General features: G+C 44.0%; 1 protein-coding gene and 1 long non-coding RNA gene across 4 annotated transcripts; one reads left to right on the top strand and one right to left on the bottom strand.

Annotated features, from left to right (window-relative positions):
• The first annotated feature begins 7771 nt into the window (after positions 1–7771).
• On the top strand, positions 7772–9538 carry LOC125384362 (mucin-2-like). Its single transcript, XM_048403387.1, has one exon. It carries the CDS (start codon positions 7772–7774, stop codon positions 9536–9538), a length of 1767 nt encoding a protein of 588 aa, XP_048259344.1.
• A 32368-nt stretch (positions 9539–41906) lies between these two features.
• On the bottom strand, positions 41907–43801 carry LOC124131541. 3 transcript variants are annotated; one of them, XR_006860669.2, is made up of 4 exons: positions 43539–43801; positions 42614–42745; positions 42411–42513; positions 41907–42194 (listed from the first exon to the last, which is right to left on the bottom strand). It is a non-coding gene; the product is annotated as an uncharacterized LOC124131541 (long non-coding RNA). The 3 variants fall into 3 exon arrangements; XR_006860668.2 differs by lacking the exon at positions 43539–43801 and adding an exon at positions 43036–43506; XR_006860667.2 differs by lacking the exon at positions 43539–43801 and having other exon boundaries at positions 42614–43504.
• Between the last annotated feature and the right edge of the window lie 9945 nt (positions 43802–53746).

The raw sequence follows: 53746 nt of genomic DNA on the forward strand, positions 1-53746 counted from the left end.
TGTTTTGCACGTGCTGTACGTGCGACCATTTTTCGAGTCATTTCCGACGTAAGTCATTCAGGATGTTGATTTCATTGTAAATGTTTTATTCATCAATCTAACATGGTAGCACCGAGCCCGTTAACTAATAGCATTAGACTGGGCTCCCGATGACCGGGCTTTCATTATACCGGGTTTACGCCTACTATGCCAACTACGCAATCAAAAAACCAAACTCTCGTGGGAGGCATCTGTGCCTGTGTTCCCACATCACAGGAGCGTGCAACAAATTAATCGCACGGTTCACCCAACTTCAAAAGAACATTGTTTTAAGTTTACAACGGTCGCAATAATTAGTTTGGAATTCGGCGAGTCAGCTGAAAATGACGTTACATTGACGTCACGTGTAAGGCGACGTGGAGTCGTCAGCTTAACAGAATGATGGATTTTTACACGTGTTGAACGGAAACGAGTGAAGTATTTTAGGGGTTACCGGAACTTGCTGTTGTTTCTTGTTATTTAAAGGGGGAGGGGGAGGGGGTAACTGCAATAGCTTGACGCCACAGGTTAGGGATGTAAGAAATCACATGCATAAAACGGGCGCTGGAAAGGTCAGGTGCATTGTTAGAGCAGTTTGGTCATCTACAGGCGTCCTCTATCTAGCTGACGTCAATATTTAAAGATCATGGTTTGAAACACGTGTGCTAAGAACTAACATACACGTGCTGAGGCAGTGGTGCACATGTTGTGGTAGACGTTGCTGCACACGGAGTTTGACGAAGCGGGCGCTATAGGGCGAGGAGTAGATGGCATGCACGTAGATGGACATTGGTAGCAACGCTGTTTGTATATTCCGGTATTATTGTACCATGACTGGGGAATGTATGCATTCAATTGTATTAAAATATGTCTTGATGATAAAACGACGTCTAGCTTACTGTATGAAATCAGTGTTAGAAAATTAGGTCAAACAGAGACATCCATTATGTTATAAGGATTCCATCGACAATATGTGACTCTAATTCTGTGTTGTGTTATGACTGGGATGTTGGAAATACCTCACTCACTAACTTACTTACTCACTCACTCACTCACTCACTCTCATCCACCCACACCCACCCACTCACTCACAAGCTCAAACGCTCACCCACTCGCTCACTCACACACTCTTAATCACCCCACTCACTCTCATCCACCCCCCTACACCCACCCACTCTTAACCACCCCACTGACTCTCATCCACCCACCCACACCCACCCACTCTTAACCACCCAACTCACTCTCATCCACCCACCCACACCCACCCACTCTTAACCACCCCACTCACTCTCATCCACCCACACCCACCCACTCACTCACAAGCTCAAACGCTCACCCAGTCGCTCACTCACACACTCTTAACCACCCCACTCACTCTCATCCATCTACCCACACGCTCAAACGCTCACCCACCCGCTCACTCACAATATCTTAATCACCAACCACCCCACACCCACCCACACACTCACTCTCATCCATCTACCCACAAGCTCAAACGCTCACCCACCCGCTCACTCATCCACCCCCACACACACACTCACCAATCCGTTCATCCACTCATTCACCCATCAAACTCACACAATTACTCACAAAAGCATTTTCGGTAATTCGTCATGTTTGTGATGTCTTCTGATACGACTCTCCGTTGATTCTAAGGCCAATATATACAAGTACTGCACCTGGTTGTTTACGTGCGATGATACTGCCCCTTTACCTGCCTGCGTGATGAGTCACCGCAACACTGTATTGATCGTCCTAATATAAGTAATACCTACACACAACGCCAGCTGCCCAACTCTCTCCACTATCGATCTCAGATAGGAAAACATTCCCTCCATCACGCTGATGGCAAGAGGACGTCAACGTATGACCTTCTATGCAGATCAAATACTGTTTCTGTTACAATTAAAGCTTAATTTGTGTTCGCGATTCTTTTCTGCAACTGCAGCATATTTAACAGAAAATATTTTACTCCTTGAACTTCCACATAATGAGGTAAATAAGACCTGTTGTCAGGTCTGAGAACTATACAATCGCACTATTTCCATGTTTGCCTTGTGCTAATGGCAGTGTTGGGACCGCTTGCACAAAGGGTCTTTGTGCTACAGCCATTGTAAATATAAGTCAAAGTATAAGCGTTACAATAGTCTTAGCGCTAACATTGTTTTGTGCACGTGGGCCCAGGTATGTTCAGAAGGGTGTTGTATGTGAGTGAGTGAGGGTGTTACGTCATTCTTTAGCAAATTGCAAGACATAAGAGGCCAGGGGACATCAAGAATGAGCGTCGCATATAGCAGTCTTGTGGAAAACGAACCCAGGTTTTCGGTATGACGAGCCAAAGCTTTAACCGAGAACTTCTAACCCCCAACCGACTGGTTTTGTAATTTACTTGGAATTGTGATACAAAATTAGTGCTTACGTTGAACTTAGATATTTAACTACTGACACATATTTATCAGCATTGCTCAAACTTCTTCACATGAGTGTAAAACTGTGCCATTCGTTGCTGAAATGTTATCCTCATCATACAGACGACTGGTGTGCCCTAAAACCGACGTCGTATTTCGATTATCACATTTTGAAGAAATGGCTCGTAAAACTATAAAGCATGTCTATGAATATGTTCTTATATTGCATGTTTGTGACATCTAGTCGTCAATAAGCCAATGCATGACACATTTATGACATGCTTGAAACGTGGGAGGTCAAATGCAATTAACGATTTTATCTGGTGCAGTTGAGTCTATTTGAAGACGTATGTACTCGCTGGTTGCTGTTGATGAAGAAAAGTTCAGTTGCTATTCTGCTTGGGTAACGGCAGTTTTGTTTCATATCGGCATCTACAATTTCATGTTGTTTTCTGTTTCTTGTTGAAAAAACGTCCCTGTCAAAACAAAGACTAGTTTTGATCCACCGATACACAGCCTGTGGGTCAATGTACGGCTAAATGTGTCATGTTTTGTTGAAAGTAACCTGAGAGCTTATCACAACCAATCGATTGCCGAGAATCAATTTGCTTCGGGACTGCTCTCTTCAACAAGTGAGTTGATTGGCTAATTGCCATTCAAAGGAACCACAGAGCATGCCCCGGATGTAAACAGGAGCACGGCGTCTGTGGAAAGGCAAACACATGGCCGGCCGGTCAGCACGTTCCGGCTCCTGCGGACCAGCTGGCGTTTCCGTTTCGTGAGGTGCTGGATGCAGTGGTCACGTTCTCCCCCTCCCTAATAGAGCGCCGAGTCTCCTCCCGACCTACTTACTGCAAATGTACTTGGTGCATTTAGTTGCATCTGCATTGGGTTCCTAAATACACAGCTACAGACTGATCTATTCTAGTCATGCAGCGAGTGAGTTTGGTTTACGCTGCTTGCAACACTATTTCCTGCATATTCCACAGTGCGACACAGGGAAGACAAATAATAACAATCATAATCATAATCATAATCATCATCATCAAAGTCGCACAGGTTGTATATGTATATCACTTTATTGTAGTTTGTTTGTTGTTTAATGCCGCACTCAGTAATATTACAGCTATGTGTCTGGACCAGACAAACTAGTGATTGATATTATGAGCAAAGATTCACGTTGAAGGGGTATGTGTCAGCCAAGACACTGCGTCTAACCTCGTCATCCATTAAGGCGCCTCGTACGACAACATGGTTTCTGGGCACTTATTCTAACCTTGGGTTATACATGTAAACCACAAGCACGGGAACAAAGTGGCAACCGGAACCACTATAGGCGGATCCTGGTGCAAAAGAGGGACTTAACTATGCACAGCGACCGTAGGTGTTATTTTATCACTGGGACCTTACATGACTTGACGGAGTGTGAATTAATGTTACTTCAGATTTAAATGACCGTCAGTATTTTCGGCATCAGTCACAGTCTCTACTTACGACATATAAAGGATATTTTTTCCCAAGAAAACTTTTATGATACAACTAATTATAAATGAGGATCTCTTGGCTCTACTCATCTTTTGGCCCCACAAGGCAGCGTTTCAACCTTGTTGATCTGTGGCCTTGGTCGTTACCTTGCTCTTTGGCCTCCAGATGGCCCTTTGGTCAAAAGTAACTTGTCCTAACCTGAAAAGGTCTTGGTCATGAACTGCTATAAATCTCGTTGATGTAACACCCGAGTTATATCGCAGGAGGCTGTTGAAGTCACCTCTGTACAGTTATGGAGTCGGTGGGAATGATTGTTTGTTTGTTTTTAACGCCGCACTCAGCAAGTGTCCATCTATATGACGACGGTGTGTAAATAATCGAGTCTGGACAAGACAATCCAGTAATTGATATCATGAACATCGATCCACGCTATTGGGATCGATGACATGCATCAGCCAAGTCAGCGAGTCTGACCACCCGATCCCGTTAATCGCCTCTTACGACAAACATAGTCGCCTTTTACGACAAGCATGGGTTGCTGAAGACCTATTCTACCCCAGATCTTAACGGGCCTTAGATATCCTAGACAAGTCTAGACGGACCTCTACAACACTAGAGCAGGTTGGGTAATGCAAGAAGGCGAAAGAATGTAAATGCATTTCTGAACAATGTACGACCAATATTTTAGTAGTCTGGGGATCGCTGAAGACCTACTCTAACCCAGATCTTCACATTGTGAAGGTAGGAATGAGACCAAGATACACCAGGTATGCACGCACGTATATCTCCAGGATCCTTATCATAAACCTTTCATCGTAATATTGTCCCCACTGGAACCATGAGAACAGACATCGGAGAAACTTACAGCTTGTCATCACCAAGTGACCATGCCCTTTGACCATGGCATTTGATTTTGGCTTATTATCAAGGTCGAGTTCCCTAGCCCTACACAATGTGACATTAAACCCCCAATGTGTTCCCAGGCCGTTTATTTTCCTAGTTTCTACTGTTTAGAGATAGTAATTGAACCACAGCGTTAACCAAGGAATAACATCCTAAATATGAAGACATCTCACATTTTGGCAACCAATAATTATAGCACGGTATCCAGCTTGTATTTCTTACACACCATCCCCTGATAATGTTTTTTTGTGTTGTTGTTGATGTTGTTGTTTAACGCCGTATTCAGGGACATTCCAGTTATATTACGGCAATCTGTAAATAGGGACCAGACAATCCAGTGATTGATATCATGAGCATCGATCCACTCGTTTGGGATACCATGACATGCATCAACCAAATAAGCGAGCCTGACCTCCCGATCCCGTTAGTTCTCCCTAACGACAAGCATGGGTTGCCGAAGACCTATTCTAACCCGGATCTTCACGGGTCTCCCCTAATAATATGAGGACTAGATCACCAATGGCCTTATTGTTTCAAATACAAAAGAAAATTATGAGTAATTTCGGTAAAACGGGTGAATCAGTGCAGTTAATATAAATTGCTCCACATTAGATAGGGATATTTCTATCTTTCCATGACACACAAATCTGATTCTCTATATGTTAAGTAGGGGCGGTCGGGTAGCCTAGTCGTTAAAGCGTTCGCTCGTCACGCCGAAGAACCGGCTTCGATTCCCCACATGGGTACAATGTGTGAAGCCTATTTCTGGTGTCCCCCGCCGTGATATTGCTGGAATATTGCTAAAAGCGGCGTAAAACCATACTCACTCACTCACTATATGTTAAGTATATGTTTAAATAGAGAGACATATATGAATATCCCTATCACACGTTGAGTAGTATAACAGCAACACAGACGGGCGTTGCCACTGACTGACTTTACCGTGGTGTGATCGAACTCGGTCCTTTTCGTGACGAGCCAACACGACTATCTACTAATATATCCCAATGCACTTTACCAAGAGGCCGCCAGTGTTCACAGTTATATGGGCAATTTTAACAAGGGAAGTCGCGTTAACGATTATGCGTACATCTATATATACGACAGGTGGTCGTTTGTGATACTACTGCCTAAACATATGTTGTAGTCAATACATCAACTTGCGACACAATGCCAGGTAGCCTACATAACTATATATATAAGTAATATCACTATATGGGAAATGAGTCAAATACCAATACTGACACAACAAAAGCCTATTTTATGAATAATGACGCAGGTTCCCTCAGACAATAACACCTAAAGCTAATCGTGTCTGCGGGGGCGGCGGGGTTAGGTGCTTGTGTAAAGCGTCCGCTCGTCACGCCGACATTCCGAGTTCGATTCCCCAGATGGGTATAATGTTTAAAGCCGATTCGAGGTGTGCATGGTAGTGATAGAGCTTGCGTATATCTAAGAAATGGCGTACAATCACAATCGCTCCTGGATGCGTGCCTACGTGATACTGCAGTTGCTGAGTTAGAAAACAGTGATGCTGCTGCAACGTATGAGCAAACAGTGTTAGTTTTGATAGAAGTATGATTTACAATGCACGGTCTGGTATGGAATCCTAGTAGGGACATTGTCGCGTTGCCGCCGTTACAAAAAACAAGCAAAGAGTGTCAAAATTAAGCACATTGCGACACCGCGACACTTATGCCATTTGTCGCGTAGTCGCGTTGTCGCAATTTGGTAAAATAAACAAATATTATTGTTGCGTTGTCGCGCGTTGAATAAGTTTTATATTTTGTTTTACCAAAGTGCGACAACGCGACTAATGGCATAAATGTCGATTGGTCAATTTTGACTCTTTATGCTTGTTTTTGTTAGACGACAATTCGACAACGCCCCCCCCCCCCCCCCCCCCCCCCAAACGATTTTAAATTTGAACGACACGGTAAACCGAACATTGAATATGAATGTCTCATTATCCCGTATCCTCATTAAATCTGTTGGCTGAACTTGATGTATTACTGAACTGGTTTACGAACAGACATACGGATATGATGGAATGCTGTTGTTGTCATGCAAGTGGTCAACTTCATATTCTAAATAAATAACACCATTGCCATAACATTAGGGAATTTATATCAAACATGTAAATTTTCAAAAAGAAAATGATTCAACGTTCTGGGTTTCTAAATATATCTCGGTTGAGCATGTCCCTGAATTCAGTTACAAAGGTCTCTCCATGGATGTAGGGGGACTGTGTGAAGGTACAAGCCGCAAGACGATAGTTATACTTAATCAAGTGAAACTTATTCAGGGCCCCTGCTTGTCGTGCGAGTGTTGCCTGGAACAATAAATGTATCCGTGCCCATGATTTTAGAGATTGGTCTATTACCACGATTCGCATAGCCTCCGTGAAGATCCCGGTTAGAATAGTCCTTCAACAACCCATGCTTGTCATCAACGGCGAGTATGCTTATCGAAAGAGGCGACTAACGGGATCGGGTGGTCAGACTCGCTGCTTGGTTGATGCATGTTATCGTATCCCAATTGCATGGATCGATGCTCTTGTTGTCAATTACTGGATTGTCTGGTCCAGACTCGAGTATTTACAGACCGGCGTCATACAGCTGGAATATTGCACCGTGATTACCCCTAGGACTGAGGAGGAGCCGCAGGTAGGGTCGGCGGCGTCGTCGTCGAGCTCATACCACTCACCACGTCTCAACCACCAGCTTCTATCGTTGCTCCGAATTAAATCGATATAAATCAATTTATTTTTCAACTTCAGGAGGAAAGCCTGGTTAGGTTGTATTCCTCATCGGCCTTGAAATAAAGATTAGAGTGATTCATATTTTTGAACTGACTTATGGAAGATAGTAATTTACTTACTTAAATGTAACTTTGAAAACGCCGCCTCGCCTGTCACAACGCCACAAGGTCTTGCTGGTCACATCTCTCCCAATAAAATGTCTCCCCATCACAACGTCTCCCCGCCACAAAGTCTCCCCATTACAACGTCTCCACGCCACAACGTCTCCCTGTCACAAAGTCTCCCGACACACAACGTCTCCCAACACACAACGTCTCCCTGTCACAACGTCTCCCCATTACAACGTCTTCCCGCCACGTCTCCCCGCCACAACGTCTCCCTGCCACAAAGTCTCCCTGTCACAACGTCACCCGACACACAACGTCTCCCTGTCACAACGTCTCCCCTTACAACGTCTTCCCGCCACGTCTCCCCGCCACAACGTCTCCCTGTCACAAAGTCTCCCTGTCACAACGTCTCCCGACACACAACGTCTCCCTGTCACAACGTCTCCCCATTACAACGTCTTCCCGCCACGTCTCCCCGCCACAACGTCTCCCTGTCACAAAGTCTCCACGCCACAACGTCTCCCTGTCACAACGTCTTCCCATTACAACGTCTTCCCGCCACGTCTCCCCGCCACAACGTCTCCCTGTCACAACGTCTCCCCGCCACAACGTCTCCCTGTCACAACGTCTCCCCGCCACAAAGTCTCCCCACCACAACGTCTCCACATCACAACGTCTTGCTGGTCACATCACTCCCTATTACAACGTCTCCCCGTCACATGGCCTCCCTGTTACAACGTCTCCCCGTCACAACGTGTCCCTGTCACATAGTCTCCACGCCACAACGTTTCCCTGTTCCAACGTCTCCACACCACAACGTCTCCCTGTTCCAACGTCTCCCTGTCACATCGTCTCCCCGTCACATGGCCTCCCTGTCACAACGTCTCCCCGTCACATGGCCTCCCTGTCACAACGTCTCCGCGCCACGTTTCCGTGTCACACCGTCTCCCCGTCACATGGCCTCCCTGTCACAACGTCTCCCCGTCACATGGCCTCCGTGTCACAACGTCTCCCCGGCACAACGTCTCCCCGGCACATGGCCTCCCTGTCACAACGTCTCCCCGTCACATGGCCTCCCTGTCACAACGTCTCCCCGTCACATGGCCTCCCTGTCACAACGTCTCCCCGGCACATGGCCTCCCTGTCACAACGTCTCCCCGGCACATGGCCTCCGTGTCACAACGTCTCCCTGTCACAACGTCTCCCCGTCACATGGCCTCCCTGTCACAACGTCTCCCCGTCACATGGCCTCCCTGTCACAACGTCTCCCCGTCACATGGCCTCCCTGTCACAACGTCTCCCCGTCACATGGCCTCCCTGTCACAACGTCTCCCCGGCACATGGCCTCCCTGTCACAACGTCTCCCCGTCACATGGCCTCCCTGTCACAACGTCTCCCCGTCACATGGCCTCCCTGTCACATCGTCTCCCCGTCACATGGCCTCCCTGTCACAACGTCTCCCCGTCACATGGCCTCCCTGTCACATCGTCTCCCCGTCACATGGCCTCCCTGTCACAACGTCTCCCCGTCACATGGCCTCCCTGTCACAACGTCTCCCTGTCACAACGTCTCCCTGTTACATCGTCTCCCCGTCACATGACCTCCCTGTCACAACGTCTCCCCGTCACATGGCCTCCCTGTCACAACGTCTCCCCGTCACATGGCCTCCCTGTCACAACGTCTCCCTGTCACAACGTCTCCCTGTTACATCGTCTCCCCGTCACATGACCTCCCTGTCACAACGTCTCCCCGTCACATGGCCTCCCTGTCACAACGTCTCCCCGTCACATGGCCTCCCTGTCACAACGTCTCCCTGTCACAACGTCTCCCTGTTACATCGTCTCCCCGTCACATGACCTCCCTGTCACAACGTCTCCCCGTCACATGGCCTCCCTGTCACAACGTCTCCCCGTCACATGGCCTCCCTGTCACAACGTCTCCCTGTCACAACGTCTCCCTGTTACATCGTCTCCCCGTCACATGACCTCCCTGTCACAACGTCTCCCCGTCACATGGCCTCCCTGTCACAACGTCTCCCCGTCACATGGCCTCCCTGTCACAACGTCTCCCCGTCACATGGCCTCCCTGTCACATCGTCTCCCCGTCACATGGCCTCCCTGTCACAACGTCTCCCCGTCACATGGCCTCCCTGTCACAACGTCTCCCTGTCATAACGTCTCCCCGTCACAACGTCTCCCCGTCACATGGCCTCCAAGCCACAACGTCTCCCTGTCACATCGTCTCCCTGTCACAACGTCTCCACGCCACAACGTCTCCTTCTCACATCGTCTCTCTGTCACATTGTCCCCCCGTCACATCGCCCCCTGTCAAAACGTCTCCCCGTCACAACGTCTCCAAGTCACATCGTCTCCATGTCACATAGTCTCCTTCTCACATCGTCTCTGTCACAACGTCTCCCTGTCACGTCTCCCCACCACAACGTCTCCCCATCACAACGTCTCCACGCCACAACGTCTCCCCGCTACAACGTCTCCCCATCACAACGTCTCGCCATCTCCCGGGTTACAACCGTCTCCGTGCCTCAATGTATCGCTGTTAAATGCGTCGTGCTGGTTACAATGTCCCTGACAACAACGTCTCACTGGTCACGTCATCACGTCACAGGTCTCTGTGGTCACCAGAGGACGTGTATCAGGTCTCTGTGTCATCAACCATTCTAAAGAGAACGTTTACTGTGCCGCTTTAATAGGCTCGGTATATCTATTTCTCTTTGTAGCCTGTATATTCTCCTCCTGCTAAGTGGGTCGTGTGTTTAGGGATCTGATCCTACTTCGGTCATTGTTACCACACCTTATGAGGTCTGTCAGAGTTGCGAGAGACATGATTGATGACCCTTGCGATCTTGACCAGCCCCACCCCCACAATTAATGGCTCGTGATGTATGACGATATACAGGGGATTACGGGGATCTCCTTGTTTTGTACGGGGTATTAGACACTGTCAAACCCTAGAAAGACGAAACAGTAACCGCAATGAGAGCCGAACGTGGTATTACAATAGCCTCGAACTGTATATCAGTCCATCATTACACGGCCTTATTGACGGTGAATCTTCCACTTCCCGCTGGGTGGAGCGTAGTGAAGATATGGCATCCCTTCCTGGAGTTCAACGCTACGTTCGTGGAATGTTAAAAATAAATTAATAAAAGTGCCAAGAAGAAAAAAACAGCTTTATTAACCTCTTTTTACGTGGCCGCCCTCATTTGATTAGCAGGGAATGGATACCCCAGAAGTTAATCCCCCAGGGAGCGAGGTGGGAAACAGAGAGGCACGTGGCACATTGAAGACAGCAAACCTGCGCAGGAAGAAACTTCAACAACTTGCTCTTTACATGTGAGTTTTTAAGGAAATGAGGACTGCAGATATACTGCATGTTCAGAAAACGCCTCTTCCTACTCTATGAGGACATTTTTTGCTGTCTAATCAAGTTTTTTAACTGTTATGGCGCCTAAAAGTGAGTTAGTTTGAGAATGTCGCTTTGAATCGTATCACATTCACATTATCGTGTCAGCTTAATGTGTAAGGAAAGACCCTAGGGACGTATAATCCAAAAAGAGCAACACAAAACAAAACAAAAAACCAGATCCATTCGTTCAGAAAGTTTCCCAAGCCTGTGTAGATCCGGATTAGAAATGGTCTTCATCAACCCATGCTTGATGCAAGAGGCGACTAACGAGATCGGGTGGTGAGGTTCGCTAACTTGGTTGATGCATGTCATCGGATACACAGAACACTGACTCCGAGTCCTTGTTTAGCCCCTTAATGCCGAGACCTAGGCAGGGTAGCAACAAGTACCATCTTTTAACGTCTTCTGGTATGACGCGACCATGGATCGACCCCTGGAACTCCGGGCGGACGCTCTACCACTAGACCACGAAGGCGGTCAAACGTAAAACTAAAACTGGCGGTGAAAACAATTTTAATGGATCACCGACATTCAGCGACGTCACCAGGAAAGTTATAATTATGTTTATGGAGAAGGGAGTTGGGCGGACTCGGAGAAGCTCGGAAACGTTCGTAAACATATTACAGATGAAAAGGAAGTGATATTCACTTCAGCAGGTTCACATATTCTTCCTGTTTCGTGAAATGGCATGTGTAAGTAACAGATAATATGTGTAAATGATACTGCTGTTGCCTAAGTCAGAGCATGCCACGTTCAGCGTTAGGTATTGACGGTATGTGTCGGCGTAGTTCAAGGTCGAGTAGGTGATGGTGTGAATATACGGTTCTCACAACGTGTAGTGCTTCCCACGACATGTATACCTCCCGTAGTAGTATCATGTCACATTGTTGTGAGTTCGAATCCCAGAGGGACGGTGGGGTAGCCTAGTGGTTAAAGTGTTCGCTCGGCACGCCGAAGCCCCGGGTTCGATTCCCCATATTGGTATAATATGTGAAGCCCATTTCTTGTGTTCCCCACCGTGATATTGCTGGAATATTGAAAGAAAACGGTAAAAACCTCACTCTCTCGCTCACTCACTCACTCACTCACTCACTCACTCGAATCCCAGATTGCCCAGATTATAATCCTTGGTTTGTCAGCGCCATACATTAATCCGAGCCGCCGACTAAAGGCTTTCAAACTCATTAAGCTGGCACGCCCTGATTTTACTGAAATACTCACTCGCTCACTCAAAGGAATACATATTATTCAAACAGTAACAATCAATCAGTGCATTAATACAAATATGTATCAGTGGCAAACTATATCTTAATGACCTAGGACCTGCTGAAAAAAATAGGTTTATCTCCCATACAACCCCGGAAACAAAAACGATAGATGAAAAGTCCCAAGCAAGTCTACAGTACTTTGGCAACTCAAGAGTTCTTAAGTTTCTCAAAATGGACTCAGTTTCTGGGATCGTTTCTATTTTATGATATGTTAAAGAGAATTTAACAACAACAAAATATTTTCGTTTCAGAGACTAAATGTCGGTCTACATAAGTACTGGAGATATGTACACTCTCGCTCGCAGTAATGCACGGTGTACCTGGCTGATACAAGGAAATGATGTACCCCATCTCAGCGTCATCAACATTCTCCTGTCTGGCCTACACTAGCAGCTCCTGCAGACACCGCCTGCACGTGGGAAGTTGGGTGCACTGCTTACTGGGCCCGTTATTCACCATTGTTTGTAGGTTTTATCTTAGGATTATTCCTATGTTTTTCCAGGCAGGCTTTGTCCAGAAGAAACATACCGTTCAACTTTTTCCACGTTGAGGCACCCGAGTCCCTGACGTCGTTCGGGGAAACACGGACCGCAGTTGCCCTATCTCCGTGCATGCATCTCGATTGGACCCGGCCTTCAGCAAGGTCTTCAGTAACCCATGCTTGCCATATAAGGCGACTATGCTTGTCGTGAGAGGCGACTAACGGGATCGGGTGGTCAGGCTCGCTGACTTTGTTGATGCATGTCATCGTATCCCAATTGTGTGGATCGATGCTCATGATGTCAATCACTGGACTGTCTGGTCCAGACTCGATTATTTACAGACCGCCATCATATAGCTGGAATATTGCTGAGTGCAGCGTTAAACAACAAACAAACATTTCGGCAGTTTAGCTCCATGGGCGCTACACTGTACAGTTCTAGGTCAATAATAGATGTAGATATTTCCAAAAGAAACATGAAAATATGAAATATATGAAAATCAAGAAAGAGTGTTGCTTAACCTTTTTCCGTGTGTATCAGGACTTCGTATTTAGGCCCACGCGGAATTATGCTCATTGGCCTAAAAACGGAAAATATTACCGTATATTGGCCCATAAGATTAAATTCGGATATTAAGTTTGGAGTGATCTTCCTCAACGTATTCCCCCATCTCCCTTCGGAAGTTAATACGTCGCGATGCACTGCACACGGCAAATCTTAATGTACATTCAACAGTAAGCACAGGTGGAGCCCCGGGCTTAAGTTCGGATAAACCATTTTAAATGGGAAAGTGTTTTTTTCCGTAATTAAGCCGGGGCTTAAATACGGGAAGTCCCGGTATATACCGCACTGTGTGTAACGTCTGCACCATCAATATCTGTTGACAGTCTCTAAGTTCTATTCAGTTACACCGCCAACAGCTGTCTGTTGTGTCCACCTTACGTCCATCCCTGTGGAGTAACAAACCTCTCAAATCCATACACTTGTACATTACCTTCACAATTATTCAATTTCTCACTTTCAGTATTTTTTTCCGTTAACCTCAAATCTGACGTAGGGGCAGCTTAAAATATAGATCGGGTGTCACAATGTCCGCTGAGTGTGATACTACGTGGATTGAATGCAAACAGAGAAGACAATCCCTTAATTTGACCTGGCCGGCCTAGTGTATTATCACACCCTGTTCACATGGAACCATTATACCATCAACCCTAACATTGGTTAACCTGTCCGACACAAGACCTATGAAGATCCGGGTTAGAAAAGGTCTTCAGCAGCCCATACTTGCCGTAAAAGGCGACTATGCTTGTCGTAAGAGGAAACTAACGGGATCGGGTGGTCAGGCTCGCTGACTTTGTTGATGCATGTCATCGTATCCCAATTGCGTGGATCGATGCTCGTGATGTCAATCATTGGATTGTCTGGTCAAGACTATTTTCAGACCGCCGTTATATAGCTAGAATATTGCTGAGTGCGGCGTAAAACAACTTCACTTTGTACATACATCATGCGATTGTGTTGCGAAGTGAATTGTTACCTTGACTTTGTATCTTATATATGCCGATATATAATATGTTATGTAACTCCGTTGTATATGGGCATTTGGCCTTCCGTGCAATAAAAGAAGTGACTTGAATCAGACACCACATAATATTATATGGTCTCTGATTGAATGGATTGGATTGTCTGGGCCGGACTCGATTATTTATCTGCCGTCATATACCTGGAATATTGCTGAGTGCGGCGTTAAACAACAAACAAACAAACAATCAAAACCTGCCCGGAACCGCACTGATAAAGCCATGGTATAGTTGAATACGACGTTAAGCACTCTCCAACGTTTACCCCTCCCGTCTATCACACCAGCCTGTTTGCTGGGCCCGTTACGTCACTGCAGTGACTCGGTGTCTATCATCAAGCTCTATTGTTTACAATACCGTCGACTACTCCCTTCCTACCCTACTGTTTACCGCATGGCTGCAGGGACGATTCCAGCCCCGTCAAGGACATTGCTGTCATACGTCACATCGACCAGCTGATGCAAGTATGGAAACACTGCAGGGACAGACAGTATGTGCCAAGCAGGAGGTGGTGCAAGTCGATGGCTGTGTGTACATCCTCTGTTGATGTTCTTGCACCTCTGTTAGCCCCGTGTATCTTTGTGGCAATACCCTGTTGACAGTCACAGGCTCTTGTCTGACGCCCGTCTCCGATTGAGGGTCCCCACGCGCTCAGCACATGCCACTCCCCTTAAGTCCCCTTAATCGCTCAAGTTCCGCTTCTGGGTCGCCATGGTACTGCAGACGCCTCTAAAAAACATCACTTAAATTTTTAAACGTCCAACAGAGGACTGAAATAGACCTGTAGCATTATGTTTATCCTTCGTGTTGAGCATGCTCTGCATGAATAGGTTTTAATGTTTTATGGCACTTATCGTGTGTTTTAACGCGCTTTGAATCGCACGTTCGGGTCTCGCTAAATACTTATGTGGTAATTATCGAGTAGTTGGTGCAGATCGTATTGATGGAAATGTTTCAAGTGTTTATAATTACCACATTACGACTGCACCACGTTGCCAATAGACACACTGCGTGTCTTGATACGGTAACGCAATGTAATCTTTCTTTTATAAGTGAGTGAGTTGGGTTTAACGCCTCTTTGAGCAGTATTCCTGTTATATCATGGCGTGTCAGCTTAAATTAATGTGGGAGGAAAGGAAAGATGTATGTCTCAGATGTTTACTACGTTGTTGAAAGACACGACCAATGGTATGGTGCTGAAAATAACAGAAACATAATCGGTGCGAACCGGGATTCGAACCCACGATCATAGATTTCTAGTGTGCCCAAAGGACGCAACTCTGCACAGCGAATTACTGCGCCTTAGACGTTTTGACCACCCGTGCACCCTTGTTTCATGAGTATTCATATTCTTCATTTAGCCCGTGGTACAATTGAAGGTCCACAGAAGGCAGTTTGGCCAAATTCGATTCATTCGTATTAAACTTATCTCGGTTTGACATTAGAATATTAAACTTAGATAATATGGGGTGGACACGAAACTGTTCTTTAATATACTGTTGTCAAAGGTTATCATATGCGTAACACATTAACAAGAAATGATATTCGTGCTCCACATAGCCCATGTTACATATTTTACAAAACCTCTGTTCTTTGGATTGTTATTGAATCTACAGGTTTCCAAATGTAACAAATGTCTAATTTATCTAAATTTACAACTGACAAATAATATTCAACACAGAGCTACTAACAATTGCTGAATGGCAGTCTTGTTTATAAGCCGATTTCGATTTCAAACGTGTAGCAAATTAAGAATTAAACAATTTCGGTAATTATACCTATTACAATACCGTACTTCCTCTAAAGGACTCCCTCAAATGCGTCTATTTCTTCATGGCCCAATCTTATGCGGTTTTAGCCGACCTGACATGCAGTTCAGAACCGTCGTCTAAGAAAGTCATATCGGTGTCCTTTGGAGCTGAAACAATGCCGATGCAACGTTACACTTTAACACAGTCTCTCACTCTTATCTTCACCTTTAGTTTGTAGATGCCGATGTCTATTGGGGGATAGACGGTACTCTCGAGGGATGCATCTGGTCAGGTTACATTTTGTTCAATGCTTTTCCGTTCGAAAACCAGTAGACGTCCTCTCTTTATTATCTTTTCCTGTCGTGGGGATTCTGGGCTAGAATTGGTCCCCAGCAACCGATGCCAGTGGAAAGAGGAGACGAACTGGATCTGGTGGTCAGGTCCGATGACGTGGTTGATGCATGTCGTCGTACCCCGGATGTGGCTCGTTGCTCACAATATCAATCACTGGGTTGTCTGGTCCAGGCTCGATTATTACAGGCAGTCGTCATACAGCTGGAATACTGCTAAACCGGCGTTAAACCAACTCACTTTTTATGAGGATTCATAATTTTTTCAACGTATTTGGGTTCCAAGTTATGGAATGGGCGTATACATAACTGCATGGTCGAGGGTGAATGAGGAAGAGTATGTGTGTTTTAAGGAAAACACCAATAAAAAACTGGATATAGAGATCGAAGGAATAGTGATAGTTAATTCTATGAGTGACTATTTTAGAAGAACTGAAATCCTTCCATAAAAAGTTTCTCGTTTAGCATAGCGATTCCATTAGAAACATAGTGCAAAAATTCTGTATTGAAATTTTGGAATATACATAAATGGTCAGACAAATGGCTGGTGTCTTACAGATAGCTCGTGGCGTTAGGCTAATGTTGAAAAGCATTCATTGTATGCGTTCAGTAGTAGACAAGAGCATCAACTTGTATTGTGCGTTATAATTACATACGATATCTAAACGCCATTTTCTTGTATGTTGTAACTCATACCATTTACTGCAAACGGAAACAACGTCTTCCATGTGATATGTTGTGTAACTCAAGGACAGCCGCCCCTGTCTGCATTATAAGCCATCTGCAAGACACCCACCCCTTAACGTCGGTATTTATGTGTACCTTACACCCACAGTGTGCACCAGCCCTGCTATCTCAAACATTCCCCTTCCTGACGCACAGACCGTCCTGTGAAGGGACACGTCACGTGTTAGGATGCCTCTATCTCCACTCAAATATGCATCATTAAACTAGGTTAGCGTTAATGGAAAGTGGTCACGACACAACTTTCTTGAACAATTGACTTGCCTTTGCTTGTGTTTGTGATCGGTGCCACCGTTGGGCAGAATGCATTCACCTTTACGAAACGCCTGGTATCATCACTATTTGATAGTGATTCATAAACATTTCATGATATACATGGATAGTGATCGTACAATGACATTTTTTATGATTATAGAAAGGGTTTTGTCGGGGTTTTTTAAAGTCCCATCATTATCTTCACACGGTGAAAGATACATTTCAATACTCTTTTTTACATCAGAAATTTCAAATTGCAGCGCATTATCACAGAAGTGTACACCAATTGGTCCACAAAGCCAGTCCGAGTTTTCGACCAAAACCTCATTAACCAATTTCTTTACAAAAGATTGTCGGAAAAATTCGATCAACAACTAATACAAAAACCACATATAAACAAGAAAATGTCCGTTGAGAAAACATCCTTTGATGGAATTGAACCAAAGTCCTCAGCCACCCCTACCCCCTAGAACGATGTCCAAGTAGGGATTAGGGGTGATCCTATAATTGACAGCTCGGCCAGATGACCCTCCACTGAGGGGTCGGGTCTCCTCCGACTTGAGACAGGTGCTTGTGGCTGCATTGAGCCCGAGAGGTGTAATCCTTATCAAACACTGAATGGAAATGACAGGGTAGTTGGGGTAAGAATCAATTAGAGGTCACTGTGGCCCATGTTCTCACCTTTCCTAATCCACTGCACACCTTCCGCCCCCACTAGGGAATCCCGGACACCTTCAATGCGGCTTTCGGCCTACTGGAGTAGCCCCGTGATTATAAACTGAGGCGGGAGCCCCTGTGGGGTGAAATGTTGTTGACCGTGTATTGGATTCAATATAAAACTGTGCAAGGCTTCATATAGAGTGGTTTAAAGGATTTAGACTTTAGCCGTGTCTCTTGTTACAAGCCCGCTGTGCTGTGGACACGGACAGGGCGCTGGAGGCGGACTGTGACGCCGGGGTTGGTGACATAGGGTTTGTTTAACGCCGCACTCAGCAATATTCCAGCTATATGACGGCGGTCTGTACATAATCGAGTCTGGACAGAACAATCTAGTGATCGACATTATGAGCATATATCTACGCAATTGGGATCCGATGACATGTATCAACCAAGTAAGCGAGCCTGACCACCCGATCCCGTTTGTCGCTCTCTAACGCCAAGCAAGTCAATCGCCTTTTAGGGCAAGCATTGGTTGCTGAAGACCTGTTCTAACCCGGTCTTCACGGGTTAGGAGACGCAGGGAAAGGACCCGAATCAGTATGGTAAAGACGCCACACTGACCATGTGTTCACGAAGCTCATCGTCCACGGCTATCACAAAGTAGCTCCCGCGTGTCTGATCCGACTGATAAACAGGAGATCTGTGTAGAACCAGTGCATTGTGTATGACGACCGCTGTAGAATCTACTTGTTTGTCCACAATCACACGAGTCAGTGAGCAGGGCCCTTCACTTAGAGGCTAGTGATATAATGAGGAGATTGGGGGAAAGGTCAACTGCACGGAGATTGTCGTGTCTGATAACAATGTATCTCCTGACTGACTGGAGATATTGACATATCAGCCAACAATTGATGGCTAGAAGACGTGGCACTCTCGTCTGTGCACTATTGTGTGTAGCAGACTGGATGGCTTGTGTTCCTTGGTGAAACCCAAGAAGAGAGCACTATGGCCGCAGATTCACCCGATGATGGCTGCTCTAGTATGGTGATCAAGACCCGATTGTACACAGGGTAGGGTGAAAGGGGCACCTCGATAACACGCACCGATGTTCCACACAAACATCGTCTACGAGGCCGCAATTCGCTGACAGAGTTGGACCCGATTGTACACAGGGTAGGGTGAAAGGGACACCTCGATAACACGCACCGATGTTCCACACAAACATCGTCTACGAGGCCGCAATTCGCTGACAGAGTTGCGCCCCTTCGAATTTTGGGTTTTCCCTTATCAAGTTTGTGTCAGCACCATACCCGCGCTCGTAGGTTTCTACAAAGTGGTACATGTCAAAGACCTGCATTACTCCCACACTTTTAGCAATATTCCAGCCATATCTCGGCGGGGGACACCAGACATGGGCTTCACGTATTCCTCGGCGTGACGAGCGAACGCTTTAACCATTAGGCTACCCTATCGCCCATCGTACATCATGACACAACAGTTTGTAGCAGATGTAACTTGAGAACTAGCATGTTTCATGAGTGGGTATGTATTAGATACAAGTACAGTACTTGTGTCTGTTAGATACAGATAAAGAGCTGACACGTTTAATTACATGTAACAATTCAAAACTGTTTATTATTGATGAAACAAAAGTTAGTAAACCCTGGTACGTATAGATATAAAAAGAACTGGTATGCACAGATTTAACAGTTAAGTACAACATAATAATAAAAAGCTGGTATTTATTTAAATAATGATCAGTGAGGGACTAGTATGTGCACATATAACCGTACGGAGCTGGTGTGTGTTGATATAACAGTACGGAGGTGGAATGTGTGTTTGTTGTTTAACGCCGCACTCAGCAATATTCCAGCTATATGACGGCGGTCTGTTAATAATAGAGCCTGGACCACACAATCCAGTGATTGACATCATGAGCATCGATCCATACAATTGGGAAACGATGACATGCATCAACCAAGTCAGCGAGCCTGACCAACCGATCCCGTTAGTCGCCGCCTACGACAAGCATAGCCGCCCTCTACGGCAAGCATGGGTTTTGAAGACCTATTCTAACCCGGATCTTCACGGGTAGAGATGGTATGTATTGACATGACAGTGAGACCTGGCATATATATTGAAAGGAAAGTAAAGAAACGGTATGTGTAGATGTAACTAAATATCTGGCGTGTATTAGATATAACCAAAGAGCTGGTACGTATTACATGGATTGGTGGTGTTTATTATTCCACGTGTGACATTGGCATTCAGCCACGTGGCACGCGCACCTGTATTTCCGGAAGTTGACCTATTACTTGATTGTTAGTGAATTCACAGCTCTATATCTAAACATGACTACACTGGCATCTGACGTGCGACACGCAAAATGTTTTCCTAATGTTATGTTAAACCATGTAAACTTATAAAACACAAACTTTCCAACACAAAAATAAACCTGCTGATAATACAAGTTCCACAAATAGGATCTAAAACATGTATTGCAATGAACATAGTCTTCGTGGCCCGCCCTGCATCTTTCTAACCTTCCCTGATAGCGGGTACCCATAACGCTGCGTCAGTAGACATGGCAGCACTCGCGTGGCATGACCTGGTCAGAAGGACCTTCTCGATGTCCAGCTATGTATAGCAGCGGACTACCCTCAACTGACAGCGGTGCTCCGAAGAGTGGCGTAATACTGACTTACCTACCCGCCTCGTTACTTTCTGACACTGGCGACTTCTCGGGTCATTCCCCATGACTGGTAACACGGTCAACAGTTTACATTGAATACACAAATACCCCGCTGTACACATAATACCAACTTGGCGGACGCCAGGGTTTGGCGTTAGTTGTCTGGAATAAGAAAGTTGTCTGCGAGGCATATTTTTGTGGTGTAATAGTTATTTTGTCGGATTACTCCGCAAGCCTAAAAGCCACTTACGATATTTTGATAGCTTCTGTAAGCCAGCTGTATGGGGGATTGTCTACTCAAAGAAGCTGTAACCATTGTGAGATCTTTACTTGGCATTTGGTTGCTGGAGATATTGAAAGACGTTCCTTTATAAGAACTGTGACTGAGGGTACAAGTCAAAACCAGAACGTTTGGTATTTGTGTCCCTGACTGTATGGATTATGGTAAGCTTTATATAAAGAGATTAGCAATTAGTTGGCAACATGGAGAGTATGGGATTAAACTGAACACGACACGATGGGATTATCAAAATGGGGGGGGGGGGGGGGGGGGGGTATGTTTATCATTTGTATTTGTCAGTTTGCTTGTTGGTCATTCATTCATTCACTCACTCACTCACTCACTCACTCACTCGTTCGTCCATCCATTCGTTCATTTACTTTTTTTCATTTATTTATCAAATTTTGTAATTCATATATATTTTAAACTTCCGTTACTCTTTCCATGTCAACCAACATATCTGTTATCGGAATGATACTCCACTGGTAAATCACATGCATATGTTTTAATACTATTATATACAAACACTCCTGTCATAAATCGTATACAGGCATCTAAAACGTACTTCAACCAAAGTTAAATATAAAAAAGGGCGAAAATGTAATTTATTGGAATACTTGATTGACGAGGCAGACAGTTTTTGACAGATTAATATAAAAATCAGAATAATTAGGTGGGGAAGTGCCCCCAGAAGGCATGTGTTCGTTTATGAATATCATTGCAGATTCCGACTTCCGTGTTCGGGGTTTCTTTCCCTGATGTGTATGCTAAGTTATTCAGGGCCACTTTCATCCATACCATGGCAATACCACATTCAGCGGAAGCAACTTGCCACACTCATTAGGCCTATCAATTACGTAAACACGCTGGGAATAAAAACAATTCGTTAATGCCATTTACACTCAGCAAACAGCCTGGGCATGTTCGAACACTTATTGACATTATGAGAAAATATAATATTCTGGTGCTATTGTGCATATGGTGAGTGGTGTTATTTGATGTCATAGATATGTTGAAACAGAAGAGCGAAACAAACAACCCTGGTGACCTGGCCTTGCTCTCTGCCAAGTCTACCTGGGTTGATGGGGCGCCGTGTTTACAGTACCGGCATACCGCCATTTACTCCGGCATTCCGACAGCTTGAAATCACCAGTCTCTCACCAGCAAAAACACCAATTTAACAAGGATTTATAAGGAATTACGCGAATCATAACAAATTATGCTGTGATACGTAACGTATTCGCTCGTTGTTTGGTTGGACGGAGGAGGCAATTCACTTACCGCGGGTGTCAGTGATACTTGGAGTAGTCTAAACTCAGTCTTCCTGCATGGTCTGGCACAGACTGAGCATCCCTCACCCCATCCCCTTATACAGGCCACAGAGGAACCCCGACCCATCCCAACTCACTCCACCCTTTTTATTCTAATTCTCTTACCCAGCATCGCTGACCTGAGGGCAGCTGGCGTCCTATCTTTCAAGTTCTGGGTAAATGGATTCTGTAGAGTTTACTGGTCAAGGCAAATGCACATTTATATGTTTTACTTGCCTGTAATAGAAATTCCCATGCCTAAACTGCATTATTATAAATTCCCTTGTCTAACATCAAGTCTCTGGGGGACGGTCGGGTAGCCTAGTGGTTAAAGCGTTGGCTCGTCACGCCGAAGACCCGGGTTCGATTCCCGACATGGGTACACTGTGTGAAGCCCATTTCTGGTGTCCCCCGCCGTGATATTGCTGGAATATTGCTAAAAGCGGCGTAAAACCATACTCACTCACTCATAATTATAATTATCATTTTATAATTTGACGTAAGGCCAAGCGAGTAATCAAAAGCAGTAAGTTCATATCTGAATGGAAAATAATTCGTTATTTATTTCAACAACATGAAATTAGTTTTATTGACGTTTAATGTGTCCACGGACTATTGGACCATGGTGAAGTACGAGTGGTGAGCTAACTTGTCTGCACTGTAAGTATTACGGAGGGTGGGGTAGCTGGTCGAGCAATGATACATCATTTAAAGGACTGGGCATTAATCCCATGCCCTTAACCCTTATTTCTGAGGCCACACACACGCCCTTTACACAGGCCACACACACCCTTTACACAGGCCACACACACCCTTTACACAGGCCACAGGCCACACACACCCTTTACACAGGCCACAGGCCACACACACCCTTTACACAGGCCACAGGGGGCCACACAGTACGGTTATCCCGACCCCAGTTTCACTTCGACTGACAGATACGTCATGCCACTTGCTGGTCTAACCTATGTCCTAGGGATTATATTTTTCTCCATTATCGTATTCTTTACTGCCTGACTGGTGGTCTGAAAACGCCACAGCTGCATTACCTAGTTTTTATAACGCTTTAGAAGACGCCTAATCTCATGGCTTTCCTCTTCAACTAAATGTAAGTTGTCTAAATAGCTAAGGAAGTGTTAGGTTGATGACAAAATGAATAGATATTTCCGATCTGCGTCTATAAATCCCATGTCAAGCATCTAAATCTCTCCTTCCGTCACATTGCTAGTTTTGGCATCTGATGGCCGTAGATTGTTCCTGTAGACCCGGATGTCAGCCTGGAGAGCACACACCGTCTGTATTGCCGCAGTGGAAGAGGCAGTAGAAAGGACGGGGTGGTGGATCTTGGCACACGGCGACATTGGCGACCTCCTACCTCATCAATACTGTGCACACGGCAACTTTGACGATTTCCTACGTCACTCACACTGTGTACACGACCACAACGACGACTTCCTACGTCACTAACACTGTGCACGCAATAACAGTGACGACTTACCACCTCATCAACACTGTGTACACGACGACCAACGTCGTACACGCGACACTGTGTCCACAGAAGCAGGAGGTGCACGACATGACGACAGTGATGCTTTCAGTATCCGAGTGAGCGGTTGGGTAAGGCTAACGCCACTTTGAACATTATTTCAGTTTAATCGTGACGTATCACAATAATAATGCGGTTTTAAATCCATAGCGTTGCAGCTCGTAGACGTCTACAATGATACAACCGGCGAGCATGAGCATGGTGCTAAAGAATCAAGGCTGCATCAAACAAAAAATTCCGTTCCTCCGTACCCTAAATCCTTACTCTGGGCGTTTTAATTGGGAAGTTTTACCACTAGAATGGGTTTCGCTTTATTGATTAATAATGTATTACTCGGTTCTATTTATTTCCTGTTCATGACGACATCCCCCATTTCTCACTCTGAGTCTTCTTGTCTCAGAGACCCGCTGGAGACCAACGTAGAAAGCCAGACAGGCCCCGAGACGTCAACTTACCCCACTACACTAAACCAAAATATGTTTCCGGATGAAAATGCTTTTCAATAACAACAAAATAATAGTAATTCCGTTATCGTTGTCTACATCCGCGACCTTGTCGCGTTGTGTAATCAGCCACGTGATCGGGCAGTAAACAATGGGGACAATACTGGCATCTACTGGGGAGAAACAAGTGACTTAAGGTGGACTTAATGCCTGTGATTGTGTCACGGGTTTCAATTGTAATAACCATTACCTGCCGCCGAGTGTCGACGGTGGAGTCGTGGTAATTGTATGGGGAGTGGCTAACAGAGTCACACGATCTGATAATCCTTGTCGCGCACCCTGTCAAGCGATCCCCAGACTACTAAAGTATTGGTCGTACATTGTTCAGAAATGCATTTACATTCTTTCGCCTTCTTGCATTACCCAACCTGCTCTAGTGTTGTAGAGGTCCGTCTAGACTTGTCTAGGATATCTAAGGCCCGTTAAGATCTGGGGTAGAATAGGTCTTCAGCAACCCATGCTTGCCGTAAAAGGCGACTATGCTTGTCGTAAGACGCGACTAACGGGATTGTGTGTTCAGGCTCGCTGACTCGGTTGATGCATGTTATCGATCCCAATTGCGTGAAACGATGATCATGTTGTCAATCACTGGATTGACTGGTCCAGACTCGATTACCCAAAGACCGCCGTCATATAGCTGTGATATTAGTGAGTGTGGCGTTAAACAACAAATACAGAAACAAACAAACTATGTTATCTCAATGCACGGAAACACGACCGGATTTGCTTGCACCAAGTGACCTGTCATGAAGACCTTAGTCTCATAGAAGTATTTGCACATAAGAAAAAAAGAAACGTTGACAATGCCCGTAGATTGTTACCTATGTCCAGGTGTGCAATAGCAGGATATGTTACAAGGTGTGGAGGTGTGAGGGTATCATTGCACAGTATCACATTTCCGCGCAATTTACAACACTTTGTTGGTTCCCAGGTGCAAATCTATAAAACCACAACCCACATGATGTGCACGCCTAGTGTTAGTGATGATCTTTGAACTCAATTTCTCTGTATCCCACACCCTACAAACTCTTTTGGGTAAATGCTTAGTTGCTGGAATATTACTAAAAGCAGAGTTCGACTGAACAAGCTTATCAGTGGTCACAGACTGAGGCATACAAAATATATCGCTATGTTCTTCAGTTCTACCATGAGCACTTTTTTAGATTCAAACCACACCGTCAGAACGCGTCCTAGACTACCACTTAGTCAATTAAAACATGTCTTTTAAATAATATTTTAATAATTCTTCGAAAGAACCTTTCTTCTCCTGCTGTTCAACAAACTAGACTTGGTTAGTTTGATCTAGACTTGCATAGGCTTTTAGTAAAATAAAATACCTAAAAAATATAAATTCCACAGTCATGGTGCAGGATTAAACGCGTCCCTCTGCCAGTGCTTCTATGCGACGTGCAAGTTACTTTGATAGTCTCGATGTATTTTTAGTTTGGTTTTCTTTATATGTTGGATCAGATTCTCAGGCTCGGTGACTTGGTTGATTACGTTTCATCGTACTGTCAGCTCCTGGTTTGTCAGTCCCAGACTCGATTATGTATAAAACCACCATGATATAGCTGGAATTAATCTGAGTGCGGCGTAAAACAACAATCACTCACTAATGATTTGCGTTATTAGATCCTGAAAAACACCGGTGGTCACCAACGTTGACCACGTGTGGTCAGTGAGTGAGTGAGTGAGATTTACCCCTCTTCACACGTTGTACAAACGTCGATAATCGAACCCGAGTCTTCGGTATGAGGGTCGAATGTTTTTAACCACTGGGCTACCCTACCGCACAGTTTATCCCTCACTAACATTCTGTACACCGTGATAAAGGGAGCAGTAGTATAAAATACGTAGTCATCGTCATCGATTTTGCTTAATCCAAAACACGAGAAATGAAAACTTTTTATTTGGGGTCATTTTAAACTGTCTTGTAAGATACCCACACTGCAGGGCGTTATATTATGATAGTATTTGCCAAGTGTATAACCAAACATGCAATGATTATCTCGGGTTTCCAATAGCAGCATTCTGTCATCACACTCCTGATAGAAAGGATCTACCTACAGACGAAACAGAGGTGGTTCTGTACCCACACAGGTACCCCATCGACTACAGGACCGGAGAGTGAAGGGTGGGTCAGACAGGGTGGTCATGTCATGGTCTCCGTCCTGAATCATTACGTTACATTCCTTCTAATGCAGTGTTATATCTTAGATAATTGCTCCCCAATATCGATATACACCTGCCCGATCTGATATACCGCTGTTTACTCTCAAGTTAATAATATATAAATCAAACACGGTTCTTAAAGCAAATACAGGATTGAGATTATTGTAGCGGGTCTACCGCACTGATCCGCGGGGCGTTCTAATCATTATCAGATAAGGACAAACACAAGGCTATCATCTTTATAAAGGGCGGCAACTGGGGGAAAGACGCTGTTATTCTAGCTATTTGGTCTTTACAAGTTGCCATTCACATGGCGGATCCAGACAGGTATGAAATGCTAGGGTCACACAACCAGCAACTCAATACTCATCTTTCTTTAATAAAAACAACACGGACATGTTTAGCTCTGCTCCGGGGCATGTCACTATCTCAACTTCTAAGGCGGGTTCTGACCAGATCTGGATTGTAGGAGATAACTTAATGTTTTGGGACATGCCTCTTTTCTCTTTGAACTTCCTTCAGAAACATGCTCTATCATATTTCCTCTGTGGGGTGATGTGCCGGGGACAGAAGGGTCGTCACACGCAGAGAGGGTCGCGAGGTCGGGGCATGTTTGAGGTGGTCGTATCTAACACAGTTGGAGATATAACTCCTTGATAATGATAAATACCCGACTTGTTTCTGTCATGAATGCACACGCCATGCCTGCTGTTTGGTGTAGGTGGGTTAGTTACAATAATGCAGATGTAATCCTTAATGTCAGCCATCTACATATAGGCTATACGTATAACATTTAAATTTTTTATCTGTCTCAGAATACTGGGAATTCAACATTTCTTTTTCGTGAACTCTGATCGCCTCACAAATAGCATGACAGGACATACATACCAAAGTACACGCACGCGCGCGCGTGCGTCCGTCCGTCCGTCCGTGCATGAGTGTGTGGCTGTTTGTGTTAGTCCAGACTGACTCCAAGCCGACTTTTCCTTGTTTTGTTACCATAATGTCGAGGTGAACAAGTACCATCTATTAACGTCTTTTGGTATGATTTCGCCGGGGATCGAACCCCGGACCTTCCGCTCTCGGGGCAGACGCTCTATCCACCAGACCAAGGGGGAGGTCGCTCCCACACATTGCATGACACGAGTCAAACACGAGGTAATTCCTGTCGTGGGAGAATGACGAAATGAGTGACTATAAGGAAAGGACACATTACATGATAACGAATATCGGTGGATAACGTACAACGACAGATATGTGTTCTTTACTCAGTCTTATATTCTTGATGGTCTGTCACCACTCACCCTCGATTACCCAGTCTGTCATGTCTACATTCTGATTAGAAATGTTCATCATAATGCGATGGCCATATACTACACAGTGACTGGATAATTGAGGATGATCTCCATCCGGATTAACGTCTTGGTTTCAGTGGAGAGTGATTGCCTCGTCCTCGAGGCATCATGCTGCTAGGTGAAGGTAATTACAGTGACTAAACCCTTTCCATATCCAATAGAAATCTCTGCGAAAATCAGAGTCGATAGAACGATTCCGACTTTTTCATAAGCATGTGTTTATGAATTACTATCAAAAAGTGACCAAGCAGGTGTTCGCGAAACGGTAGGCGTATCCTGCTCCACTGGTGGCACCCGTCACAAACACATGCGAAGGCAAGTCAATTGTCCACCTGAAAAAAACACGGGAACATATGGTACAAGTCAAGCACCGTTGCGGGTTTGGCAGCGCGAAAATAGCTCGTTTCTCTTACTCATGTGTACTTAATTTATACATTGCATCAAGCAGAGAAAACTATTTTTTTGAGTATTTCAAATGTTAATGTGCATTACGGTAAAATATCACCCCCAAAATAGATTCTTTGCTCCTTCCGTGGAAATATGTGATATTTTTTTCAGTAAGGCTAGTCTCATAGCTCATTACTAAATTGGCGCAGTAACAATTACAGGAGAGAAGCGGGGCTTCGTGTCTCATCAGTCTAGCATTATCGCACAGCGTCTGTGCACTGCTCGCCTCGCGATAACTCCCTCTTCCTCATTCTCAACGCCAAGTCCCCCAAAATACCCCCGCCCCCGTCAGTTCCTTGCCAACCTGCAGCAAGGAACTCGGGGGAAAACAGGTGAGACTGTAAATTTGCCGCGTTATTTTGATGGCGTTGCTAATTATGCCTGTAGTATTCATCATAATCGACCCGTGTCATATTTTCCTGTAAACTGCACGCCCGTCAAAAGCATTATCCTCGCGACTATCTAAATACGACCGTGCGATGGGTTTGCAGCTGTCGATTACATCAAACTTGGCCGCAGACATAACTGGAACGTTTTCAAAGTTTTGATGTTTTTTTAGAAAGCAGGCGCCGCCATGTTAGATAAACAAGGGTCAACAAGGCGGTGAACACGATTGTTGATGTTAGTTGGTAGTTCGTGACGGTCGGCGGGTGAGTTGAGTGGAGAGCGTTCGCTCGTCACGGACTGGACCAGGGTTCGATTCTGCAATCGATTCCTTCTTGATGTCCCTGACCTGTAAACGTGGAATAAGCGCCAGTCAACTAGTTGTTAATCAAGCAACGATCTCGCAGTTGGGGGGTCCACGTTTGAACCTATGCTTTGTCGTTAGAGACTTTCCAGTGGTCGCTCAGTGTTTTGGTAGATTGCGTAGATTCGTAGATTGCGAGGTCACTGTCATTATGCAATGTTGCCGAGTGTGTCGTTAAAGAAACAACACAGAAACAATAGCATCGATCAAAGTGTGTGTGTGTGTGTGTGTGTGTGTGTGTGTGTGTGTGTGTGTGTGTGTGTGTGTGTGTTTGTTTGTTTGTTTATTGCTTAACGTCACACTCAGCTAAATGACGACGGTATATACACAATCGATTCTGGACCAGACAATCATCTGTCGATGCTCATGATGTCAATCACTGGACTGTCTGGTCCAGACTCGATTATTTACAGACCGCCGTCATATAGCTGGAATATTGCTGAGTGCGGCGTTAAACAACAACAAAACAAACAAACAAACAACAAACGATTATTCTTAGCCGGAATCTCCACGGGAGTATGTTTGAGTAAGACTCAATTATTTTAAGCTCATGTTTAAGTGCACGAGGGTTACGAGGGACTCGATTACATCAGACAACTATTAAATCACGAAGTAACACGATATTCATATAATATGACAAAACACCAAACCAAATTTTGAAATGTAATCGATCAATGTCGACGTGACGTATAGACACGGACAGGGCGTATATGAATCTGTCAAAATGGTTTATGCGTCGCTGTTAATTTAAAAAAAAAAGATGAATAAAGAAAGCTATGATTTATCAATTGGTTGAAACACGATACGACACATATTGAGGAAACGGACCAAGCTATCATAAGGAGAACCTAGCATAACTGTCTGTCCTGGCTTGTAAAACTGGTTTCACACCCATCGTGGAGGCCATCGTCTCACACTCTGTACTGTATTACAATCATAATGGCAATAGCCCTGTGGGGATTCCGGGTTAGAGTAGGTTGTGTGTTTGAAGTATTTGCGACTAAATGGATTGGGTGGTCAGGCGTGCAATTGTTTGTTTGTTTGTTTGTTGTTTCACGCCGCACTTAGCAATATTCCAGCTGTATGACGGCGTTCTGTAAATAATTGAGTTTGGACCAGAAAATCCAATGATTGTCATCATGAGCATCGATCCACGCAATTGAGACACGATGACATGCATCAACCAAGTCAGCGAGCCTTACCACCCGATCCCGTTAGTCGCCTCTTACAACAAGCATAGTCGCGTTTTTACGGCCAGCATGGGTTGCTGAAGACCTATTCTACCCCGGATCTTCACGGGTCGCGTGCAATTGTTCCCCGACAGCCTGGGTCGCTCCTCATCATATCAACTTTTGGTGTGTCTGGTCCAGACGCGATTATTTATAGGTCTCTTGTGATACAGCTAAAATATAAGATACAATGGCGTTAAACGACATAAAGAAACATTACTGCAACTGTAGCCTGACGACATCAATATAAGCCACATCATTCATGGATACGTTTCACATTTCATATCCATTTGACTCGAACTGTGGTCTTAAGGGTGACGAGAGAACGCTAGGCACTAGGTTACACTTACGCATCTAACACTTCTCGACCATTTCACAACACACGATCCGTGTTTGGTATAAAGTAACCTCAAATAAGCAAGAGGGGCAGTGGGGTTGATATGTATCCGGGTTAGTACAGTAAACTACGGTTATAACGAACTCGAGGGGACCACTAATTTTAGTTCGTCATAACCGTAGTTCGTTATAAGCAGACATACAGCATATATACAACTGGTCGGGACTAAAAAATAAGTTCGCTCTATCGGTCAGTTCGTTATAAGCGTGTTCGTTATAAACGTAGTTTACTGTAGGTCTTCAGCAACCCATGCGTGTCGTTTAAGGTGACTATGCTTGTCGTAAGAGGCGACTAACGGGGCCAGGTGGTCAGGCTCGCTGACTTTAGTGGATGCATGCCATACCAACCCGATTGCGTAGATCGATGTTCATCACCAGAAAAGGACTTCATTTTCGGAACTGAACCCGGGCAATCAGGCTCGCTGTCTTGTTTGATGTTAATTACTGGATTGTCTGGTCCACACTCGATTATTTACAAACTGCCGTCATATAGCTCGACTATTGCTGAGTGCGGCGTTAAACAACAAACAAGAAAGTGTAGGTCGTAACCAAGACAGGTGATGGGTGAGCTGTTCATCCTATAACGAAATCGGGGATACCAGTCATGAATGACATTGAGAACAGTTTTGCATAGTTAACAGAAGTAGTTATTCCGAGGCCTATCTGACGCCGTATTGAGAGTACATGTCTGTAGGGACGACTCAGTGTTTAGAAGACTAATGATACGATCGGGATCTTAATGTTAAGGCAGACATAACCCCCCCCCCCCCCCCCAGTCTGATGCCGTGGCGTTCTAGGACTGCAGGAGTAATGACCTGGCTTGGCATTAACGATCATGTACCTTGGAAACAGTTCAAACATAATTTTGATTCTTCGCCATGATTTTAAATGTCATCATTAGGGATCGACTAGTTCTAATTTCGTTTCCTGTTGTCAGTTTGTTTCACCAGCATAATTGCTTGTCTGAAAAAGAAACATGCAATTCCTCTATTGGCATTCTGTATACAAAGATGAGTCCATCTCATGGATTTCATTACATTGCACAGGGCACGCGTGGCCTGCCAGAAACGAAGATCGGGGTTTCTCAGTCTGTCGGCAACCTACCTTTGTGAGTTTCGGGACTTTCTGAAGTCCCCAGGTTTCATCATAAGCTCAGAAGAATTTATCAATTATGCGTAGACAACTACAAAATAAATTTTAACCCAAAATGTATTTTATGATATTTTCGAAGGCCAAATAATTATTGCATAACTGATTTACCTATGATACCTGTTGAAATGGACAAATGTATCATTCCCAATATGGCTTAACATTAGAGCCATGATTCTAGGATCATCCATGTAAAGTTCAACAGCATAGTCCAATTGATGTGGAAGGAGATGTCACTTCAATATAGGTGAGCTACAAGGGTACCACTCCTGTCAACCAGAAGAAATAAATGTACAGCTTACTAACAAATTGTTTATATAGAGTAGATATAATTGGAGCCCAGGTATATTTAGAAGTTGGTTAAAAGCTATTAACTTTCATTAATTTCCCGCGTGTTGGCAAAGGTAGCAGAAGTGATCGGCATTTGGACACGATCCAGTGCTTAGATAACATGCACCTGCAAACTCCACAAATTCCACTTATTTTTAACTTGTTTGTTTGGATAATGACACTGAAGCCACTATTTTAAGTACTTTAACGTGTTTCTGGGATCAGAATGTATTCAATGTATTCAAGAGATCCTTTCCCCAAACTGACAGTTGGTGTCTAGCTGAACGAACATTTGCCATCTGCAAAAGTAAGTTTGACGGAAACTCATTGAATCTGTAAATCGGAAACCAGTCCCAAATGGCCATTGATGAACGAAGAGAGCTTCGAATGAGGAACACGTGTTTATTTGCTGGATATATTGGATTGCTTCATAATCTACCTGTCCCGTGAAGATCCGGGGTAGAATAGGTCTTCAGCAACTCATGCTTGCCGTTAAAGGCGACTATGTTTGTCGTAAGAGGCGATTAACAAGATCGGGTGGTCAGGCTCACTGACTTGGTTGATGCATGTCATCGTATCTCAATTGCGTAGATCGATGCTCATGATGTCAGTCACTGGATTGTCTGGTCAAGACTCGATTATTTACAAACTGCCGCCCCATAGATGGAATATTATTGAGCGCGGCCTTAAACAACAAACAAACAAACCTAATCTACTACCCCAAGCCACATTATTGTAATACCACATCCCAACAATACCAAAGCAATAGTCCAGCAATATCACGACGTGGGACACCAAAAATGGATTTCATTTTGGGAATCGAAACCTGGCCATTAGCGTGACGAGCGAACGCTTTAAGTGACTAGGCTACCCCCACCGCCCCTACAAGTACAGGAAAGGGGTCCAATGTGGGCCGGGATATTGGGGCACAATTGGACCCCGGTGTCCCATAAGATAGGGTCGTCACAATGCGTGATTGAATGTGAGAGTGGCTCGCGAGTTAATCATCGAGTCTTGGCGAGCCAAACCAGTGGTTGACTACGCAATAACTCGATTATTACAGGCCGTCATCCTTCAAATGGACTATTGGTGACGGCGGCGTAAGGATAAGGAGTGAGTGAGTGAGTGAGTGAGTTGGGTTTAACACCGCTTTCAACAGTACTCCAGTTATACCACGGCGTGTCAGCTTAATGTGGGAGGAAAGCCCGAAGTGATGCAGGTCTCAGACGTTTAACACTTCGATGAAACCCACGATCACGGGTTTAGTGCTGACAAACCTAGAAACATAATCAGGGCGAACCGGGACTCGAACCTACAATCATAGGTTTCTGGCGAGCCCAAGGGACGCAACGCTGCACAGCGCCTAAGACGACTGGGCCCCGGCGGCGTAAGGAACATGCAGAAAAGGTGTCAAAACGTCAAAGGTCCCGTTGTTCATCAGCCTCCACAGTGATTCCATATTGATTGTCAAAATGTTAACACCTGTCCCTTATTCCTTCTGTTTCAGAATACAGAAAATTCCACGTGCCTCAATCTTTTGCACCACCCTATATAATTATGTCCCATAACTATTACATATATAAGATTTTAAAAAACTGTTTAGATGCTGCAATATCCCATGCTATTATTTAAAGGTAGGCAGTACGGTTGGGCTCTTGAAAAGGTGTGTGCCACAGATATGCATGGATCCCTAGTAGAATCCAACGTCTACGATTATATTTTACTTGTCAACCACATACCTATGGTAAATGTCGCTTTCGTCTTTCCTCTCATTTTCAACTGACATTCTGAATTCAAAGAGGCATCAATTCCGACGGAGATTAAAAAGCGGCTGGAACGATCACAAATTATGAAGACTATTTGATGTACATCGAAATCAGGATTCTGACCTGATGTATCCAATCTGCCACCGTGTTTTCGAATATATATAAATCGATGCTAACACCACCACATCGTGGTTTGTCTACACCCGTCGGGATTAAACCTGAGAACAAAATGACTGAATAGTGTTAAAGCTTTCAGTGTAGGCCTGGTGCAACGTCATTACAGGAAGTAGTTGTTCATCATCGCATGGCAGGTGCTCGTACCTGCTGGAGTTAATGCAAACCCCGTTCATCCTACAGTGAACTTTTGACGGATCGTCCACGTAGGCACACGGAGCTGTAGCAGCAGGCCCCGGCGCCAGTGATCAAGATGTTGCCCTACAGTGTGTTAAGGTGGTTGTAAGCGTGCATGAAATTGTTATAGCAATGGCATGTCATCGGTTTGGGAGAACGCTTCATTTAGGCGGTGAGGCGTGGAGGGCGAGTAAGCCAGACATGGCGCGTGGCGGCGCAATCCTCCCTTCGCGGTTGTCAAGCCCTACTTCATCTTGTGGGCGATCGTCTTGCACTGTGCACGCGCCTTGTCTGTTCTTCATCGACTCTTCCCGCAGCAGTACCACGACAAGCTGCGTTGAAAGAGCAGGTGGAATGTCTCGCTCCAGATGATCTCTCAAGATGGCGTGACAGTCACCATGCTTCATGGACCCCAGATGGATCAGATACAGACCAACCTTTGTCCGGACAAACACAGATAGTATTGTACTGTCATTTAGCTTTAAATCTGAGTCAATGAATGGCTGAAATGATTTAAATATAGAGAATCTAAATAAATAATAATCATCGCACCTGCTTAACAAACATCCTGCCCACGCTTGGGTGAATAGAAGAACAGTTCCAGTGATAACATCAGGGTCTCGTCGGTATTAAGTTGAGAATTCCCCCGTCGGCTGAATTGTTTGTTTTCATATGCTTCATACTCGATGAAGAAAAGAAACATTTGTATATATATTTCAGCTCGCCTCGACAACCATCAGCACTAATGGTATTGCCAGACCTATCAGCACCTCCAACGGCACGTCTGTTTTTACACCCTGCATGCTAGCGGCGAGTGGCGGTTACGGTGGCTTTGTTGCTGGCAGCTGCTGTACTAACGATACAATAAAACAACATACCATGTGCTACATCCGAATCAGTTGCACTTGATGTACACACAAAAATGTTTTAAGATTTTGTTTTATGTATAAAATGAGATAACCTCAATATAGAAAGGCTGGTAAGTAGATCAACACAGAAGAATTACTATGGCGGAAGTGTTCTGCGCCTATGAAAGAGGTCTAGAAATGTCTCCGTATAAAGATTCTCAGACGTTAACTGGCAAAGATATCTCAGTTGCAAGATGGTTTGATGGTAACGTTGAGAAGCTGGATCTCTGTTTAGTAGGATACTAAGAGACGGTAATATAATGTTAGGCAGCTAGCATGAAGATCAGCGCATAAGGATACTAAGGTGGAAACGTTGGACAGATAGTAAGGAGAACTCCGTAGAAATATTTAAAGGTGGAAATGTTGGACAGATAGCACGGAGATTTCCGTAGAAAAATACAAAGGTTGAAACGTTGGACAGATAGCAAGATCTCAGTAGAAAAATACAAAGGTTGAAACGTTGGACAGATAGCAAGGAGATCTCAGTAGAAAAATACAAAGGTTGAAACGTTGGACGGATAGCAAGGAGATCTCAGTAGACAAATACAAGGGTTGAAACGTTGGACAGAAAGCAAGGAGATCTCCGTAGAAAAATACAAATGTTGAAACGTTGGACAGATAGCAAGGAGATCTCCGTAGAAAAATACAAAGGTTGAAACGTTGGACGGATAGCAAGGAGATCTCAGTAGACAAATACAAAGGTTGAAACGTTGGACAGATAGCATGGAGATTTCCGTAGAAAAATACAAAGGTTGAAACGTTGGACAGATAGCAAGGAGATCTCAGTAGAAAAATACAAAGGTTGAAACGTTGGACAGATAGCAAGGAGATTTCAGTTGATAAATACAAAGGTTGAAACGTTGGACAGATAGCAAGGAGATTTCAGTTGATAAATACAAAGGTTGAAACGTTGGACAGATAGCAAGGAGATCTCAGTTGAAAAATACAAAGACTGAAACGTTTGACAGATAGCAAGGAGATCTCAGTAGAAAAATACAAAGGTTGAAACGTTGGACAGATAGCAAGATCTCCGTAGAAAAATACAAAGATTGAAACGTTGGACAGATAGCATGGAGATTTCCGTAGAAAAATACAAAGGTTGAAACGTTGGACAGATAGCAAGGAGATCTCAGTAGAAAAATACAAAGGTTGAAACGTTGGACATATAGCAAGGAGATCTCATTAGACAAATACAAAGGTTGAAACGTTGGACAGATAGCAATGAGATCTCAGTAGATAAATACAAAGGTTGAAACGTTGGACAGATAGCAAGGAGATATCATTAGACAAATACAAAGGTTGAAACGTTGGACAGATAGCAATGAGATCTCAGTAGATAAATACAAAGGTTGAAACGTTGGACAGATAGCAAGGAGATCTCCGTAAAAAAATACAAAGGTTGAAACGTTGGACAGATAGCAAGGAGATCTCAGTTGAAAAATACAAAGGTTGAAACGTTGGACGGATAGCAAGGAGATCTCAGTAGACAAATACAAAGGTTGAAACGTTTGACAGATAGCAAGGAGATCTCAGTAGATAAATACAAAAGTTGAAACGTTGGACAGATAGCAAGGAGATCTCCGTAAAAAAATACAAAGGTTGAAACGTTGGACAGATAGCAAGGTGATCTCATTAGACAAATACAAAGGTTGAAACGTTGGACAGATAGCAATGATATCTCAGTAGATAAATACAAAGGTTGAAACGTTGGGCAGATAGCAAGGAGAACTCCGTAGATGAATACAAAGGTTGAAACGTTGGACAAATCAAGATCTCCGTAGAAATATACAAAGGTTACAATGTTGGGCATCTGGCAAGGAGATCTCAGAAAATACAAAGGTGGTACCGTTGGGCAGCTAGCAAGATCTCCGAAGAAATATACTAAGGTGGAAACGTTGGGAAGCTGTCAGCGAGATCTCCGCAAAGAGACAGTAGTAATGATTTGGAAGACATTAAAGGAAGGTGGAGTGGTGGGTAACATGATGATTGTAAGTAGAAACGATGATCAAATATAGCATATAGGTCGTTGTATCTGTACATCCACTGAGCTTCCAACCTTCGCCATACAGTCACTGAGATGAACGCTACGAATAACAACGAGTGATCCCCCAACTCTTTTGTCATGGTAGGACTGGATTAAAGCAAAGCAAACAGTGGTCTAATTTAGGATGGCTTCATCGGTCTCTGGGCAAATGTCGTGATGGTCGTCAAATGGCAAAAGGCGGGAAAGCACAGCCGACAGTACAGAACGTGTCAGATTGACACATGTCAGGCCTGGCGAACTAACCCTGCAGAGCACTGAGGGTATCCGTGAACACTTGAAGCAGAAGATTACACAAACTACTGCCAGGGGGCAGGGGCGCAAGTGGAGGCCACAGTCAACAGTGTGAGTAAATGATACAACACTCCTGTCCTGGATGCCAGATTCACCCAAGGGAACACTGCCTAATCACAGGTCGTCAAAAGCTGAACTAAAAAGACAAGATGGTTGTTCAGATGGAATCATGGCATTTGTCTCTTGTTTAAGGCATACAGACATACTGTCATATATCACATGAACGTACTGGTGTTTTTTTCAATTGTTTCTACAGAAATATCACAATGAATAAAACAATATCAATAAATATAATCACTTTATTACTATTCCTTGCTCCTTGAAAGAAGAAAAACTACATGCACGTTCTCAACGGCAGCTCCAGCATTCCTCATATAGGGTGTGCAAATCAACAGAAGTACGAACATTGACAAAGTAAATAGGTTAGTGCGGAGGGACACTGTGACATGCGTTGCTTTCCTCTGTTTGTAATTACCACGCTTTCCTTTTTGAAAATAAAATTTGTACCCAAAACCCCTGTGGGGAGGGGTATTTTGTCACTGGACATGCTGGTTGCTCTGAAAAATATTGTCTTCGGAGAAAATATTGTTTCTCTGCAAGCGCTGATTAAAAATATATTTCGTATCGGAACAAAGTCCAGCAGAATGATTGGTAAGTAATAATGTCCCTGAAACTGTATATAAGCGTTCCCAACAATAATCGCCCAGAGAACGGTTCTTTTGGATTAACGGGGTCCAAACTAACGAGGTTTCACTGTAGAAAAAAACCAACACTCCAATATCCCGACAAAGAAAAGCGAATCTTTAATCTAAAAGGAGACAAAATATATTTTTAAATCATAATAGATTCACTAAAGCAACACAATGTCCACATGTCTTACCGATGTTATGATGAAGAATCAAATATCGAAATGATATCTACACAAATATAAACGTAAACAGTGGATTTACGATCACAACATTATATATAGGTGTTTAGATTATTTATATCCAAATTCAACACTAATGATAAGAATCCATACAATTTCAATTGTTTGATAGGCATTACTTAGTTGCTGACGGATGACAAGGTAGAGATAATGTATGGATGACAACTTCCTTATTTACTGTAAAGGCGACGTTTCGGTATAGAAACATTGCTTGACAACGGTATAAGGACGTCGCCTTTACATAAACAAGCGTACAGTCGACGAAGTCATCTATATTCCCCGCCATTTTAACACGTTATGGTCCAAAACCAGGTAACTGAGCCAACATTTCTCTTAGGCCATGTCAAAATAGCTGCAATGGAAATTCTAAAATAAACATTTATAAAACTCCTTAATATCAAATGGCACCAGTTCAGTATGTCTTTTATATATAGACATGCAATGTTTGACAAGGAAATATTTAACAGTTTATTTGTTATACTCTATAAGTGAACCCACCCTATATTAAAACTTAAATCCAACTTATTGCCATGGAAACATAAACAATAAAAATTTATAAAACTCCTAAATAGCAAAAGGCACCAGTTCAGTATGTGTCTGGTAAACATGCAAAGTTTTGTAAGAAATTATTGAACGGTTTTTGAGTTACGCTCCGGAAACGAACTGCACCCTTATAGAACCTAAGTCCAACTTGTTGCCATGGAAACGTAAAAAATAAAAATGTATAAAATACCTAAATAGCAAAAGGCACCAGTTCAGCATGAGTCTGATAGACAAGCAAAGTTTCGTAGAGAAATATTTAACGGTTTCTGAGTTATGCTCCGGAAACGATTTCGGGACGCACACACGCACACGCACACGCACACGCACACGCACACACACGCACGCACGCACGCACGCACACGCGCACACACGGACAGAACCTATTTCTATAAAGAAGTTGTTATCTATATATTATCTTTACTTTGTCATATAATTTTAGATAGAAGTAACTGTAGAATAACGAATATTCTGGCATGCGACCACTTTTCAAACATTCTGCTAAGAACATAATTATATTTCGAAGGCACGTTTACATAAAATCGTTCACAATGTCGTGGAATAAGTTCGTTGACACTGATTGGAAATGGGTTCGTTGACACTGGTGGGGAACAGTTTCAGGAGTTAGACACCGAGGAGCCGTTGGTTTTTTACCTGTCAAAATGTAGTCGGGACAGTAGTGGTGAAATATTTGATATTTGACTGCACAGACAGTGACAGATTGCCCGTGCCATGGTGGTGCCAGGATGCCCCATGTAATCTGCACGTGCATGTAACGTTTATCGTGAGGCTTACCAAAATGGGACTGTCAGATTTCTGTGTCGCAGACACGAGACAGCGCAGACGACACTGAACTGGGGGTTGATGACCTTTGAAATGATGTGCTAAATGACTATAACTCTCGACCCCGCGTCACCCTCTGCCTCATCAATGTATTGTCGTCTGCTCGTTTCGTGACATAACAGGTCACCGCAAGTGGGTTCGGTCAATTCCGGAATACGATAGTCGTGAAGCGCAAGTGTTAATAGTGATGGAGCTATGTCAATTTACGACATCAAAATGACAAATGGTACCAAACACGTCAATTTTACAATATCGTGCGGGATATATCAGTCTCAGCGGTAACAGATGCTCAGGGCAACGTATTAATTCCATGCACCATTAACCAATTATAAGGACGGTTTACATAATACCCACCAGTCGTACCACAGAGGGATACGATAACAACGTTGTACGCGACTGTTAGCAATATTCACGGGACATACCAAAAATGGACTCATAAAAAGCACATAGGCAGATTCGAACCCATATCTGCGCGTTTAACAAACGAACTTTCACTGGGCCACTGCCTCGTGAGTGATTGGTCGCAAACAAATAAAAGTGAGCTGCCTTGTACGTCGTCTGTTGTATCATTGATGTCTCAACAAGGCAAACCGAATGGTTCCCGTAGGCATCAAGGGTTTAAAAACATGTCCCCCACAAACCTAATCGTGTCGTCATCTTGTCGTATCGTACCCGCAGGATTGGATAGTTCTCTTAATATCAATCACTGGTTTACTTTACAGACCGACGTGCCCGGGTTAGAATAGGTCTTCAGCAACCCATGCTTGCGACTATGCTTGTCGTAGGAGACGACTAACGGGATCGGGTGGTCAGGCTCGCTGACTTGGTTGATGCATGTCATCGTATCCCATTTGCGTGGATCGATTATGATGTCAATGACTGGACTGTCTGGTCCAGACTCGATTATTTACAGACCGCCGTCATATAGCTGTAATATTGCTGAGTGCGGTGTTAAACAACAAACAAACAAACAGTATGTCTATGTGGGGAGTCGCTTTAAGCACAGGGCTACCCAGCGGCATATAGGCCCGAGAGACAGTTATGACGATACTAAGGGGCAGAGATGACTCTCTCGAGTTGAGTTAACCTGCATCATTAGGATCGTTTACAGTGATACATATGAGTTCATCTTTCAAAGTCTGACGTTTGACATCTGACTGTCCTTTGAGGCTACGTTTCACTGTTTGTTCTGCTGTATATTATTCATGCAAAAAAGGAGAGGTCAATCGTGTGAACGGTTTCGGTCACGGCAGTTTAAAACACGTCATGTGACACCGAAACACACTAAATGGCAAAGTTATACTGTCTGCGAGATTATTGCTCTTATATAGCGACGTGCCTGCATGCATGCATGCATGCGTGCGTGCGTACGTGCGTGCGTGTGTGTGTGTGTGTGTGTGTGTGTGTGTGTGTGTGTATACAAGTCCAGACTAATGCCGATTTTATAGTGCTTGCCCAACTGAGATACCATGCCCCAGTTTAACATGAATACCCCACTCAGACACAGTACACTCTAAACCCAAGTGTTCTACTTCTGAACACTAGACAGAACACATGGATGTAACACTTTTAGAACGCGTCCAAGTGTTCTGAAAATATTCTGAACGTTGATGTTCTCGACCTAGAACAGGAGTGTTCTACAAACATATTTAGAACGCTTCAACGTGTTCTGACGATGTAACACTTTTAGAACGCCTGTAAAGTGTTCTGGACCGAGATTCAGAACACTACATGTTCTCGGACACGTACTTCCACAGTACTGAAATGACAACTCATCGTGTGTTGTCGAATACAATTTACCCGATGTTTTTTCAAGGCGTAGGAATATGAACCATACACCCATACATATTCTCTGGCATAAAATCACACGGACGAAATTCTGAACTGCAACCATGAATTCTTTATTACATTTATTTGTCATGATCATGGATATTCAAGTCACTTAAATATGTTAGTCAGAGTTCTTCATGAAACATTACAAACTGTCATGTAGCAAAGTGAAGCATACTTCCATACTTAAGATAACTTAAGTGTCAAGTCTTTCACGAAGCGCAAGTACTTCGCAGATGTTTCTTGTGGGTAAATATCCCCAAGGACGTTGTTCGTAACAGCGACATGACCATCGCATGCTTCAGGAAACTTCATGTCAAATACGACTCCGCAACATCCTACAACACCAAACATTTATTTGGTCATAGTCATATAGTTATCAAACTCGTACATATTACATAAGACATTATTCTAACAAATGTTCGTTAGTAAACGCAAGATTACCGTGACATTTGTTTCATTATTTATAGGTTGCAAAGTGTTTTGCCCAAAATGTTATTTGACAAAGTTATCACTTACTTGGATAAAGACTAGACCAAAATATACACAAGTACCTTCTTATTTGATCTGAAAAACCTTGTTTCTTTTCCTCCTTTGCGTAGACGTGTGCTGTGTGCAATAATTTCCAAGGATGGTACTGATTATCTGCAATGCAACCTGTAATAGAAACAACAAGACTCTTTTAAAATATTTCACATAAAATAGCCCAAAACATGTCCTGTGAAGGTTTAATTCTTTTTGTTCATTACATACTTACCCTACTCTCTGCTGATTCGATGCATTGTCGATGCATGCTGATCATGCCCTCGGATCCCAAATTTAGATCTTCAGAGATTTGTTGCATGAGATTTGTTGCCCGCTTCGTACTTTCAGGCGATTCATATAGAACCTGAAATATATATTCATTTTATTTGAACATCATTCAAATAAACGGAAACTTTCAAAATGTCACAAGTGCAGTTTGGATTGGGATTTCATCTCACAATTTGCAAATAATGCTTGTGGAACAATGGCAGAAATGACGGTCAAAATGGCGGGGAATATGTCGTCTGCTATAAGTTTCGTAAGGGGCCGGTTTTACTTCGCATGCAATCAGCATATGAATATATCGCCGAAATATTACACAATTTTAGGTAAGGATTAAATATGAAACAAAATTATTCCTAGATGGATACTTACCACAGATACCCCTCAGATGATAGGAAATTGTAGCACCAAATACATGCTACGTCACGTCAGTTTCTCACATAACGGATGTGGTTCACAGGACATGGGCAGCTTCGAATGCTAGTTAGATAAATAGAACCCCTATGTTCTATTAATGGAACACGTGTTCTCCCCTGTAACATTAGTGTGCTGCTTATCACTATAGAACATAGCAGAACACATGCGTTCTAGGAGAGAACGCATGTGTTCAGCAAATAGACCGTATATGTTCCATAGCCCCCATAAAATATCCAGGTAAAATTAGCCATCAGAATGCCAGTGTTCTGATACACGTAAATGTCCCATAATGCAAGTAAGTTATTTCCATGTATTAGCAATGAGTTGTATTTCAGTAATGTTTCTTGTTGTATTTAGTCAGGCTACATATGAGTTATTATGAACACAAGGTATGCCATGTTTATAAACTATTATCATTCATCAAACTCAAAATATGACACATTTTCTGTTTGACTTACCAATCTACCAGCCTCTCTTCTTCTCAAAAATAAATATTCCGAAAACACAAATATATGGTCGAATTTAAATTTGTCTAACAATAGTCAGTACATTATCTCTGCTAATGTGCATGGACTTCTCCCAGGAGAGAACACACGCGTTCTACAAAAGATCACAGGCGTTCAGCAATAGAACACTTGCTCCCCGAATAAGAACATTCGTATTCTGTGGCAGAACGTATGGACGCGTCCAGAGTTCTATATTAGAACACATAGATTTAGAGTGTATACTGACTCCGAGCCGACCAGTCCTTGTTTTAGCCACAAAATGCCGAGGCAGGGTAACAAGTACAATCGTTTATCGTCTTTTGGTATGGCGCGGCCGGGGATCGAACCACGACCTTCCGCTCTGCGGGCGGGCGGTCGGGCGGACGCACTAACACTTGACCCCGTCTTTGTCTGTGACGAGTACGCCTTGCATCATCACTATTGATTAGTTATTCATAAACACATGTTCATGATATAGTCGGAATCAGACAATGGACAATGTTTTGAGCAGACATTTCTTTTTACAAGTATCTAGGGCAATAATTATTAGTTTAAATCATAATTCTAGATTATGTTAATAATAAGAACAAGTTATCCCTATAAGAGACTGGAGTCATTACTTGCCTATTAGTAGGATAGAATTACTACACATCTGTGGAATTTTCTTTCAGTAGATACTTGGAGCAAGGCTAGTGGCATCCCACTAGCGGATGCCACCGGTAGGTAAGATGAATTTGTTACCCTTTTCGCGAACACCTGGTGTCATCACTGATTTTCAGTTATCAATTCATTTATTTTTTCACCGCTATTTTACATTTTACGCCATGGAATCTGTGTTTATGATTATGGAATTTGTTTTTTCGCTTTTATTTCCAGTAAGGACATATTTGATTATGAAGCCTTCAATTTCAAGTTATGTCCCTTCCATTTGCTTAAAACAAAATGGCGTCGCCCAGTGAAGACTATCTGATCGATAATCAAAATCTATATTGTAATAAAACGAGTAAAATCATTGAGCACCTTGATTAAAAACATGAAAAAGTTTGGAAAATATCTGCTGATGCCGAATTGGAGGTACACATGCTTTGCAAATCCTGCAATCGACCGAAGTCTGCACGACAGATTACGAACCGGAAGTCGATATCGTTACGAGACTTTTAATGGACTATGCATAGACTCGCTAGTCCAGGCAACTCCATAATTCAAGTCTAGTTCGGCAAGGCTGGAAACTGGACTTTCATAGTAACTTAACTCCCTTGCCTCGGGAAGATGATTCCGTCATTCTACGCGGATGTTTCGTCAGGACTGGTTAACGTGTGGGATTTTACCATCGTATGTGAATTGGTGTATCACGACAGATGGGTGAGTCTGTCATGGCAGATGGGTGAGTTTGTCATGGTATGGGGTTGAGTATATCATGGCAGGTGTGTTAGTCCACCCATTGTATTGGATAGCAGATGGGTGAGATTCTCAAGTCGATGAGTTTGCCATGACAGGTGGGTGAGTTTGTCATGGCAGATGGGTGAGTTTGTCATGGCAGATGGGTGAGTTCGTCATGGTATGGGGTTGAGTATATCATGGCAGGTGTGTTAGTCCACCCATTGTATTGGATAGCAGATGGGTGAGATTCTCAAGTCGATGAGTTTGCCATGACAGGTGGGTGAGTTTATCATAATATGTTTGAGCGCTTACAAGGCTAGACTGACATTTAGTCTCAGAAATAAAGTTATCTTATTTAAAAAATATATATCTGCAAAATAAAAGGAAGAAAATCCAAATGGAGCCCTAAACAATCCTCAATTTCAGGATTTCTAATTAATTTCTAGAGCTGAGGTAAACTATGGATTTTAAAACAACTCTCCATCCTCGTTTATCACTGTGACGTGGATAAGAGTTTTCTTTTACATCTTTGTACAACTTACAAACCCTTTGTGTCGCGAGATGGCGCTGTTCATTTCCCATCGGCTTCCCCTCACTTCCGGTCACATGTTTTTTCTCTGTAATACAAGCGTTCCCTTTCCCCTTATTTCTTTTCGAACACGATTTTAATAAAATCCGTATGCTTGCTGCGAAATAAGATAACATTTTTATCTGGAAACGGTCCTAAGCCAAAATAACAGGCAAAAACCGAAGCCAGGTGAGTTGGTGCCAAGAAATAAACCTTAAAACCAGATTGACACGAGGCGCCGTCTCAAACAGAACTATGTTCAAAGAGCTGAATGTTGTCATATGTGATTCCTGCATTTGTATAAATGTGTAAAGGTAGAGGCATTGTCGATGTGTAAAAACATGCTTTCCTCTTTGATATACGGGCGCGTAAATATTTGCAATCGGTCAGGGTCACTCGACCCAATGTTGTGCGGGATTCGAGGCGGAAACGATTCGTTTGAAACGGGATGAGAGGCTCGGAAATGCTTCAATATTTTTGAAAGGTGAAATGTATTTATGAAGCTGCTGTTTGAAGTCAGGATTCTTAACGTTTAGGGATTGTGACAAAAAAACTAAAATCTGTCGACACTTGATTTATGTCAGTGTCCTTGTTTTTCTGTTTGTTTTTCTTTTTTATTGAAGCTAACTTCACACACACGCGTACTTGTAACAAACGGGGCCTTTGAAATAACCCTATTCGGTATCGGGCTGTTTTCATAGTTGCAAAAGAAAGGTCATTTATTGAATTTCAGGGGTCGGCCGATGGGAAAGGTTTATTAATAATGTACTAAATATATCTGTTCCTGAATTTAGCCTTACTCGCCTTAATGTTTTTTTTGGTGTTCCTTTATTTGTTACGCTGCTAAATAAAAATACCTGATTTCTTTTTTTTAATATTTGCCTTCCATTTCTTTCAGCGCCTCCCCCTAAAACAAGTCAGTATCTTCCTACGTCCGCAAAGTACGTTGGCGACCTAACTTTGCTCCAAGGCTGTACTGAAGAAAAGTCCAGAGATGAGTGGTAATTCTGTCCCACTAACTGGCAAGTCTCGATATGTGGACAGTACAGCCTCTAAGGACTCCAGACTGTTACAGGGACAACTTTTTCTAAATATTTACATGATCTAGAAATTATGATTTAAACTAATTATTGTCTTACAGATTTGTGCAAGTCTAGGGCGACCCTACGTGGTGTACTGTCAGGACTGTTTGGGTGGGATGGCAAGCATGTCTCCTGACCTGTCTTTTTACCGGCGTGAGATCCTCGGTGTGTACACTGTTGGAGAAGAGCATTATGTCACTGCAGTGAAAGATATCCGAATGCCCCACTACAACCTAGACCGAGCATAAATGCAGGGACGTGCATGTGTGCCCAACACTCCGGAATTACATGTCCAAACAGGGGTTAAAGTCACTAGGAGCGGATTAAATATACAGTAAACTACGTTTATAACGAACGCGCTTATAACGAACTGACCGATATAACGAACTTATTTTTTAGTCCCGGCCATTTATTGTATACATGATGTACATATGTTTTTATAACGAACTACGGTTATTACGAACTAAAATTAGTGGTCCCTTTGAGTTCGTTATAACCGTAGTTCACTGTACTAACAGCTTCTTTAAAACTGAAAATTGATGTAAGGTATTCCTGATGGTGGTGGGGTTCTGAAAATCATGTTCTAGATGTCGAACAATCATGATTTGTAACTTCATTTAGAAGTTGAAGTACTCAGTAAGGATAAAATATATGGATTGACAACTTATTATAATTAGGAGCGGCGTTTCGGTGTAGGAAACGGTGTTAGAACCTACACCGAAAACGCCGTTAACTGTAATGGAGAAGTTGTTCACCGATGTATCTTAACTGGTCTCAGATTTTTTGGGGGCACGGGTGTCCCAGTCGTCTAAGGCGCCGCGATTCGCTGTGCAGAGTTGCGTCCCTTGGGCACGCCAGAAACCTATGATTGTGGGTTCGAATCCCGGTTCGCCCCGATTATGTTTCTATGTTATGTTTATGTTTGTCAGCACCATACCCGTGCTCGTGGGTTTCACCGAAGAAGTAAACGTCTGAGACCTGCATCACTGCGGGCTATCCTCCCACATTAAGCTGACACGCCGCGATATAACTGGAATAATGTTAAAAGCGGCGTTAAACCAAACTCACTCACTCACTCAGATTTTTGATAGAACTGTTCATGGTTCTGTCGCCCAGTAAGCTATGGTGGTCGTGAGAGCATGTGTCGATGTTTGATTTGTTGGTCTGTTTGTGTATCACTGTACCCCGATTCGCTCCTCGTGCTATGATTGTATGCTCCCCTATGGCGATTTTATGCGCTTCTGTTGGTTTCATTTCGATCCCGTGAGTGAGTGAGTGAGTGAGTATGGTTTTACGCCGCTTTTAGCAATATTCCAGCAATATCACGGCAGAGGACACAAGAAAAGGGCTTCACACATTGTACCAATGTCGGGAATCGAACCCGGGTCTTCGGCGTGACGAGCGAACGCTTTAACCAGTAGGCTACCCGACCACCCCTCATTTCGATTCTGTCAGTAGGTCCTTAACATATACGGGGAGGTCGGGTAGCCTAGTGGTTAAAGCGTTCGCTCGTCACGCTGTAGACCCGGGTTCGATTCCCGACATGGGTAAAAATTGTTAAGCCAATGTCTGGTGTCCCCAAACCGTGATATTACAAGAATATTGCTAAAAGCGGCGTAAAACCACACTCACTCAATCACCTTAACAGATACCGGATGTTCTTGAGACAAAATATCAGTACATGAAAACTTTGTTTATGCCATGTTTGCTGTATTTATGAGCCTTTATCATTTGTTTAATGTCGACATCAAAGGTTTAATGCCACAAAAAGAACGTTTTTGGCGAAATCAGAGTAATCGCTCTGATTGCTAATTTGTAAGCTGAATGATGCCAGTAACAACACACGTTTATATCTCTTCAATGTGAGCTGGGTAAAGAAACCAATGCTCCGCAAATCTGTAATTTACAGTGGGAAATGAAGATGCATAAAACATTGTTGGCATGTAAACAGGTTAGCTTGTAGCGGAGCGGCCACATGCCGACACCAGGGAGCCGATGCTGACATGTGAGGGATGTAACAGGTATGCTGGGGTAGTACATGGATCAGGGTGTGTCAGAGAATGTCGCGATTGGGGGGTGGGGGAAGGGGGGGGGGGCGTCTTAGAGAACGCAAGGAGTAGTCGTTGAGGGGGAAGTGGGGATCAAAAAGCATCTTAGAGAGGCAAGGGGTCGTTGAGAGGTAGGAGGGGATCGGAGAGCGTCATAGGGGACGCATAGGATCGTTGAGACGTAAAGGGGAGCGATGAGCGTCTTAGAGGAAGCAAGGGGTCGTTGAGAGGTAAGAGGAATCGAAGAGCGTCATAGAGGTTGCATAGGATCGTTGAGAGGGAAGTTGGGATCGAAAGGCGTCTTAGATGAAGCAAGAGGTCGTTGAGACGTAAAGGGGAGCGATGATCGTCTTAAACTACTCAAGGGGTCGTTGAGAGGTAAGAGGAATCGAAGAGCGTCATAGAGGTTGCATAGGATCGTTGAGAGGGAAGTGGGGATCGAAAGGCGTCTTAGATGAAGCAAGGGGTCGTTGAGAGGTAAGAGGAGATCGAAAGCGTCTTAAACTATCAAGGGGTAGTTGAGAGGGTAAAGCGGATCGAGGAGCGGCATAGGGGACGCATGGGATCGTTGAGAGGCAAGTGGGGATCGAAAAGCGTCTTAGAGGAAGCAAGGGGTCGTTGAGACGTAAAGGGGAGCGATGAGCGTCTTAAACTACTCAAGGGGTCGTTGAGAGGTAAGAGGAATCGAAGAGCGTCATAGAGGTTGCATAGGATCGTTGAGAGGGAAGTGGGGATCGAAAGGCGTCTTAGATGAAGCAAGGGGTCGTTGAGAGGTAAGAGGAGATCGAAAGCGTCTTAAACTATCAAGGGGTAGTTGAGAGGGTAAAGCGGATCGAGGAGCGGCATAGGGGACGCATGGGATCGTTGAGAGGCAAGTGGGGATCGAAAAGCGTCTTAGAGGAAGCAAGGGGTCGTTGAGACGTAAAGGGGAGCGATGAGCGTCTTAAACTACTCAAGGGGTCGTTGAGAGGTAAGAGGAATCGAAGAGTGTCATAGAGGTTGCATAGGATCGTTGAGAGGAGAGTGGGGATCGAAAGGCGTCTTAGATGAAGCAAGGGGTCGTTGAGAGGTAAGAGGAGATCGAAAGCGTCTTAAACTATCAAGGGGTAGTTGAGAGGGTAAAGCGGAGCAGCATAGGGGACGCATGGGATCGTTGAGGGAGAAATGGGAATCGAGGAGCGCCATACAATAATGGACGAATGGGGTCTTGGAGCGTCCTTGAGGCGTCAATGGTCCATTCAGAGGGAAGCGGGGATCGAGGAGCGTCACGGAGGACGCATGGGATCGTGGAGTGTCTTAGGGGATGCAAGTGGTCGTTGAGGGGGAAGTGGGGATGTCACTGTTTAGAAGTTCTTGGTTGAGGTTCACAAATCGTCGTCATCTTGTCATACAGCATGCGATTTGCTATGAAAGATATGTCTGCCACTGAGGCTTGTGTTTCCATCACCTACATGGTTCCAGCTTTCCAAATCGATCTTAGTGCTACGATTATCATTAGCCTATGTTAATCTTTGGAAGCTACGCTAGCTGTAGCGCTAAGATCTTCACACTGAAATTCGACCAACAGTACGTCTCTGAAATAAAAAAAATATGTTAAGCTGTTTTTGGTTAAATTGTCTTTTAATATTACAGAAAAGAGCTTCCTTAAACAAAACACAACTAGGCTTGTCAAAGTATTGTAGATTTGCTTGGTGATATATCGATAATTTTTGTTTCAGGGTCTTTATGAGACACTACTCAGAGATGACATTTCTTCGCAAAAATATTCAAAAAATCTGTATCAGATGCCTCTGTCCTGCTTCACGTCGTGTTAAGGTTGTTGTTTAATGAGAACAGCACAGCCAGATTGCCGCACTTTCACTTCACCACGATATAGACATAGTGGCCTCTTCGCAGTCGCAATGCTCCCCTGCTGTGAGAGTGGCGAGGATGTTTTATTATGGCTGATGACACTGGGGAGGGCGCGCTCCCACCGTCGAGGTAGCTGCAGAGATCAAATTGGCCCCATGCTGACAGTAGCAGATTAGCTGCCATTATCGCCCCTCTAATCAGCTTGTTCCTCAGCAAGGAAAGATTTCGGCGTGTTTATTGCCACCCCCTGCTAGCAGTCGCCATCTTCACAACCCTACTTGGATAATATGCTTAGCGACCTCAAAGAAACGTTAGGCAATACGTATCACGAATAGAAATAGAAATAGAAAGTTGATTAAAGTGGTGAAGAAATACCTCAGCAATGATTTGGGACTGAATTGTTCGCATTCCTGACATACCCAACACAAGGAGAGAATTTCCTCCTTCATGATTCCTGTCATACAATCAGGAGTTGGTGGTCTCCCTAACACATGATTAATGCACTACCAGCAATAATATAAAGACCCCACGTGATTCCTGACATACCAGGAGTAGATAGACTCCCTCCTCCGTGATTCCTGCCATACCAGCAGGAGTAGAGGGTCGTCCTCCTCCGTGATTCCTGCCATACCAGCAGGAGTAGAGGGTCGTCCTCCTCCGTGATTCCTGCCATACCAGCAGGAGTAGATGGACTTCCTCCTCCGTGATTCCTGCCATACCAGCAGGAGTAGAGGGTCGTCCTCCTCCGGGATTCCTGCCATACCAGCAGGAGTAGAGGGTCGTCCTCCTCCGGGATTCCTGCCATACCAGCAGGAGTAGATGGACTTCCTCCTCCGTGATTCCTGCCATACCAGCAGGAGTAGAGGGTCGTCCTCCTCCGTGATTCCTGACATTCCAGCAGGAGTAGAGGGTCGTCCTCCTCCGTAATTCCTGACATTCCAGCAGGAGTAGAAGGATTTCTTTTTTCGTGATTCCTGACATTCCAGCAGGAGTAGAGGGATTTCTTTTTTCGTGATTCCTGACATTCCAGCAGGAGTAGAGGGATTTCTTTTTTCGTGATTCCTGACATTCCAGCAGGAGTAGAGGGATTTCTTTCTTCGTGATTCCTGACATACCATCAGGAATATGTGAACTCCCTCCTTCGTGATTCCTGACATTCCAGCAGGATCAGAGGGATTTCCTTCTTCAGGCTCGGTTACTTGGTTGATTATTGTCTTCCTGTCCCGACGGCGTAGATCGTTGCTCACAATATCGATCACTGGTTTGTCTGGTCCAGACTCGATTACCATCATATAGCTGGAATATTGGGTGAGAGATGTATTCCTCCTACATGTTAAACCCTTCACTGATATTCGCAAGAACTCAATTTAAGACAATTAAGTTATAACTGTATCGTTGTTCGTTTTTGTCGCTTTTATTTATTAAAAGGTGACTAGACACGGGAACAATTGCAGTGCGAGTAAGGCAGATCCACGCGTTAAACATTTGTTTAGTCTGTCCACTCAGTGTTTCGTTTATCAATCTAGCAGCTAATGACTAAAACGCCAATATCTCAGTTACAAAAATGGTAATTTTGTTTATTTGTTGTTTATAACGCCGCACTCAGCAATATTTCAGCTATATGACGGCGGTCTGGACCAGACAATCCAGTGATTGACATCATGAGCATCAACCAAGTCAGCGAGCCTGACCACCCGATCCTGTTAATCGCATCTTACGACAAGTATAGTCACCTTTTACGACAAGCATATGTTTCTGAAGACCTTTTCTACCCCGGATCTTCACGGGTTACATGTATATGAAGGCGGTTTGTAAATAATCAAGTCTGTACCAGACAATCCAGTGATTGACACCATGCGCATCAACCAAGTCAGCGAGCCAGGCCACATGATGCCGTTAGTCTCCGACAAGTATGGGTTACAGAAGACCCGGATCTTCACAGGTTTAAACATGGTAATAATTGCAACATATGGACATCGACTGGAAATGGGCGTCATGGACATAGTCTTCCTTTCATATGTCTTCTTGGCCAAAAGAAAGTCTAGTAGTCTCCTCTAAACAGGCGGGCGCTTCCTGACAAATGTCAGCAGGAATTGGGAGCTTCTGTTAATCTGTGAGCTTGTCTCTTGATCCATATGCGTGAAAGGCCCTATGTACCCGTATGTAGACAAGGCTTCGTCGAGGAAGCGTCAGAGTCCAGGTTAATGTCCTTGGTCTCTGAGGATGTCGTTGTTCCCGAATGGTCATTCGAGGTCATGCGGAGGTCGCAACCCGAAGGGCCCTCAGCCGTTTTGTTGGCGTGTAAACACACCCCTTGTTTATGGACCGGAATATTTGTGTGGGGTGACAGATGCAGCCTAAGCATGTCTTTGAATTAAACCGGACGCTACGATCCACAAACAGCGATTTAAGTCCGTTTAGTATCATCCCACAAAGCTTAGTACAGAATTATACAGATTGTAGAGATCTCACTATCCCTTTGATCATAAGTCTTCGAATTAAGCGAATGATCCTGTGTGTGTTGCCGTGCGTCTGATAATCGTCTGTGATCTGTCATCAATATCACACATTGGACAATATATACGCGTGAATGCTGCATAAACATGGTCGTAACGCCAGCCACTGTACAGACATTAATTTGAGGCTACCATGGCCACATGCGGGTTAACGGCCTCTTATCGGCCAGATAAGCATTGGGTTGGACCTCTTCCACTGTCTATCATGGGTCATTACCTCTACAACGTTGCCCGGTATTCTGTACAGGAGCTGGACAAAAGCTAGGACCTTAAACAAGGAGACTGTTTTGTCCGTATATAGTCCTGACAAACTATAGGTGCTCAAGTCTCACCGAGTGTAGCCCGCCTGCAAGGGCTCTATAGGTTTTGTCTTGGGCTAATTGTCCGTAAACATCAAATTATTACATGAAACCTTTGCACTGATAAAGCTAGAAAAGGCAAGGGTATACGCCGCCACGAACGGCGTCCTCTGCGTGAGTTCAAGTAGTCCCGAAACAACAATAATAATAATCATTATAATTATTATCATCGACTTACTTTTTTATGCCACTAGTGAGGAGCAGGCGCGACCGGCATGGCATGACACATACTTACCCTTTTCGCAGCTATTTTGCCTTTAACGTCCAACTGAATCTGTTTCGGAGACTAATCGAGACTGACGTTGTATATTATTACCCCGTCAACGTTATTACCCCAGTATGCATTCAAAATACACCTTTCTAATATGCTAAATATT

The sequence above is a fragment of the Haliotis rufescens genome, unplaced genomic scaffold (genome assembly GCF_023055435.1).
Source record: "Haliotis rufescens isolate VD_foot unplaced genomic scaffold, xgHalRufe1.0.p SCAF_3, whole genome shotgun sequence".
Classification (NCBI taxonomy): domain Eukaryota; kingdom Metazoa; phylum Mollusca; class Gastropoda; order Lepetellida; family Haliotidae; genus Haliotis; species Haliotis rufescens.

Coding starts and splice junctions, on each gene's coding strand:
- LOC125384362 (XM_048403387.1), top strand. CDS start 7,772: ATGTCTCCCCATCACAACGTCTCCCCGCCACAAAGTCTCCCCATTACA.